The sequence below is a fragment of the Diceros bicornis genome, unplaced genomic scaffold (genome assembly GCF_020826845.1).
Source record: "Diceros bicornis minor isolate mBicDic1 unplaced genomic scaffold, mDicBic1.mat.cur scaffold_55_ctg1, whole genome shotgun sequence".
Lineage (NCBI taxonomy): Eukaryota > Metazoa > Chordata > Mammalia > Perissodactyla > Rhinocerotidae > Diceros > Diceros bicornis.
This window is the reverse complement of record NW_026691429.1, coordinates 2,212,578-2,284,666: the sequence shown is the minus strand read 5'-3', so window position 1 is coordinate 2,284,666 and position 72,089 is coordinate 2,212,578. Positions and strand designations below refer to the sequence as shown.

Sequence of the window (72,089 nt, the reverse complement as noted above, 5' to 3'; positions counted from 1 at the left end):
TTTTGTGCCAGTAGACACATAGAGGCCTTTCAGTTCCATTTTTCATCTGAAAAGAGAATAATAACCTTGTTATATTGTATTTTACAATCACTTCAGTCAGTATATGTAAATATATGTATCAATATATGTAAATCTATTAGAGTTAACAATTTATGCATATTTGAGGGTAAAACACAGGTATAATTGCACAGGTATATTGTTGATTGAATAATCCCTCCCACATTTGCTCCCTCCCTCATATCTCTACTCCTTGACTATAATTGTGTCCTGTGAGCCCCAATCTTATCTTTGTATGAATAACTTGAACAGGTCTAGCCCAAGGGATGGAAAATTATGACCCGTGGCAGATGTGAACCACTGCCTGTTTTCATGTGCCTCTGAGCTAAGAATTCGTTTTACTGTTTCAAATAGTTGAAAAAATAAAAGAACAATATTTCATGACACTTGAAAATTGAACAAAATTCAAATTGCGGCATCCATAAGCGAAGTCTTGTTGGAACACACCTATTCGTTATGTAGCTGATGTTGCACTACAGTGGCAGCATTGAGTCATTTTGTCAGACCATACGGTTAGCAAAGGTGAAAATAATTAGTGTCTAGTCCTTTACTAAAAAAATTAGCTGACCCTTGTTTGAGCCTACCAGCTATGAGTGACCAGCTTTAGACCAACTGGAGAACTTTGCATCCAAAGTGGGGAAAAGAACTATTGTTTGTTGAAAAACTGCTGAGTGCATCAACTATGTTATATCATTAAGTTACCACAACAACCCTAATGAGGAAACTAAATCTCAGAACATCAAAAACTTGCCTAGGGGCCAACCCCCTGGCATACTGGTTAAGTTTGGCCAGCTCCACTTTGGCGGCCCAGGTTTGCAGGTTTGGTTCCTGGGTGCAGACCTACACCACTTGTCAGCCATGCTGTGGCAGTGACCAAAGATTGGCACAGTTGTTAGTTCAGGGTTAATCTTCCTCAACCAAAAAAGAGAGGAAGATTCGCAACAGATGTTAGCTCAGGGCAAATCTTCCTCAGCAAAAAAAAAAAAAAAAAACACCTCGCCTCAAGGTCAGGCTGCTGGAAGAGTCAGAAATGGACCTACTGTTTCTCATCAAAGCAGTTTTCACTGGACTCTTTCTTTTTGGCATAAAATATCTATGATGCCCTCTCTGGACCCAGCAGCTCTTGCAATAATAAGCAGGTAGCAGCCATACTTAGTGGGATATACTGACACGTGAGATGCCCTTGTATTTGTTTCATAAAACATGTTCTTGGGTCAGCCCTGGTGGATCGTGGTTAAGTTCGCGTGCTCCACTCCGGTGGCCCGGGGTTTGCAGGTTTGGGTGCCGGGTGCAGAGCTACACACCACTCCTCAAGCCATGCTGTGATGGCATCCCGTATACAAAGTGGAGGAAGACTGGCACGGACATTAGCTCAGGGACAATCTTCCTCAAGCAAAAAGAGGAAGATTGGCAACAGATGTTAGCTTAGGGCCAATCTTCCTCAAAAAAAAGAGAGAGAGAGAGACATGTTCTTAAAATCTGAAGTCCAGTGCCAATATTTAAAATTTATTCTAGGATATGAGAGACTTGAAGAAAATATTGAGTCACTTGTTCTAAAAATTTCAGGAAATTCTTCAAATGGAAAAACCCCAATGCCAGGCTGGCCCCTGCAGACCTGGTTTACAGGCCTGCACCAGTGGTCCCCAGCACAAGGCTAGCCGTGTGAACATAGGCTTCAGACCTGCCTCAGTGCCAGGCCAGCCTCTGGGGACCCGAGGAGGTGAAAGACCTGTACATGAAAACTATAAAACATTGCTGGAAAAAGTGAAGAATTACAAATCAATGGAAAGATATCCCATGTTCATGGCTTAGAAGAATCAAATTGTTAAAACGTACGTACTACCCAAAGCAGTCTACGGATTCAATTTAATCTCTATCAAAATTCTAATGGTATTTTTCATGGAAACAGAAAAAACAACCCTAAAATTCTTATGCAACTGTAAAAGACCACAAATAGCCTAAGTAATCTTGAGAAAGAAAAACAAAGATGGAGGCAACACACTTCTTGATTTCAAAGTATACTGCAAAGCTGTAGTAATCAAAACAGTATGGTACTGGCCTAAAAACAGAAACATAGGCAAATGGAACAGAATAGGGAGCCCAGAAATAAACCCACAGATATATGGTCAACTAATCTTTGACAATGGCACCAAGGACACACACGGGGAAAGGATAGTATCTTCAATAAATGGTGCTGGGAAAACTAGAAATCCACATGCAAAAAAATGAAATTGGACCCTCATCATAAACCATACACTAAAATCAATTCAAAATAGTTTAAAGACTTAAACATAAGACCAGAAGCCATAAAGTCCCCAGAAATAACATAGGGAGAAGCTCCTTGACATTGGTCTCAGCAATGATTTTTTTTGATTTAACACCTAAGCACAGGCAGCAGAAGCAAAAATGAACAAGTGGGACCATATCAAACTAAAAAGCTCCATGTGGCAAAGGAAACCATCAACAAAAGGCAACCTACTGTATAGGAGAAAATAGTTACAAACCATTTATCTAGGGGTTAATATCCAAAATATATAAGAGACTCCTACAACTCAATATAAAAAAAAAAACCCAATCACTCAATTAAAAAATGGGCAAAGGACCTGAACAAACAATTCTCAAAAGAAGACATGCAAATAGTAAAGAGGTGCATGAAAAGGTGCTCATCATCGCTAATAATCAGGGAAATGCAATTTAAAACCACAATGAGGTATTACTTCACACCTCTTAGGATGGCTATTATTTAAAAAAAGAAAATGGAACCCTAAGGGTAAGAACTGTTGGTGAGGATGTGGAGAAACGGGAACCGTCGTGCATTGTTGGTGGGGAATATAAATTGATATGGCATTAAGACAACAGTATGTAGGTTCCCTAAACAACGAAAAGTAGAACTACCCTATGATCCAGCAATACTACTCCTGGGTATACATCCAAAGGAAACAAAATCAGGATCTCAAGAGATATGTGTACTCCCAGGGTCATGGAGGCATTATTCACAATAACCTCGAGAAGTGTAAAGTGTTTCCTGGTTGAGACAGAAGATGCCATTGCCTAATAGCAGAATAAAGAGTACTGCAGTGGAATCATGATGCAAAGGTGCAGAGTACTAGGGAAGGAGATTCAGATCTGCAAATGGGAGCTAGTCTGGAGCCCATGTTGAAAGGAACCCCATTCCAGAGAGCTCCTCCCAGGATGAGAGGATCCTGTTCCAGTAGCTCAGAGGCTGAGGGGAGGCTTCTAAGATGCCAACTGGGGGAGTGGCCTTGGGGCATCATGGGTTGCCTGCAGGTCTCTTGCGGGATCAGTGCCAAAGATGCTCCATGAGAGAAGCAGCCAGTGTCTGGGGATCAGAAATACCTGGAGACCCAATTCTAGGTGACAGCAGCTGCAGCCACCTGAGATGACAGCCTTTTCTTTGCGCTGGAGAGGTCATAACGGCAACTGGCTTGTGGCAAAGAGGGTGGAAACAGCATTGGATCCAGAGCAGGAGGATCTGAGAATGAGTCCCAAATTTTCCTCTTTAGTAGCGTATCACATAGTGATTAAATCTCAACCTCCTTGAATCCATTCCATCACCTATAAAATGCAGTACCTTCCTTGCTCACTCTACAGGACTGTCATGAGAACCAAATTGGATAGAGTTGGTGAAAGCTTTTGAACCATGTGCTTCACCTTGGAAATAAGGTACAATGGTCTACTCCTAGTTCTAAAATGCTTTTGTCTTGTGGTCAAGGAGTTGTTATTTGTGTACTTATCTTACATTCATGTGTAATCAGATTACAAACTCCTTGAGCCCAGTAACTTTTGCAATCGGCTTTGTTTTACTGGTATTTTCCTTTATTTAAAAAAATACGTTCCTGACATTTTATCACAAATGGTCAGGCAGATTGCACGCTGAACACCCAAATACCCACCACCCAGACTCTACAGTTGCTAACATTCTTCTGTATGGCTTTCATCACTTATTTATGCAGATATCCATCCATCAATCACTGCATGATGGGTCAGTTTATTTTTTATGGTATTTCCTTCTCCTCTCCCTCCTTAACCACATCCTTGATTCTGATCTTATTGAACGGTTCCTTTGGCGGCCCTACCTGAAAGTAGGATTTCCATCCTCTGGGAAATAAAGTCCTTTTACACTGATTATAATGTCTGCCATGTAAGGGTACTATTTCATGTACTCACATCTTATTTCTCCATATCGGTGCTTCTGAACCAGGTGTTATTTGTGCCCCTCAGGGAAAACTGGGTACTATCTGGTGATATTTTGGTTTGTCATGATGTCGGGGTGGGGAGAAAGTTGGTTCTGGCATCTAGATACCATTTTGCTGCCAATTGTTTTATAATGCAAAGGCAGCCCCCACAACAAAGAATGCTTCAGCCCCAATATCAATATCGCCAAAGTCAAGAAACCATGCACTAGATAAGTTATAAGTCCCCCCAGGATAGCAGCTGAGGGTCCCCATTGAAATATGAACTGGGAAAATACCCAGAAAGAATGTTAGATATGTGGTTAGACTGAGAGTGACCAGTGACAATCCTTCCACCCATGATTTCATTATTCTAGGACATAAGTAACACTCTGTGGATGATCCAGGAATCCTGGCCTGTGTAGGTTCTGAAAGATTATTATTTTAATTGCGGGCCGTGAATTTTTTTTTGCAAAGACAACCCATTTTGAAATACATACATTCAAGCAGATGCCTTGCGAGGAAGCGTGACTGGTGTGGGCTTACCCATAAACTGTGTCTCTACCCTCCGTCTGCCCTCTGTTGTTTGTTTCTGAGCCACACTGTATGCTGCCGATTGAACGCTCTGAAGATGCAGAGTTACCACCACAGCCATTTCTTCTTTCTTTCAGGTAGTTCCATGGGCGGTAATGTTGGTGAGGAGATCAAAAGAATTAGCTATTCCCTGCCATAAAATATAGATAATGTCACTAAGGAAATGGAAAGAGATGTCTGAAACTGCTCATTCTGTGCCCAGATCTTTCTCTAAAGCATTTGGAACTAAACAAACACCTTCCTTGGGGATGCTTGTCTTCCTACATATCAAGATGATAGGTGCATTGCAAGTGAATGCTTGGGAAATCAATGCAATTCTTCAAACCTGGTAGGAAGTAACTCTGTTCTGCTGGTGTCAGATCACTTCTTGAAAAACTAGGGATGAATGCTGCTCTGCCTTCCTGTCCCACATTCTACCTTTTCTGTCATTATTTTTCCTGTATGTGTTGCTTTTCCTGTTCCCGTTCTCTTTCTTCTGTCCTTTATTCTCTTACTGTAAAGATCCATTGTTAACCAATTGAGTAAAACAACAACTATATCAAAAATATAGTAAAATGAATAGAGTTAATCAATATGGTGAAAGAATCTGGTGAACTATCAGTGACTTCATGTATTGGGGCAGCAAAGGACACCTGTTTTCACCTGTTTACCTAATGAATTAGGCAAAATACATGTAAGTCTGTGGGCTTCTAGGTTGAGGAGCTTTTAAGGGATGGGGGTGGAGGGAGAGAGAAGCATACCGTCCTCAGTACACTCAGAGACCTCTTTTGGAAACAGTTTTAATTATGAAAAATTCTCTGAACCCCATGTCTTATTAGTGATCTGGATAATTATTCTGTATGTGCTCCCCTTTTCTTCGAAAATGAACTAGGATTCCAGTGATCTGGCCTGCTATCCAGAGGAGTGAGAGGAAACCCCAGGAGCCATTTGTAATAGTTCTCAACCACCTTGTGCATTAGAATCATCTGGCAAGTTAGATAATACAGGCAATAGAGCTCTACCCTCACAGATTCTGATTGAACCAAGACTCAGTATAAGTACATTTTTTACAGCCCTTCAAGTCTTTCTAATGTTTGGTCAAGTTTGAGAATCACCAAGCATGAAAAGATATTAAAATATTAGAAAGGATTTCAAACCTTTAAAGACAGTGTCGCATTCCCATTTCCACACCTATGTGAGAGCCTCCTAAGTCAGAGCAAACCCATCTACTGTTATTCCAATAATTTGTGGAATTCACCTAGAAAAACACACATAAGAAAGGTGATTTGGACATTTTCTTTATACCACAGAGATCTGGGCTTCATAGAAATATGTGTATTTAACTTGGGCAGACAAGACTTTGAGTGGCTGAGAGTTCATGTGACCATGACATTGACTTAAAGCTAATTATGCATTTATAGAGAGTTAGTACAATTTTCCAATAGGTCTTCTCAGGACAAGTCTATATGTAAAAAAAAAAAAAATCAGTCCTAAGAGATTTAGTATCTGAATTGACCACTTGAGTGATATTTTGTGACATTCAACATACTTAGTATTAAAGAAAGGCTTGTTCAACTGAGATTCAGAAAAAAATGAAATTTTAATGACTTGAGCTATGAGTTATTAAAACATATAAAGCTGCATTAACTAAAAATTTTGTTCCTGATAGGGAAATAAGCAAATAGGTGAAATGAAGAGAGCAGAGAGTGTAAGAACTAAATCCGTGTGTGTGTGGGATGCCCAGCTCCAGGGGTGCAATAAGGCTAATGGTCACTTCTCTATCTGATTCACAAAACAATTGCAGAAGAGTACACAGAATTCCTATACATGCCTCACCACGTTTTACTTATCATATTGCATTTTGAAAAGTCGTATTTTAAATTAGCGGGTATCTAATGAATAAATAAGGATGGTACATTTGGGTTCGTGTTTGGAAAAAATATCTACCACACAACATATTCAAAAATGTTGCAAGAGACTTAAGTATATTCTGTCTCCCCTTTTCATGCCCAGTCCACAAGTTGATGATGGTGTGAAACTCACCTGGACTTCACAGTCTCTGGAAAATTTATTTTTGCCAAGTTGAGAACAATTAGGGGTCATTTCTAAGAATGAAAAGAAAAACAAAGGTTGGAGAGAGTTCCTTCTTCAAGGTCAGGAACTAGTTGACCTTACAAGATGAAAAAAATTCTCCCCGTTTTTCTTCTCAGATTCCTGTAGCATCAAGTATCTAAAAGTGAGACAGGATCAAGTTTTCTAAAAAAAAAAAAAGTTTGGAGACTCAGGGAGACAGAGTAGCATTAATGAAGAATGTTTACCTTCAAAAGTTCTTAAATATTTCTCTCAAACTCCTTATACCATCTCTATAGACTATTCCCTACACTAGCCATGGCCCGTTTTATTATATAAAACAGTGTAACCTATCACCAGCATTGGTGGGCAAGAATTCTTGACATGATTAGTATGATATGGACCCTGCCCTATTTTTAGAGTATTGTTGTAGTTGGCCTAAGACGGTGGTTCTCAAACTCTGGTGTGCATCAGCACTGCCTGGAGGGCTTGTTCAAACATGCCGTTGGGTCCCATCCCCACAGATTTCAATTCAGTAGGTCTGGGGTGGGGCCTGAAAATTTACATTCCTAACAAATTCCCAAACATTCCAATCTCCTGACTGACATGGATGCATCTGCTTCTGAACCAAGGACAACTCTTACCCAATTTCATTAGTCTCATCTCCTACCTGAAAGTCAAAATACCCACTCATCACGTTGCCCTCATTTCCTGACAGCACCATTTACAGAATAAATCCTTGCTTCCTTAGCTCTCCTCAAAGCCACCTGGCGTAAGGCCAGACCCTTCAATAACCCCATTCTATCATCTTCTTAGTGAAACACTGAAGCTTCCCAATGGGAGGTACACTTTGCTGCAGCACATTAATAAACCTAACACTGTGGACTTCATCTGCATTCCTGGTGGCCCACAGACACTGGGCTTTATCACTACTTACCCGTGCGTTCTTCCTCTTCATGTGTGAAGTTTGACTTTCCATTACTTGGAGCCAAACCAGGTTGACAGGTACGAAGGTAGCTTCCAATTGGATAGGTCTAAGAATTTGGGGGTGGGCAGGCAGTGCTATTGTGGAATTCATCCTCATCTGTGAAATGGAGCAAACAGTTCATAATCAAACCAGCTGAATGTATACGCTCCACCTATCCATTGGCGGTGGTGCACAAGACGTTTCTGTGGACTGACAGCATCAGAAATATTTAGAGATAATTGTTGAAAATATAAATCCCAAAGTCAGTCTCAGACCCAGTAAAAATGAATTTCAGAGGAGGTGGGATTTAGAATCTGATATTTTCAGAAAAACGCTAGGTGATTTCATTCAGCATACAGGTTTGGGAGCCATTGATATGGACGGCTGGACTGAAGAGATAAGAGATTTTCCTAAGATACTAAGATCTTAAAAACTATCTGAGTGTATGTTCTTTGGGAGAATTCTTAGCAGTAACAGCCTTCTGTGCAAAGAGATAATAATTCTCCAGGATCACAGAGATAATCAAAATGGGAATAGAAGACTAAACTAGTAATACAATATCAACATCTAGGACAGAGACTGGAAAAATGGGAAAAAGTCATCTGTTATGCTGTTATGATTCTCATTTGTTTCCTGCTTTTTGCTTTTGATAATGTGCACAGGCTTCTCTATTTGCTTAGTAACATTTCCAACTAGAGATGGCCTTGGGCTTTGGTTGAAAACTCTGGTCTATTAGTTAGTTATTGCAGAATAAGTTAAGACTCTAAGGTGTGGACTACTTTCAACATTCACTGTTATTTTTTAAAAGCAACCGATAAAAGAGAAAAATCAATTGTGGTCCTGGCGTCACATTTCAGTTCTATGACTTGTCGTCCTGGCATCTGTGCTCACTTCGGCAGCTTTCCTCTAGAATCTCACGCCATATTCTAAGGAACTGGTTCAATTTTGCTGCATCTAACTCCGTTCTGATTTTCTAAGGCTGTTACTCTATTTGGACTTACCGTTGCAATCTTCTGTGTCATTTGTAAAATTCTGCCTTCCAGAACATGGAATAAATCCTGTGTCAGTGGTAGATTCATAACCCTTTGTGATGTTATTGCACGTTGCATTTGGGGGACAAGGAGTGGAGATATTTTCACATGTCACAGCAACTGTTAGAGTGGAGGAGAGGATAGGAATTCAGTTTAGACCCTGGGCTGCATCAAGTCAACTGGAATCTTTGTTACTTGAATCCTTTTGTGTGCTGAGTCTGACACAGGGCAAGTGGTACACACTTTGTAAACATTTGTTCAATGGACGATCTATGAACATGATTGGTGTTGCCAGCTTATGTTATTAGACAAAAAAGAAGTTTTCTTTCAGCAGTGATTAAAACTCTTTTGGAAAACATTGGAGCAATCCTCTTGAACTGTCCTACTCAAGGTGTGGTCTCTGGACCAGCAGCATCAGCATCACCCGGGAGCTTGTTAAAAATGCAAATTTCCTGGCTCCACCCAGCCCTACTGAATCTAATTCTGGGTCCTGGGCTAGGAATCTGTTTGAACAAGCTCCCCAGGGGCTGACGATGATGCTCAGGCTTGAGAACCTCTGCATCTCGGCTGCTTCTAGGATAAAAGACTTCTCTGATGAAAACCCTAAGAATTTTTAATAAGACTTGATTTAGAATTTCTTGACCTGTATTTCATTCTTTTACATCAACTCAGTGAGGTGTCATGAGTCACCCTGTCACTATTTAAAGCCATGGTTTCCATCAGCCAGAATCCCCAGGTTCATATTGGACTTCTTACACCTCAGATTGTTTTCAGCACCAGTTCTATTTCTAGTTCTTCCTTCTTTATCACCTCACCAAACCTATAACTCATTTTCTCTCTCCTCATGAGGCTTTCTCTCTAATCCCCTCCATCTCCTCTCCTTTTCCCAAGATCCAAGTCCTTTTCATATCTTCTTATCCATAATGGTCCTATCTCACACCCTTTCTCCATCATCTCTGGAAGCAGATGGCTATGATTCAGGGGGCAGATTTATTTGTATAAGATTTAATTTTTAAATTACTTTTAATTTCATTAGTTGTGATATTGAAACTTTTGTATTTAAGCCAAATGAGATAAAATTATAAATCAAGAGATTTATGCTCTAACATATGATAAAGTAAGTAAAAAAATTTAAAATTGTGTCCCAAACCATGCGTCCAAATTGTTCACCTGGGAGATTATGTACTCCTTTCAATAAATACACTCCATATAATATATTTTAATTCTTTTCTCTTCCTTTTTTTTTTGGTCTTCTTCCCTTTTTGGCCCCTCTTCACACCTATACATTTTGTCCTTGGACACTATTACTGAGAAAGACAAGAAAATTCACCTCATTTTCACTTTTTCTTCCAAATGGTATTTTTGAAAAGAAATAAAAGACATACCATCTTCAACTGAGGAAGATACACCACTTTGAATACCATTTTGTATGATTTCTGACATTTCACTTTGAACAACCACTTGGGGAAAGGATGAAATGATCTGTGTCCGTTGAGCCGCTAGGTAAGCCCTGGGTCCTGAACTCACTAATGCATTGCTTCTGCAGGCCTCTGAAGAAGTGTTCTTCATTGCTGGTGTGCAATAGAGAAGTCATCTGATTTCCAACATTATGATCAGTGTCTGAGTTGGAGGAAATAGGAACAACAGTTATTGTGCACTTATTCTGGCGAGTACTGAAATAGGCAGTTTACTGGAGTTATCTTACTTAATCATTGAAGCAGGCCTCTTCGTACAGTAACTCTTCTTTTTTTTTTTTTTTTGAGGAAGATCAGCCCTGAGCTAACTTTCATGCTAATCGTCCTCTTTTTGCTGAGGAAGACCAGCTCTGAGCTAACATCTATTTCCAATCCTTCCTCCTTTTTTTCTCCCAAAGCCCCAGTAGATAGTTGTATGTCATAGTAGCACATCCTTCTAGTTGCTGTATGTGGGTCACGGCCTCAGCATGGCCGGACAAGCGGTGCGTTGGTGCGCGCTGGGATCTGAACCCAGGCAGCCAGTAGTGGAGCGCACACACTCAACCGCTAAGCCACAGGGCCGGCCCTCATACAGTAACTCTTAAGGCCATTTTACTGACCAGGAAAATGAGATTCAAAGAAGAGAAGTCACTTGCCCATGGTCTGTCAGCTAGTAGATTGCAGGACGGATAGATTCTGGCATACTAGGGAAATATATTCACAGGGGCTATTACAGCACACTGCTTCAATGTGCACGCGCATCATTGTGGACACACAACAGTTGTAATGGGGTCTCATTTTAGGTTTTCCCAGGAAAAACTACTGATGGATAATTCTGGTCTTTAGATTCCATGTAATTTTCAAATTATGTGCAAATATTTTGCACCCTCTTATCTTCCTTAACAGCTATAAATCCATATCCTTTCTGAATCTAAATCAGCTTCCAGTTTAGCAAGTAATGTAATACTCAAATGCAAATATCGTAGATTTACATTCCAATGAAAACCTATACATGCTCATTTGATTAAGGTGTTATTTTTAGGGAAAAAAAGAAGTATATTCAAGTAGACAAAAGAGCCATATATATTCTGCAAAATATTGCAAAAATGTTACCTATTGTAGATGCCCCTCTATGGCCGCAGGAAGTGAAGAAGCAATGAGATTACTCTCTTATGGTTATAAAGAATGAGTATCAGAAGCATTTGAAGGGTCATTATTTTTACATAATGGAAACAATTGACAAAATGTCCTTTTCTATTATTTTCTAAGAAGTTATTTATTAACAAGGGAGTGAAGCATTCTGCCTTATCTCATTTTGCAATTAAGAATCTAGTTAAATGTAGCTTTGATTAAAATAACGTCTATCATTACTAAGAATTTATCACACATAAGGCATCCCACGAAATGTTGTGCAGATGTTCTATTTATTTTATTGCATTTCCTCAAAATAGTCGTATCCTATACAGATTATTGTTCCCATTTCAAGTTGAGGAAGAAGCAACCTAGAGAGGTTCCATACTCCCCCAAGGTCATCTGTTGGTATCTATGGGAGCAGAGGTTCAAGTACATTTGTCTAACTGTAGATCAAATAGCATTGGCCTCCATTCTCTGTGTGATATTCTCTTCATTACTTAAGAAGTTCACTTACCATCTCTATGCCACACTTTCTCCATCGGAAACAGGTTGAGGACAAGGTTTGTCTTTCTTACCTCCAAATGGTTGTAGGATAACACAAAATCACACACAGGGACTGTGTTGAAAACCCAGTGCTGTAGAAATGCAAGAGGTACTAACCACTTCCTTCACCATCAACAAACCTTGGGTTGAAAACTTTTGAATCTCAATGAAAGCAAGAAAGCAGTAGAGTCCTGAGAGGGAACAAAGATAATTTAGGTTAATAGCTGGCATCCACAAATGCCCTCTGGGTCTTGGAGTCGGCCTGGGGCTGACCTTTTTTGCCATCCTGCACATTGCAGAGTTCAGTACTGTCTCTTAGTTTCGGCCAAACCAGGTGCAGAAGTTCAATTAGGGAAATACAGTGTGCCACTGGCATAACTCCAAGATTTACACTCTAGCCAATGGCCTTTCACATTTTTGATGGTGGAGAGACCATTATAAGAGTGGATAATTGGCCCTTGGGAATCAGATTTGATGTTATTAAGGGACTGTTTCCTAGGAGTTTCGTTCTCTAGAAACTAAAGTATTGCCAAAAAAAAAGGAAAACACGAAAGTTGGACAGAAACTCAAGAGTGAAACAGAGTCAACAATTAGAGGTGTATTCTTATTTAGTTGGGATTGTCACCAATGTCACATTTTAATGACACAGGATTTTAAGATGCATGTAAGATTAAGACTGGTGGCTAGTCCTTGTGAAGTCTCAATTTTATGATGCCATCTTTGCCATTATTATTTCCTTGACATTTTCCCTCCCCTCACCTTTACCTCCACACAAACACATACACACACATACACAACCACCACCACTAACATCAACAACAAGGGTTCATGGATGACATAGGATGGATAAAGCGATGCTACAGCTTAGGAGACTAAAAGAAGATGGAGATTATAACAGTGATCTGAAGACAACTGTCTTTTAGGTTCCGCAGTTTATCTGCAGGCTTGAACCACACGTTAGATATTTTTCTCTTTGGAGAGGGAATAAGCTGTTTAAGCCCTTACCCCAGAAAAGCAGCACTCCTCTTGTAGCCAGAGATTTGAGAGCTATTTCCTGACAAAAGTCAGAGACACACCTGATCCCTTATTTCTCCCACCTGTTTCATTAGAATCTTCAGCGATGATGGTCTAGTCATGTAAAACAATACACAATTTTCCTTATTACCAAAATTGCATGATTTTAGTAGAAAACCAGGTAAGCAAAGAGAGACAAAAATGAAAACTGAGTCAACTGTAAGTTCATCTTTCAAAGATATTCCCTATTAACATTTTGGTGCTTTGTCTTCCAGCCAATTTTCCTCTTATGTAGATAAACATAAAAATTTCATTTCACAACGTTGTTATCCTATAATAGCTAAACTTAGTTTTTGCTCAAAAATAGACTCCGATTTGATTTTTAATGACTAGATTACTTAATTGAAATTTATTATAATATCTTTAACCAGCATCCTATCAATAGACACTTAAGAGTTTGGAAAATTTTCAATATTATCAATAAGGTTACATGGAAGGTCTTCTTTGGTTCATCATGAATTGGACAAGGTCCCATTGTTCTCAGACATCAATGGGGAAGAACAAGTTGGACCTGATTCCAATCACCTTGTGATGGCCTTTACCCCAGTTAAGGACTCTTGAATCACAAATATCTCCGTAATTTCCAGCATAGTAGTTAGAGCTCTGCATACCATTATCTCTGTCTCCTCAAACAGCCCAACATCTTCACCAGCTCCTGTGGCCCCAGAAAAACCACAGTGACACCAGGGACCTCTGCTACAGCAACCAGTTTTTCTGGAAACCACTCCAACCTGGAAGGAAGAGAATAAATCCCCCTTTTTCTGCCTCTGTTTTATGTTTCCTGTGTGACATGACCTCTGCCATTTATACTTGTATGACTTTCCAGGGCTGCTGTAACAAAATAGCACAAAGTGGGTGACTTAAAACAAAAGAAATTCAATCTCTCCCAGTTCTGAGGCCTAGAAATCTGATATCAAAGTATCAGCAGGCCCTTCCTTGACTCCCCCAGCTTGTGGTGGTGGCCGCTAATCATTGGTGTTCATTGGCTGCAGCTGCAACAGTCCAATCTCTGCCTCTGTCATGAAATGCTGTTTCCTCTCCAACCAGTCATATTGGATTAGAGTCCACACTAATGACCTCATCTTAACTTGATCACATCTGCAAAGACCCTATTTCCAAATAAGGTCACATTCATAGGTTCCAGGGATTAGAACATCAACATATCTTTTGGGAGACACAATTCAACCCATAGCAATAGCCTTGCTCCAAGTCAGGAGAGGAGGGTTTGAGTGTGGGAGGCCATACATTTATGAGGTGGTTGCAAAATCTAGAACCCCCTGCCTCAGCCAGAGTCTCGTGTGTGTGTGTGGTGGTGCATCTTGCAATTCCCAAGTCAGTAGCCATGTAAGCCTTTCATTTTTTTATCTTAATATATTTTATTTAACCCAACATCTCCAAAGAATTATTATCTCAACGTGTAGTCAATATATAATTATTATTGAGGTATTATACATTCATATTTTTATATAAAATCCTTGAAACCCATAGTGTATTTTACATTTACAGCACATCTCAATTTAGACTAGCCACATTTCAAATTCTCAATGGTGACATGTAGCTAGAGGCTACCAGATAGGAAAATATGGTTTAAAAAAATAGATTTTATTTCTTATAACGGTTTACATTTATAGGTTTACAGAAAAATTAAGTGGAAATTATAGAGAGTTCCTATATATCCCCTCATCCCTCCCAGCATGGTTTTCCTATTATTAACATCTCGTTAGTAATCTATATAACTTATATAACATTATTACTGTAACATTATTAACTACAAATTATTAACTTTAGTGTGGTACATTTGTTATAATTCCTGAACCAGTCCAGATACATTATAATTAATGAAAGTCCATAGTTGGAATTAGGGTCACTCTTTGTGTTGTACATTCTATGGGTTTTGACAAATGCATAGTAATATGTATCCGCCATTACAGAATCATATAGAACTATGGTTTCACTGCCTTAAAATCCCCTTTGCTCCTAGGAAATTAGGAATGCTCCTAATTCTCAGGGAGAAGTTGGAACCATTTGTTTATTGAATGTTTTCTATGGGCCAGGCCTGTGCTAAGAGCTTCTCAAATGTTACCTCATTCACAACTCACAATAATTTCATAAATAAAAATATCATTACCCTCATTTAGAAATGAGCAAAATGAAGCATTCAAGACATTAAGAAATGTGCTCAGAGCCACACACCTGATATGAGGCAGAGTCAGGATTTGAACTCGGGTCTTCTGATTCCAAAGCATGTGATCTTTTGACAACATGGTACTGTGTGCTCCCTTCCGTGTCCTGGTTTTCTGTTCCTGAGGGGTGGTGGGCTGGGATCCATACAACTGCCAGGGTTGACACAAAAGGACTGAAACTGAATCTGGGATTGAGGTCCCAACTGATGTCAGCTACTGAGTCAGCAGCAATGAGTTCAGGTGACCTGACCCCTTTGAGTGGGCATGTGAGTGCAGGGCCAGCAGCTTTGATAAAGAAGGACAGAGAGGACGCTTAGGAAATGACTCTGAGAGACAGACAAATAGTAGGAAGCAGAACAGGGGCCCTTACCTCTGATGACTCTCTTCATCTGCCAAAGGGATATTCTTCTTGCTCTCTGAAGAAGTGATGCCAGCTTGTGTTTACCGAGGGCTAACTCTACCAGGCATGATTCTAAGTGCATCACACAGACGACCACATTTAATCTTCTCAACAAGCCTGAAAGGAAGGCACTATTACTGTCACCATTTTACAGGTGAGGAATTTGAGACACAGCAAGGTTAAGTAATCTGCCCAAAGTCATACAGCTTGTAAGAGGAAGTAGTAGTATACCACGCAGAGGGGCACTTGAGCCAAAATTCTCAACCTCTGTGTTCTACACTTCTCTAGGACACAATGGCAAATGTTTGTTGGAGCAGGGAGGGTGTTGTCTGTGGTGCACACCACCCAGGTGCCCCAGAAATGAATGAAGCCAACATTTCTACAAAGACACATGCCATGGATAATTGCAGACAATAAGAAGTGGAATGTTCTACACCTGGTGCCCTGTCACCTTGTAAGCATAAACACATAGCCATCAAATTAAATGGTATTTATTATGCAAGACCCTTTGGTTTCAGTCTGCTTGTGAGTTGTAAGAGCAGGCCTAGAGCATCCCTTTGTTTCCAATCCTTGTAGTTAGGAGTACTTGTTGAACCCTGATGAGAAGTGCATCTAAGTGGCAAACAATTATGAAATCCACCAAATGATTTTTGAGGAGAATCTCAGCATTCAAAGACGGCTCATGCATGACATCAGCACCTACAGGGATGCAAGGATGCTGCCCACACACCAGGAGTCCAAGGCTGTGGAGTAGTCCCTCCCAGGCAGAACCAAGACACCATCCAGGGAGACACCACGCAACGGAGAAAAGAGTACAAGGACTTGAGCGTGTGGAATTTATCACTTCTGAGGATTCCGCTTTGTCAACAAATGAATAATCCTGGAGACCTCGTGGAAGCCCAAATTCAAGGACTTCAGTGGAAATAGGCATGCAAGAGCTGTGAGACAGAGGGAGCCCATCTCACTGAATTAGTGAGGCTCTCGCTGGAGCCATTCAACTACTCTATTGTTCTATCGTTTGGCTGTTATTTAGCTTTCATAGAACTGGTGTATTTTAGAGACCCACACATTAGTTGTTGGTTTACACGATATGAAATAAAATGAGGGAATCTATGATTTCATTTTATTTATTGGAATTTGCACCTGATTCTTATTGTTTTAAATTAGCTATTACAAATACATTTGAGCAAAAGTTCTTAGTAACCTCATGCCCTCCTGTATTAGTCAGGGTTCTCAAGAGAAACAGAACCAGTTAAGATAGATAGATAACTATATCTACATCTACATCTACATCTACATCTATATCTACATCTACATCTATATCTATATATCTACATCTACATCTACATCTACATCTATATCTACATCTATATCTATATCTACATCTACATCTACATCTATATCTATATCTACATCTATATCTATATCTGGAGAGAGAAAGAGAGAGATTGATTAATTTTAAGGAATTGGCTTATGCAATTGTGGGGGTTTGGAAGTCCAAAGTCCACAGGGCAGTCCTGCAGGCTGGACATTTCAGCAGGAGTTGATTTTGCAGTCTTGAGTCTGAAAGCGGTCTGGAGGCAGAATTCCTTCCTCTTTTGGGAACCTCAGTCTTTTCTCTTAAGGCCTTCAACTGATTGGATGAGGCCCACCCACATTATGGAGGGAACTCTGCTTTATTCAAAGTCCACTGATTTAAATGTTAATCACATTTTAAAAATACCTTCACAGCAACATCTAAACTGGTGTTTGACCAAACAATTGGGCACCATGGCCTAGCCAAGTTGACACATAAAATTAACCATCGTACCTCTCCTCTTGACCATCATCACCTTCCACCAAGGATGACATCTTACCTTCCAGTTCCTGCCTTTCCACTTCCAAGTAATTTATGATCTCCCCTCTTCCCCCACCATGCTAATCTGTCTTTCCACTTTATCCCTATATCTGCACTGTCCCATACATAGCCACTAGATACACATGTCCTCTAAAATTTAAATTTTAATTAAAATTAAATGAAATAAAAAATTCAATTCCTCAGTAGCACTAGCCACATTCAGTTGCTCAATAGCCACATTTGGCTTGCAGCTACCGTATTGGACAGCGCAGAATAGAACATTTCCATCATTGCTGAAAGTCTATTGGCCAGAGCTGCTCTAGATGGTTCTTCATTGTAACTTTGCCTTCACTATCTAGGCTTCTCTTCTCAGACATTGACTCCTTTTTTAAAAATTTATTTTTTTATTGAGGTAACAATGGTTTATAACATTATATAAATTTCAGGTGTAGATCATTCTATTTCGACTTCTTTATAGACTACATTGTGTTCACCACCAAAAGTCTAGTTTCCATTCATCACCATACAACTGTGCCCTTTTACTCCTTTCACTCTCCCCCCACCACCCTTCCCATCTGGTAACTACCAGTCTGTTCTCTGTGTCTATGTGTTTGTTTGTTTTTGTTGTTTTTTTAAATCTTCCACATGGGAGTGAAATCATATGGTATTTGTCTTTCTCCATCTGACTTATTTCATTTAGCATAATATCCTCAAGGTCCATCCATGTTGTAAATGGCAAGATTTCATCTTTTTTTGACTGAGTAGTATTCCATTGTCAGACATCAACTCTTAATCTCAGAGTTCCAGGTTTTCAGTCTCCTTCACCATCTGGATAGTCACATAAATCCATTGAGAACGTTGTAGAAAGTTGTTTTGGTGCATTTGCATAATTGTTGCATGGAATGTTTGTGTATTAGTCAGGATAAGTGTGCCAGCTGCTGAAACAAACAACCTCAAAATATCAGTGGCTCAATATAGTGAAGGTTTAGTTCTGGCCCAAGACACAGTTCTGTGCTCTATGCTTTGCAATCATCCACTCTTCTTCCAGGGCCTCAGAGTTCTCCATTGGATCCTCTGCATCTAGCTGGCCAACTAAGGAAAAATAAGGAAGAGAGTGCAGGATGTTTGGAGGCCAGGCCTGGAAGTGGCTATATCACTTCTGCTCATACTTCATTGCCAGACTGGGTCATATAGACCCATCTAACCACTAGAAAGGATGAGAAACGTAGTCTTACTGAGTGCTAAGGAGGAAAATTAACAGAATGGTGAACACATAGTGTTATATCACGGCATGTAAAAAATGAATTCTATGTCAATGAATACTATCTCTCAAATAATGAACCATGTATATGTGTAAACTCTTCTGGGTCACAAAATATATATTTTACACATCTCATACAAGGAAAATAAAAAATATCAGTAGCTGTCAAATGATGAGTTTCGAGGCCATATAGAATGGAGGATAAGAAAGGATAGACTTTGGATTTGGAAAAGATCTTTTTGAATTCTAGCTCTACCACTAGCTGGTCAAGAACATACTGGCAGCATGATCTTAGGCCAGGTGCCCTCAAAGGACTGTTATTGGGTTTAAATAAGGCAATAAATGCTTATACTGGTGTAAATGCTCAATGGGTGGAGGGGTTCCATAGACATATTCATGTGGCATCACAGCCTTTCTCCCTACTTTCTACTTTTGAGTCATCTCTACTTAAAAGTGAATTTTCTAATAGCATAGGATGCAATGTCAAATATTTCTGAATAGTGATTGCAAAATGAAATACTTTCCATGTTCATGTCTGTTACAGGTTGAATTGTGTACCCCCTAAATTCGTATGTTGAAGTCCTAATTCCCAGCACTCCAGAATGTGACCTTATTTGGAAATAGGGTCATTGTGATATAATTAATTAAGATAAGGTCATACTGGAGGAAGGTGGGCCCCTAATCCAATATAACTGGTTTCCTTATAAAAGGGGAAATTTGGAGACACACATGCACACAGAGAGAATGCCATGTGAAAATGACATCAGAGATCGGGGTGATGCACCTCAAGCCAAGGAATGCCAAAGATTGCTGGCAAACTACCAGAAGCTAGGCGAGAGGTACGGAGCAGAGTCTTCCTCAGAAGGAACCAACCCTGCCCACACCTTGATCTCAGACTTCTGGCCTCCAGAACTGTGACACAATAAATTTTTGTTGTTTAAGCCACCCAGTTTGTGGTACTTTGTTATGGCAGCCCTAGCAAACTACATAATATAATATCCAAGCAGTTATTGACTCAAATATACAGGATTTAATTTTAAAATTGTGTGGTGTTTACACTTTAAAATGTAAAATTCTAATTTCAACATATTTCCAAAACCAATCTTCCATTCATTGATCCAACTGTTTCTGAGCTACAAAAACGGCAATTTCATATGGTTCACCCAAAGAGCCATATGTCTACTGAGATGAAACACTGGCTTTCTTTACTCTTTGCCTAATGGGGCCATTAGGGACCCATCTTTGGAACTAGACTCATTAACATTACACAGATTATCAGCTGTGACCCGGGCCAAGTCCCTTACCTGCCCTGAACCTTTTTCTCCTCTAAAAAAACAAGGGGGTGAAGCTAGATCCCCTCTAACTCGCAGCTAAGACATTCTGTAGCTTATAGGAAGACTTGTCCCTCTAGGCAGACTTCATGGCCTGTGGTCCAGGAAGTACAATCAGAGCTGTTTACAGAAATCAGCTCTGCTAATATAAACGGATTTAAGAACAATATTAAAAGGGAGTGCTCCAGCAAATTAAATATTCAAAGTGAAAAACTCTGCATTTAATAAAAGTCTGTCACCATTTAGAATGCATAATTTTAGCATAAATACTCTAGAAATATTCATTTAGTTTGCTATGTGTTATTGTTAATAAAGAGGGTCCTGCATTTAGATGTCATATGTCATTAATAAATCAACCATAGAATGCAAATTTTAATTATTTTGAATTATCTATTTACTGTTTAATTATATTTAATTTTAGACTCTCCTAAGATGGCCTAATAAAAATTTGGGATGCTAAATGATGCCTCACCTGGTTACTCTATGTATTTACTGAAAATAATTAGCTACATTAATTGTTTGGGGGATTTTTTTCCCTTAGTAAACTAATCTGGGTGAAAGGAGACCTAAATAAAATATGCTAAAAAGATACATTTTTTTTTTTTGCCAGGGTTGTAGTACAATGTTGTTTGCACTAAAATCAGTAAAGTAAACCTTTGCACACTATGTGGAAATTAATAAACATAAACCTGACTAAAATGGAGTCAGGAGGCCAAAAAGGGGAGCTCTGACACCCTATGAAGATAGCAGAGCCCAATAGGAAGAAGAAAGACTTCCTCTTCTTGCCAGCAACAGCTCAGCCAATGATAGACTACCACAACTCAGCCAATGAAAAGCCACTACACTTTCAACTCCCAGTCTCCTCCTCTTTGGAGGACTCTTTGTTTACATTAGCCCTCCCAACTTCCTCTTCCCCTCTATAAGAGTTTCTTCTCCCTTTTCTGCAGGAGGACTTGCAGGTGGCTTGACATGGTTGTAGACCTTAGATTGCAATTCTTTGCTGATCCCAAATAAACCTATTTGTGCTGGAGAAATAACTGGCTGTTTAACGTCCACAACTACCATGGAATCAATTTGGTATAATGATTTGATATAACAACTAAATAAAAGTAACATCAGGATTACCCTTAGACCTAGGCAAGAGGGCCCCTACCCTGGCTTCTGTATATTACAAAGCGTGTTCTGGCCCTTTTCTGGCCATGCCATTCTATGCAAGGCAAGGAGGCCCAGGGCCAGGGGACATGCCTGCCTAGAGCGCACTCTCTCTCTCTCTCTTTCACACACACACACACACACACACACACACACACACACACACACACCATTCTGCAACACATTTCAGGTACCCATCACCCTGACAATCCCTGCTCAAAGGGCCCTAACCTCCTTTCTGAGGCCCTTAAAGACCTCTTTCCTGGACCCTTCCTGCAAGGGTGACTATCACTTCCTGCAAGGTGCTCGCCCTTAGGCCTGAGGAGTGGCCAAGAGGAGGCTGAGGTGGGGATGAGGACAGAGCTAGGACTTGTAGACTGGGGTGGTGGCGTTGGGGAGACACACACATCCCTGCCAGTGTGTGAGGCCCCTCACAGTGCAAGACTGGGCCCGGGGTGGGAAATAAAGTGGGCTGGGGAGGGAGTCAGAGAACTAAATTTCCCTCTGGCTTTCCAGGTTCTTATGAAGGCACATTGGCCAAGGTAGGAGGAGAAAACATATTTTATCTACAATTTGTCATCGTGATTTATAATTGTTTAATATTTTGACAGATGGTATGAGGGCGTCCATTCACACTCTTGCCCTGGCCCTGGCAAATGTGAAGGGAAGGCTAAGTAACATTATAATTTTATATTATTGACCTTTGAGTAGTCCATCTCTCTTGCTAATGATTGATTTACTAGTTTAAGTCACACCTTGCAAGTAAGTGAAATTAATGACTGAGCAAAGAAACCAAAAGAAATGAAGAATAAGAGACTAAAGAAACTATAATTTCTTTTTTTCTGCCCTGCAGGTTTTGGAGTACGGTTGTCTTTCTTCAGGAAGCTTTTCCTCCAAGTTGGTGATGATGTTGATAAAAACTGATGCTTCCTATGTGCTGGGCCCTCTTCTAAACACTTACACACGTTAACAGATCTAATCTTTATAGCAATGGCATAGCTAGGCCCTGCAGTAACCATCTTCCCGGTTTTATAAATAAGGAACCCTGGGCTTCAGGAGGGTGACCTGCACTTGGTCACACAGTTGGGCAGTGGAAGAGGGGATTTGAGTCTAGGCAGCCTGGCTCAAGTCCCTGCTGCAGGATTCTATATCTGCACAAACAAATGTCTGTTTTGCAAGCAACTTGTTAGCAACTTTCCTCTCCTCACCAACTAGTAATGTGACCTACAGCATTAACCACATCCTTATGGTCAGCACGGATTTACAGGTAAGGGATTGTTCTGCTGTCAGGGCTGAACACAGTTGCTTAGAATTTTGTCTTTTTTGTGGTGTTTTCTTTTGCTTTTAAGTGCTGGTAGGAAACCAAGCTTAGCACAGTGCGTGGCACTCAGCATATCCTGGGAAGAAGAGAGGGAGAGGTGGCAGGAGGGAAAGAGAATGCGTCTTGCAAAATTAATGTAGTTTCATGCCAGGACAAAAACTGATCACGTGACTTGCTCCCAGCCAAGCTCCATCCTTTACCCATGGTGGGGATCAGGAGTGGGCTTCTGACTGACCCTCAGAGAACGGCTCCACCTGGAGGAGGACCAGGGTCTGTCCCGTGAGAGTTCTGAACGGTTAGGGAGAAGGAAGACGCCAGTCTCGGGCAGAGAGCCCTCGGCACCCAACCCCCAAGGACCCCTGCCCATCCCGCAGCGTGCAGCCTGGGCCGGCTCCCCCCAAGGCGGCTGTCAACCTCTCCCACGACACCCCGCCCCTCCACGACACCCCGCCCCTCCACGACACCCCGCCCCTCCACGACACCCCGCCCCTCCACGGCCGTCGGCCCCGCCCATTCACGGCGCCCCGTCCCGCCCCCTGCACGGCGTCGGGGCGCCGTGTTCACCCGCGGTGCATGGTGGGGCCGTCGCCCCCGACAACCCGCCCCTCCCCTCCGCGCGCTGGCCCGAGGCGGCGCGGGGCGAGCGTGGCGGCGGCGGCATGCGCCAGGCCTCCGCTCGGTCCGCGCCCCTGGCGAGCCCCGACTCCTAGGAGAGGCTGGGCCGCCTCCAGCGCGGGCTGCGGGACAGGTACGGCCTACCCGAGGCGGGGGCGGGCATAGGCCGGCGCCCAGGGTCGGCCGGTGCCCTGCCGTCTGTCCTTCCCACTCGCCCCGCCCGTGGTTCCCCTGGGCCTGGGTCCGCCCGCGACGGCCCCCAAGCTCCCACTGGGGCCTGGAGGACAGAGTTTACCGGAGAGACCCCCTTGTTGGAGATCTCCCGCTGGAGGACGCGGCCGCGTCACTGAATTTGCCCGGAAGGGGGAGTAGGAGTTCTCCTGCCTGTCACTCTCAGTCAAGCCTCGTGAATTTCTCTCGTTCCCTCTACACGCCCCCTCCGCAGTCTCTTCAAATTGTCATCCCACCCTGACAGCTGCACTGCATCAGTGGTGACAGGTCCAGGAACACAGGCAGGTGAGTGTGTGTGTGTTTGTCAAACATATGCCCTATTTAAATGCGGGAGACTTTCTGAGGGCCATAGTTCCAGCGAAGGGATGAAATTTCCAGACAGAGAAGTCCAGCTTCTGGAGTATGCGTGATACCTTGATTAAGACATGAAAGATGAGAACCGCTGAAGACAGCTAGATCTAAGAGCACATACAGAAAGAAAATTAAAAAGCACTTTGCTATAAATAACCACATAAAAGATAAGTTGTTGGAACTATTATTTAGCTGCTAAATTAATTGGTGTTGGAAATCTCTAGTTGACAAGAAAGGAAATAGATGTTTGGATCTCTTGATAAACAAAAGGTTTAATGAGTGTTAAAGTTACAAAATCATTTTAGTGAAGAGAGCTGTGTGTGTGTAACAATGCTAAAATGACAACAATAGTTATGTGTAAGGTAAAGGCAGAAGTAAGTGGTTTTGAAAAGGAATTATATTGGTTTTATGCTAGATTTAATTTTTGTCAAATGTTTATAGAGCATCTACAACAGGCCTCCTTAATTGTCCTCACCATATTTTACTCTTTAATCTTTTTCTATATCCTATTTTCTTTCTGACATACCGCCACTCACCCACCCCAGGAACCTCCTCAACTCCAGCTTTTGAAAAATCACTTCCTTCAGTGGCTTCCCTGCACTAAGTATTGATCAGCCTGTTCCCTAACTCATGCAACCTCGGCATTCTTACAGGACTCTAGATAGTGGCTTGAGTGACTTGCTCCCTGCCTAGATGGAGAATTCCAGGAGCTCAGAAACCATATCTAGCTGAAGCTTTAGCTGATAATAGAGTACCTTAGGTGGAGGAGGGGCTTGATATATGTTTGTTCAAGGAATGGAAGAAATCCCAAGTCAACCAGCTAATGTCCAGGAGGTATAAATGTCTTGTATAGAACATTAGCCACACATTGCCACTAAATAATGACCATGTTCCAGTCAACCAGGAAGAGTGGACAGTGTGATATTTCAAAGATGATATTGTGTCTGCATATACTTGATAATTAAAAGACAAGACATTGCTCTGTGCATCAGTACACTTAAAGTGCTTTTTTTTAAAGAAAAAAAACCCAGTTTCTTTAATGTTGTTTGTTAGGTTGTGTTTAAAATGAAACCATTGGGGCCAGCCCCATGGCTTAGCGGTTAAGTGCGTGCCCTCCGCTACTGGCGGCCGGGGTTCGGACTCCAGGCGTGCACCGACACACCACTTCTCTGGCCATGCTGAGGCCACGTCCCACATACAGCAACTAGAAGGATGTGCAGCTATGACATACAACTATCTACTGGGGCTTTGGGGAGAAAAAAAAAAGGAGGAGGATTGGCAATAGATGTTAGCTCAGAGCCAGTCTTCCTCAGCAAAAAGAAGAGTATTAGCATGGATGTTAGCTCAGGGCTGATCTTCCTCACACACACACACACAAAAAAACCCATTATATAAGATTAAATACATTAAAAGAAATCACCAGGGGGAAGAACAATAAGAATAATAAAATAATTTTTTGTGTGTGTGTGTGAAGATCAGCCCTGAGCTAACATCTGCCAATCCTCCTCTTTTTGCTGAGGAAGACTGGCCCTGGGCTAACATCCGTGCCCATCTTCCTCCACTTTATATGGGGCGCCACCACAGCATGGCTTGACAAGCAATGCGTCGGTGCCCGTCCGGGATCCGAACCCACGAACCCCGGGCCGGCGCAGCGGAGCGTGCGCATTTAACAGCTTGCGCCACCAGGCTGGCCCCTAAAATAAATTTTAAAATTTCAATTCTGCTCCAAGGTTCCTTAACCATTTTGAAAAACTAAAGTTTGGTTTATAGATTCAAACCAATTTAAGCTATTGTCCCATCCCCAAAGTGAAATCTTATACTGAAGTCCAGCTCCAAGTTAAAAAGCAAACAAACAAATAATAAAACAAATTCACCTCTGGGTGTGCGTGTAATTTTTTTCTTTACGTTTTACTAATTTATTTTTATTGAGGTCACGTTGGTTCGTAACATTATATAAATTTCAGGTGTATATCATTATATTTCGACTTCTGTATAGAGTCCATCGTGTTCACCACCCAAAGTCTAGTTTCCATCCGTCACTGTACACATTGTCCTGCTTTACCCCTTTCACCCTCCCCACACTCCTCTTCCGCTCTGGTAACCACCAATCTGTTCTCTGTACTGTGTGTGTTTGTTTTTTGAGTTTTTTTTTTTTTAACTGCTTTTTGACTCTGTTCTCTTAGAATAGTAGCTTAGTTACCCCAGGCCTTTAGTTATTTGTATCTCTTAGCCCAAGTTCTAAATTTTAAAATGTCACTGGTTCAAATGGCATTCTTTTTGAACTAAGTTAATTGTGAGTTATCATTTTTGCTTCCTGTGCTAGGAACACCTGGCTGTTTATAGTCCTTATGGTATAATAACTGTGTAATGATTATTACTTCATGTTTAACACTTAATGCTTTAACTATTAAGCAAGGTGAGGCTGTTGAAATTGTATAAGGAATTTGAGTCAAATTTTATAGCCTATTCATGGTTCTGCCTTTGGAGGTTGGTTTTATTTTTAAGTCAGTACAGATCTGTTGCTGTGTGTACTCGTTTTTCATTTTAAAAGTCCATAACTAACTCTAATGCATAGTTAATAAGTACAGAGGCGAATAATTTTGGATACACAGAAAAGTGCGGTGGAAACATGGAAACCTGGGTTCCAGTCTGTGAACTGTTGTGTGACCTTGACCAGGTGGTTCAGCCTCTCTGAACCTTGGTTCCTCACAGAAATGAGAGGCCTTGACTAATATGTGAAGTACGGCCACAGATTTTTTTTTCTCTAGTAAATAAAGAGCCTCAAAGTAAAAGAGTTGAAAGCTGTAGTTTGTGAAGCAACAGATAATGACTATCATTGTCTGTACCCTGTTTGAGTGTTTGAATGTGCCTGTTTTTCTCAACCAATCCCGCTGACCACAAGGACCATTGTCTCCTGAAGCTCCAGAAATTTACAGGCTGCGACCTTGGGCAGTCACAGCTGCTTTGTCAGTCCACAGACTTCCTGGGAGTGAGAGAGAAAAACAACCTGTCCTTTCTCAGCCCCCTTAGAGGTGGGTCATTGCAATGTTAGCTGGTCTAATAGCTGGGCTTTTCCCTTGTACTTGGTGCGTTTCTAGCCAGATTGTCTTAGCTGTAGTCACACATAGATGTAATTTTATATTCTGAATTTTTTCCTTTTTGTATCAGTGTTTTCTTTGCATTGTGGGAAGGTCGTTGAATCTACAAGAGCCTGATGGAATGACTCTGTACAATGCATATAGTGCCACAAGTGTAGTAGAAACATGTAAGTGGAGTTGACACTTACAATTATATAAAAACATCTGTTTAAAAGGCCCATTAACCAGCCCCAGTGTTTTCAATACCAATATTGATTCAGGGTGAGATATCGTAAAGGCCCAGAAATTGATGCTGAGGTATTAGTTGAGTTAAGCTGAAGATGATATTGATACAAAAACTGAATAACAGGTGGCTTAAAAGGAGGAAACTAAACCACATACTACACTTTAAGGACCACCCAGCTGTGTAAAACTTCGAAAGGTCCGAGTGAGGGGTGCAGGTGCCTGAAACCATTGGCAGTGGGTACATATCCCAGGGCTGGATGTTCCAAAGATTCTGAAACAGAGATTTAATCTGTAGGAATTGCAAGATGATCCTCCCAATAATCCTTTCTCTGGCTTTTTATTGGGGTAGACATCTTGTTTTAAGTCTTAAATTTAAAACATATGAAAGACAGCACTCAGAGGCACTGCTGCATGGATGATGAGGTTAGAAAATGGGCCTGTGATGAAGAGTGAATGAGATTAGCATCATTTTGCCTGGAATAGAAGGCCAAGAGGTGTTTGTGGTTTTTCAGTGTAGGAAGTGTCATGCTAGAGAAGAAGTTTGACCAGTCTGTCCCTACTGGAGATAGAGCAAGAACAAAGAAGTTTTATGTTCTTTATTAAAAAGAACTTGCTGCTCGTGAGGTGGTGGATTCCCAAAGAGACTGTGGTCCTTCTTCACTAGAAGTCAGAGGTAAATTGTTACAGTTATTTTGAAATGAGTTCAAGCTTACAGAAAAGTTGCAAGTAGAGGACAAAGACCTCTAATATTTCCCTCACCCAGATTCCTCAACTCTTAACATTTTGTTATATTTTCTCTTTCTCTTTCTATCTAAAATTATTAATCTTTTCTGAACCATTTGAGAACTGCAGATATGATGCCCCATCACTCCTAAGCACTCCAGTGCATAGTTCCAAAAAGCAAGGATGCTCTCTCTGTGATCACCATATAACCCTCCCAGTCAGGAAATCAGTGCTGATATACCAATCCACAGACCCCAGTCAAATTTCACCAACTGTCCTAGCACTGTATTTTTTATCGTCTGGTCCAGGAGTCCATCTGTGAACCCATTTGCCATGTCTCTTCAGTCTCTCCCCATCTGTGCCTATTCCTCAGTCTTTCCCTGCCTTTCCTGTTCCTGACAGTTTCCTAGAGAACAGCTTTCATTCTGGAGAGTGAGCCTCAAGCTGGGTCCATCTGATGTTTCTTCATGACCAGATTCCAGTCATGCTTTCTTGGCAGAAATTCCACAGAAGTAAAGCATGACATCAGAGGCACAAGGTCATAGATGCCTTTAAGGGTCTGTCTCATAATTTAGTGACGAATTGCTCACTCTGTCCGGACATTCATTTTTCATGAACTAAGTATCCTATTGATCACTGAACCTTAGAAGGGAGGAAAGTGACAAATAAAAATTTCTAACATGGAAGCAATTATACCATGTTTTTTTCACTTCTCTTCTGAGGTCAGTCTTCTTAATGAGAAAATAAAGATCTGTGTGAAGCTATTAGATTAAAAATTTGTGTTTCTGTAAATTTTTTTTTTTTTCCTTTTTTTTTTTAACGTAGACATACCCCAACTGAGGAAGAGATTATTCCCCAAGCAAAGATTCAGTGTTTGGATTTTGGACCCTATTTTCCCATTAAAAGAATTTTGGTTAAATGATGGTTTCCATTCTAGATTATGCTAAGCAAAGAAATTTACTTAACCTATAATTTAGCTAACAGAGTAACTTTTGGGCTTTTTTTTTTCTCTGAAGGAAAACGGAAACTAATAATTAAGAGCTCACAAATGGAATGTGGGCTCAGCCCCTGTCCCTCAGGGGGCCAAGCTAGGCTCACCTTCTGTTGGACTCCTTGTCGTTGATTCAGTCTTTGCTTTAGCATTTTTCTCTCAGACATTATGTGATTTCTCTTTTGGCCTTTAGTTCTTGTTAACTTAGATTCGCAGTTTGGCTTCAGTTAGATGGGATTGAAGCTGGTATGTTGGTGGTGGTTGAGCGGGGCCCTCTGTGGTTAAACTTCCCAAGGACTCTTTTTGGGACTGAGATGGCTTCTCATTTAGCAGTTTCACCCCTAGCCCCTTGGTTTTGGCTGCTACCACCCCTGCTGCCCAGTTTCCCCTACCTCTTGCCCAGGCTGGGTGTGCAGGGTAAGCTCTGTCCTCTAGCTGACTGCCAGCACTCACCTGATCATCACAGGATAGCAGTCAGTGACAAATCACGGCGATGTTACAAAGTTGTAAAAAGAAATCCCCCCAAATTTGAAGTAATAGTGTTAGGGGGCCTGGTCTTCATTAAATGTGAGTGAGGGCAGGTCTACTTTTCAGAGACCTCTTCCTAACTCAGCTACTTGGCTCTGCCCAGGCTTGTCCAGTTGGGAACAGAGCAAGCCACCAGTCTTCAATCTAGGGTGGATTTGTGGAGGCATTGTGTCCAGACCTGGTGGGATCCCCATCGCTCAACTGTCACCGTCTCAGAGAAGTCTGGCCATATCATATTTTACATATTTATCTTGTTTATTGTCTCTCCTTCCCCCTAGAATGTCAGCTGCCTGAGGGCAGGGGCCTTGGTTGGTCTACACCGGATTAGTCTTCAGACCTAGAACCGTCATCATGGCACTCAAGAAATACTTGCTGAGTGATTGAACCTGCTTCCCAGCCTTTTCTTACTGCATTTCCCCATTTACTTTGAGAATCTTGTTTTTGCTTCATTTCAGTGTCCTTTTTGCTTTTTAGACTTCCGTGATGACTGCTAAGTATTTTTGTCTTGAGTTTCAAACGCAGCTGGCATTTTCTGCTTCTTAGGCCAGAGAAGCATTCTTACAAAGGTGTGATTTCAAAGGAGATCATGTTCTAAATCCAACTGCCTATTACTTATCAGTGTAATTATTCATAAAACATTTTCTTTCTGTATTATAGTGAAAAGAAGAGATTGGACCTGGAAAAGAAACTTTATGAACATAATCAATCTGACATATGCAGGTAAGAAAGGACAGTGGTAACAGTTTTTAAACCAATTTGCATGTGTTAGTCAATAAAAATTTAACCCTAATATATGTTACAAATACCATAGTTACAGTACTTTTACCATTCTCTTATTTCTAATGTGTAGCAGTTTCACCTAAACATTGCAATTTAGTATAATCACTGTCAAATGTAAGAATAAATTTGGTTAAAATTAGTATAAGATAAAAATTATCTTATTTTCATCATTCAGTATTTGTGTTATCTCAGGAATCTATTTTGCTTAAATGTCTTAAGAATAAGATGGATTATAGGCCGGCCCAGTGGCGTAGTGGTTGAGTTTCCGTGCTCCGCTGCGGCAGCCCGGGGTTTGCTGGTTCAGATCCTGGGGGCAGACCTACCTACGCATGGCTCGTTAAGCCGTGCTGAGGCAGCATCCCACACAGAAGAACTAGAAGGACCTACAACTAGGATATACAGCTATGTACTGGGGCTTTGGGGGATAAAAATAAATTAATTAATTAAATAAATTTAAAGAAGAAAATTTGAAAAAAAAAGAAAGATGCCTTGTGGTCTTTCTTTCTTTTTGGCCACAATTTAAACACCTTGAGCCTGTGTATTGATTAAGGCGTAATTGCTGTAGCTGGCCCTTCAACAAACTGCTGTAGGCAGGGTTACATGGTGTCTCACTTATTCCTGGATATATGATAATGACAGTTAAAATTACTATGAGCAGTGGATAATATATGTTATCCTTTTTATGTTACTTAATCTAATATTAAGAGCAAAATGTTAATATTTTTAATTCTATTTTATAGAAACTGAACTTCATCCTTAAGCCAGATGTATGGTGTTACCTCCAATATTGTTCATATAAAAAATTTCTGGCTATTATAGCATTTAATCTGTGATTTATTTACATCATAATATGAGTGAGAAATGAAAACATCTCATCCAGAAGAGAGAGAAGCCAAGAATATTTTAAAACCAAATCATCTATCTATTCCATTTATTTCCTCATCTTCAAGCTTATTCTTTGGTTTTAAGATTTAGTGTACTTCCAAAGGTACCAGTCAGGTAGCCATATGTCTCTAGTAGCTCTAGAAGAGACAAGAAGAGCCAGTGAGATGGTGGAAGAAGTAGCAGTGTTGTAGATGCCATGGCCTCAGAAGTGGGCCCCAGTCTGAAGGAGTCCAGGGCAGCTGCCATTTTTCTAGCCTCTGGCTAAAGGAGCAGAAGACAGGGTATAGACTTTTCCTGCACCCTATTCTTGGGTGGCTTCCTGGTGTAATGGTGGTGGGAGGGGTGAGGTGAGAGAAGAATGGGAACCTTTACCAAGCCATCATTTTGCTGAGTTTGTTCCCCTCGCTCAGCCTCTTGTTGCTTCTTGGAAGAGAGAAGGTATGATTTGCCAAAAATATGCTGTCTTTGACTGCCCGAAGGATAAAATCTAAACTGTCTAACATGGCTGTTTCAATCTGGTTCCCCACGGAAGGCAGAGTGTGAGAGGAGGGTTTGCGTGTAGGTGGTAATTTGTAGGAAGTAGTCACATAAAACTGAAGAGGAAGGCTGGGCAGAATGAAGTAGGAGCTGATCACTGCTGTGGGAACCTAGGGTTCCATCCCTCCAGGTTTTCAGAGGAGCCATGTAGTCTGCCCCTCTTCTCCCCACAAGTGTCCACTGAAGGCAAGGAAGAGGGGGCTGTTTACCTACTGGTTCCTGACCCCTGTTGGTCAGGGCTGTCCCAGGAGGTGTTGACTCCTCACATCCAGGCTTTCCGTGCTGCAGCCCTGGTAGCACCTGATGCACCTGAGGCAGGTGCTGCCAGGTTCACTGCATACAGCAGGTTGCTGCAGCTGTGGCTGGTAGAAGAAAAGGTGGGCCGGGAGGATGTGAGGAGGACATGAGAGGTGTCTGGTACAGGGGCTTCCCAGACCCTCCATTATCTGCCCCTGTTTAATTCTCATCATCACCACCCTTGTCAGCCTCCCCCTAAAATTCTTCATGGACCAAAATTCCAGTTTCTGAAGCATGACCAGATCTTTTGTAGCACAGTGTAAGCAGGTAGGCTCTGTCTTCAGGCGCCTCAGTTCAGTCCAAGTCCCACCACCTCTTCGCCCTATGACCTTGGGATGATTACTTCAACTTTCTGTGCATCCATTTCTTCATCTGTCAAATGGGGATAAGGATATTTATGAGAACTTAATGAATTAATACATATAGAACCTTAAAGCAGCGTCTGACCCAGAGAGTCAATAATTTATTATTCATCACTATTTTTGTCAATATCATCGTTATTCTTATTTATTACTTTTGAGCCTTCTAACATGCTAGTTCCCCTGCCTGAATGTTCTCCCCTCGTCTTTTTACTCTTGCTTTCCCCAATTTTGGGTTAACTCTTACCCATCCTTCAGGTCTTAGCTGAAAAGTAATTTCCACTGTGAAATCCTCCTTGAGTCCTTCTGCTAGGTTAGGGTGTCCAGTCTGTCAGGGTCCCTGACAGGTATTGTACTTACCTGATTGTTTTCCCTGTTGACCCTAGCTGAGTGGCTTTCATATTCATATTCAGAGCCCTGAATATATGAATGATTGCACGGATGCGTGGATGAGTTGCTTATGTGGTCAGCTTTGAAGGTTATTGTGGAGGCAAGAATGAAACTAGAATTTGGATGGAGAAGGCATGGTTACTATTGTACCTGTTCCAGGTGGACACTGGCCACCCCTGGCAGCTTTACCAAGTGCCTGCATGTGAAAGATAGTACATTTGGGTCTTCCTCCATTACTGTTGCTTGTGTCGAAAATGGCAGATATGGGCAGCAGTAAAACCAGTCTCAGGTTTTTTTGTTCAGAAGGAAAAATGGGAACAGCCAACCAAGATTAAAGCACAGTATTAGCATGGTAAGGAAGTTTTTAAAAATTATTGGCCCAGGGGTAGCCTGTTGGTTAATTTTGGACGTCTCCAGTATCTTTGCAAATCTGTGTTTTGAGGGTGAACGTTTTTGTGGTATTTAGCTTATTTTTGCTTGCTAAAAGAATGTTGAATAATTTATTGAGCCAAGAATAGAAATGCTACATACCAGGTACTCTTTTATGATTTAAATACTTGTAAAGGAGAAAGAGCTAGAATTAGCAGTGTTGGTTCTTTGAGAAGAATGGGCTGCACAACGTGAGCTATCCAGCATTACACTTTTGATGACAGTTTCTAAAGGTTTTTTCACAATTTGAGTAAAGTTACAGTCCATATATTATTATAAAATATTTGGGAGGTGACGTCAGCATCATGATGGAGCGAGCTCTCCCCTTAGACTCTCCCCACTAAGATACAACAAAAAGGACATTCATATACCAAAAGAGGACACTCACACAACACAAAAGACATCTGAGAGACCCACCCAGGTATACATCTGAACGTGGAGGTGCTGGACAACCCCCGGAGGAAGTGGAAGGAGGTAGGGAGAGCTCCTCTTGCTCCCCAATGGCAGTGACCTCGGGACCGCATGGCTTGCAGAGAGAGGGGGAGAGGCGACCCTCTGTGGGAAAACTGTGACTCTCCAAGTTCGCTCACAGCCCATGGGAAACCCCCACACAGAGGTGACTGAACTGTTGAGGGGTATCTTCATCAAGCTAGCACCCCAGGAGAGCAGATAGCAAAGGAAGAGCGAGAAGCCCCTGGGATTGGGCAGGCAAAAGAAAGCATCCCTCCCCCTGTCCAGTGCTCCAGCACAGCCAGTCGGCCAAAGTATCCATGGATCACTGTGGGCTGAGAATATACAGCTCTTGACCCCCACCCAATGGTGGCAGGTGGAAGCTGCAACCAGATACTATCATGCGGAGACACAAATCCACACCGTCAAACAGTGTGAAAAAATATATTAAATATCCAGACCAGAAGGAAAGTGACAAGCACCCAGAAGTCAATCCTGAAGGCACAGAAACCTATAATCTAAATGACAGAGCATTCAAAATAGCTATCATGGGGGCTGGCCCAGTGGAGTAGCGGTTAAGTTCACACGTTCTGTTTTGGCAGCCCAGGGTTCGCCAGTAGGTATCCTGGGTGCGGACCTACTCACTGCTCCTCAGGACGTGATGAGGCTGCATGCCACATAGAAGAACTAGAAGGACCGACAACTAGGATATATGACTGTGTACTGGGGCTTTGGCGATAAAAAAGAAAAAGAGGAAGATGGCAATGGATGTTAGCTCAGGGCCAATCTTCCTCAAAAGAAAAACAAAACACAAAATAGCTATCATAAAAAGGCTCTATGAGTTACAAGAAAATACAGATAGACAGTTCAATGAAATGAGGAACTTCTTCACAAAAGAGATTGAAACTATAAAGAAAGCCGGTCAGAAATGTTGGAGATGAAAAACACAATGGAGGAGATAAAGAAAAGTCTGTAATCTTTAAAGAACAGAGCTGAGAGTATGGAGGATAGAATTAGAAATCTAGAGGATAGGAGTGCAGAAATGCTCCAGATGGAGGAGAAGACAGAAGTAAGCCTAAAAAAAAGAGAGGAAATTCTGCAAGAAATATCTGACTCATTTAGGAAATGCAACATAAGGATTATAGCTATTCTAGAAGGAAAAGAGAGGGGAAAAAGGAGCAGAGAGCTTGTTCAAAGAAATAATAACTGAGAACAGTCCAAACCTGGGGAAGTTTGAAGTTTTTCCAAACCTCTCCAAGGCATGTAATAGTAAAGCTGGCAAAAGTCAATGACAAAGAAAAAATATTAAGGGCAGCAAGGCAGAAGAGAGTAAGGTACAAAGGAACTCCTATCAGGCTCTCAGCGGATTTCACAGCAGAAACTCTACAGGCTAGGAGAGAGTGGAATGATATATTCAAAATTCTGAAAGACAAAAACTTTCAGCCAAGAATATCCAGCAAAAATATCCTTCAGATATGATGGAGAAATAAAAACTTTCCCAGATAAACAAAAGCTAAGAGAGTTCATTGCCACAAGACCCCCACTACAAGAAATGCTCAAGAAGGCCCTCATACCTGGAAAAAAAAAAAAGGGGGGGGTACAAATCCGTGAGCAAGGAGAAAAATAGGTAAACAAAATCAGAAAAATTGAAGCTCTCTATCAGAACAGGTTAGCAAATACTTAATTATAACAGCAAAGATAAAGGGAAGGAAAACACCAAAAATAAATATAATCTTGTCATTTTTTTTTTTTTTTTTTTTTTTTTTTTTTTTTGTGAGGAGATCAGCCCTGAGCTAACATCCGCCAATCCTCCTCCTTTTTTGCTGAGGAAGACGGCCCTGGGCTAACATCGGTGCCTATCTTCCTCCACCCTACATGGGACGCCGCCACAGCATGGCTTACCAAGCAGTGCGTCGGTGCGCGCCCGGGATCCGAACCAGCGAACCCCGGGCCGCCGCAGCGGAGCGCGCGCACTTAACCGCCTGCGCCACCGGGCCGGCCCCCTATAATCTTGTCATTTTAACCACAAACCATAACACAAGATGGAATAAGTTGGGACAATAATAACTTAGAAGGGGAAGAGGAAACGGATGGAATTGACTTAGTCTAAGGAAATAAGAGACTATCAGAAAACGGACTATCTCATCTATGTGATTTTTTATACAAACCTCATAGTAACTACTAAGCAAATAATCAGAACACAGACATGTATGATAAATAAAGAGAAAACTAAGAAAACCATCATAGAGAACTACCAAACTGAATTGGTAGTCCAAAACACACAGGACGAGAAACAAAGGAAGTGCAGAAGAACCAGAAAATAGGTGATAAACTAGTAGCATTAAGCCCTGATATATCAATAATAACTCTAAATGTAAATAGATTGAATTCTCCAATCAAAAGAGACAGAGTGGCGGGATGGATTAAAAAACAAGACCCCACAATATGCTGCCTCCAGGAAACACATCTCAGCTCTAAAGACAAACACAGGCTCCGAGTGAAGGGATGGAAGATGATACTCGAAGCTAATGGCACATAAAAGAAAGCAGCTGTTGCCATACTTCAGACAAAGTAGACTTCAAGATAAAACAGGTAATGAGAGACAAAGAGGGGCAATATATAATGATAAAAGAGTCACTCCACCAAGAAGGCATGTCACTTATAAATATATATTCACCCAACAGAGGAACACCAAAGTACGTACAGCAACTATTAACAAACCTCAAAGGGATATTAACAACAACACAATAATAGTAGGGGACCTTAACACCCCACTTACATCGATGGATAGGTCATCCAGACAGAAAGTCAATAGGAAATAGTGGACTTAAATGAAAAACTAGACCAGATGGACTTAATAGATATATAGACAGCACTCCATCCAAACACAGCAGAATACACAGTCTTCTCAAGTGCTCATGGGACATTCTCGAGAATAGACCATATGTTGGGAAACAAGGCAAGCCTCCATAAATTTCAGAAGATTGTAATCATAATAAGCCAAATTTTATTCTTTTTGTTGCGATTGTAAATGAGATTGTATTCCTGAGTTCTCTTTCTGTCAGTTCGTTATTAGAGTATAGAAATGCAACTGATTTTTGTAAGCTGATTTTGTACCTTGCAACTTTGCTGTCGTTGTTGATTATTTCTAATAGTTTTCTGATGGATTCTTTAGTAGGGTTTTCTATATATAAAATCATGTCATCTGCAAACAGCGAGAGTTTCACTTCTTCATTGCCTATTTGAATTCCTTTTATTCCTTTTTCTTGCCTAATTTCTCTGGCCAGAACCTCCAGTACTGTGTTGAATAAGAGTGGTGAGAGTGGGCACCCTTGTCTTGTCCCTGTTCTCAGAAGGGTGGCTTTCAGTTTTTCCCCATTGAGTATGATGTTGGCTGTGGGTTTGTCATATATGGCCTTTATTATATTGAGATACTTTCCTTCTATACCCATTTTGCTGAGACTTTTTATCATAAAGGGATGTTGGATATTGTCAAAAGCCTTTTCTGCATCTATTGAGATGATCATATGGTTTTTATTCCTCGTTTTGTTAATGTGGTGTATCACGTTGATTGATTTGCGGATGTTGAACCATCCCTGTGTCCCTGATATAAATCTCACTCGATCATGGTGTGTGATCTTTTTAAGGTATTGCTGGATTTGGTTTGCCAATGTTTTGTTGAGGATTTTTGCATCTATGTTCCTCAATGATATTGGCCTGTAATTTTCCTTCTTTGTATTGTCCTTGCCTGGCTTTGGTATCAGAGTGATGTTGGCCTCATAGAATGAGTTAGGAAGTGTTCCATCTTCCTCTATTTTGGAATAGTTTGAGAAGGATAGGTTTTAAATCTTATTTGAATGTTTGGTAAAATTCTCCAGAGAAGCCATCTGGTCCTGGACTTTTATTTTTTGGGAGGTTTTTGATTACTGTTTCAATCTCTTTACATGTGATTTGTCTGTTCAGATTCTCTATTTCTTCTTGATTCAGTTTTGGAAGGTTGTATGAATCTAAGAATTTATCCATTTCTTCTAGATGTCCAATTTGTTGGCATATGGTTTTTCATAGTATTCTCTTATAATCCTTTGTATTTCTGTGGTGTCCATTGTAATTTCTCCTCTTTCATTTCTAATTTTATTTATTTGAGCCTTGTCTCCTTTTTCCTTAGTAAGTCTGGCTAAAGGTTTGTCAATTTTGTTTATCATCTCAAAGAACCAGCTCTTTGTTTCATTGATCTTTTCTACTGTTTTTTAATGGTGACAAAGGGGCCATACTAATGTAAGGTGCTAATCACAGGGAAAATTTGGTGTGTGAAGTATATGGGAACTCTGTATTATCATCACAATTTTCTGTAAATCTAAAACTATTCTAACATTAAAATTTTATTTAACAATTTTTTAAAAATAAAGGCAGGGCTCCCTGATATCAATAAGCCTCGTGAAAATGCATTCATTAATAATCAGAGGAAGCACCCCCCACATGCTTGTACACACACACACACACACACACACACACACACAAACAAACTCGGGCACAGGGAGGGAGCCCCGGATCTGACTCTGACATCTCAATGAACAGATTCCAAAAAGCAATTACACTGCCAAGTATTATGCTAAAACAATTATTGAAATTGCTAGTCAAAAACAGTTAATGGATTAATTAAGACAGATTGACCTAAAAGCTGATTTAAAATTAACCTGACGCGTGCATGCTATCTAGATAGTGACTCTCTCCTATGAGCTAGCCTCTCATTAAAATCAAATTCCACTGGGAGAAATTACACACTTGCACCGTGATTGGGAAGAACAGGCCGCGTTCACTCAACCATTGATGGAACTGGAGGGTCATCAGACGAGGTAAATGGAAATGAGTGTCCTGTCCTTCCAGGTGCGCTGCGATCTGTCTCAGTAACAAGCCACCTCCCTCCCATTTTTCCCTTTGAAAATGATGGAAACTCATTAAAATTGCGTCAGCTCAGGACCCCAAACCACTAGGTGCCTGAGTGGGCACATCTGAAGCTTCCAAAGGGAAAGATCGGAAGGGAGGGGCCGTGGGCTGGGGTCCCGTGGACGCACTGCGGGCAGGGAAGGGAACTGAGCAGCTCTGAAAATGAGGCCCCTCAAGCACTTGAGGAAACTCGATGGCTTCCACCCCTCGTTTCTCTAAAGGTGAGAAAACCCATGCTTGTTGGAGACCAAACTCCAGGCAGGTGGCAGAGGCAGGAGCTCTTTTCAGCGTAATGCTTTTCCCCACCCAGCACCTTCTCCTTTCCACTGCCGTATCCAGATGGAAAGAACTCATGGTGAGGTTTGTGGGTTTACAGGCCTGGATCACACCTTGCTCCTGAGTTTAGCCCAGGGGTGTCCCAGTCTGAGTGAGCAGTTTTCGCTTGTCCCCATATCCCTAGCCGGCTGCCTGCCACTGGCTAACCTAGGATCCTGTGGTGTGTGCGCCCATGTTGGGGGATGCACCTGAGAAGGCCTGCCCTGCTGGAGGAGGGTCATGGGCACCCCTCCCTCCAAGGACCCTGGCTCCTGGCAAGAAGGTCTCAGCTGATGTCTGGAACACAGGGGTGTAGGCTCCTTGTTCCTTGTAAACCCCTGGAGTTACCTTGATAACATTTTTTTTAAATGGATCCCCTGCTCAGCATTTTTATGAGATAAAGAATTTCCCCCATTAAAATTATTCAAGTTTAGTAATAATATATTATTGGGACAAGCAGGAAAACACAGGATGCTCCAAAATGATCCATTACTTGGAGGATTTTAAAATTCTAATGAGAGAAACCACTCTCTCTCATTGTTCATCCTCTTGGCCATCAGCAAGATTAGTCTGGGAGAAGGACAAGGCAGGAATTGGGTACATTCCTTATTTATCTCTCTGATTTCTCCAGAGTTTTTCTTTTCTTCAAAGAGAAATCTCTGGGCTCTGCAGGGCTTGTCAGTGGTGATGTCAGGCAACTCTGAGACTGTGCAGAGCAGGAGGATGAGAACAGGGGAGGGAGAAGAGGAAGAGCTGGGACCATCACTTCCCATCACAGGCTGAGGCTGAGTTAATCTCCACCTAGGTCAGGATCCCAGGAATCGGATGTCATCGGCCTTGTCACACCGTGGGGGTTGGGAACAGAGAACAGCCAAGTCGCCACGGCCACTTTCAGAGAAATAAAGTGGGAGGGCACCACTGGGAGCCAGTTTGAAAATGGTCACTAATGTGAAATAATAAGACACACTTTTCAGAAAAGTGAAGACAATTCTTTTGGTTCTCAGACTCGCAAACACCGTGTGTTCTTTAGGAGCAGACTGAAGCCGTTGACCTCTAGGGTGATTGTGAAAGGAATTTGGGCTCCGTCACTGTTTCTGAATAAGTCAGAACAGTCCATCACTCACTCCTTGGCAATGCGGAGGATGACCATTGTCCAGGTGCTGTGGGGTTGAGACCCCTATCACTCAGGGCATCCTGCCAGGCAGAGGGGGCTGGCCTGGTGGCCACTAGACTTTTATCAGATGTGGGATTTGCAAATATTTTCTGCCATTTTGGATTGTGGATTATCTTTTTTCCTTCTTAATATTCTCCTTTTATGCACAAAAGTTTTTCATTTTGAAGTCCAATTTGTCTAATTTTTCTTTTGTTACTTGTGCTTTTGGTGTTATATTTAAGAAATCATCGCCAAATTCAAGTCACAAAGATTTACTCCTATGTTTTCTTCTATGAGTTTTATAATTTTGGCTCTTATATGTAGGCCTTGGATCCATTTTGAACTCATTTTGTGGATGGTGTGAGGTGAGGGTCCAGCTTCACGCTTTTGCATGTGGGTGTCCAGTTGTTCCAGCACCTGTACTAACTGTTTGTGGGTTTCTTCGGATTTTTCCTCATGTATGATTCTATCTGCATAAAGAGGCATAAAGAGGCAACTCTACTGCATTTCCAATTGTTGTGATTTTTATTTTTATTTTATTTCAAACTGTCTGTGCCTTTATATTTAAAGTGCAATTTTTGTAGATAGTATACATTTGGGTCTTATTTTTATATCCCTCCCGAGAATCTCAGCCTTTAACTGAACTCTTCGGTCCACTAATGTGTAAAATGATGAGCAAACAAGATGGTGGGATAGGAGTTTCAAGCACAGGTTGTTCAGCAACAGCCTTGAACAAAAAGAACAAAGTTAGAGGCATCACACTTCCTGACTTCAAAATATACTACAAAGCTATGGGGGCCAGCCCGGTAGCATAGTGGTTAAGTTCGCCTGCTCCACTTCGGAGGCCCAGGGTTCACAGGTTCAGATCCTGGGCGCGGACCTACACACTGCTCATCAAGCCATGCTGTGGTGGTGCCCCACATACCCAAAATAGAGGAATATGGGAACAGATGTTAGCTCAGGGCTAATCTTCCTCACCAAAATATATATATGTATACTACAAAGCCATAGTAATCAAAACAGCATGGCACCGGCATTAAAACAGACACACAGACCGATGGAATAGAAGAGAGAGCCCAGAAATAACTCCATGCATTTATGGTAAATTGATCTTTGACAAAGTTGTCAAGAATACACAATGGGGAAAGGATAGTCTCTTCAACAAATAGTGTTGGGAAAACTGGTTTTCCACACATGGAAGAACTGAACCCTTACCTCACTCCATATGTAAAAATTAACTCAAAATGGATTAAAGACTTAAATTTAAGACCTGAGACCATAAAACTATTAGAAGAAAATATAGGAGAAAAACTTGAGATTGGTCTGGGCAATGCTTTTTTTGGACATGACCCCAAAAGCAGAGGCAACAAAAGTAAAAGTAGACTAATGGGATTCATTCAAACTAAAAAGCTTCTGCACAGCAAAGGAAATCATCAACAGAGTGAAAAGACAACTTACAGAATGGGAGAAAATATTTGCAAACTGTAATCTGATGAGGGGTTAATATCTAAAATATATAAAGAACTCATACAACTCAATAGCGAGAAACAAGTAACTCAGCTGAAAAATGAGCAAAGGATATGAATAAACATTTCTCAAAAGAAGACATATGAATGGCCAACAGATACATGAAAAGGTGCTCAACATCACTAGTCATCAGGGAAATGCAAATCAAAACCACAATCAGATATCACCTCACACCTGTTAGAATGGCCATCATCAAAAAAACAAAAAATAACATGTCTTGTTGAGGATGTGGAGAAAAGGGAACCCTTGTGCACCATTGGTGGAAATGTAAATTGGTGTGGCCACTGTGGAAACTAGTATGCAGGTTCCTCAAAAAATTAGCAATAGTATCAATAGAACACCTTGGTATGATTGATAGAACCAATCATTGTACATAAAACAGATCTGCACATATATGATAAATAAAAGAACGTAAGGGAAAAAATTAACAGTAGAACTACCACGTGATCCAACAGTCCCACTCCTGGGATATATCCAAAGGAAATGCAATCAGTATTTCAAAGAGATATCTGCACCCCCATGTTCACTGCAGCATTAATCACAGTAGTCGAGATATGGAAACAACCCAAGTGTCCGTTGACAGATGAATCGATAAAGAAGATGTGGTACATATACACAACAGAATATTATTCAATCATGAGAAAGAAGGAAATCCTGCCATTTGTGACAACAGGGACGAGCCTGGAGGACATTAAGCTAAACGAAACAAGCCAGACAGAGAAAGACAAATATGGTATAATCTCACTTATACGTGGAATCTAAAAAAACAAAAAAACACATGGAACTCATAGAAGCAGAGATTAGAACGGTTACCAGGGGCTGGGGTTGAGGGGGGGAGATGGTGGTCAGGGGTACAAAGGTGCAGTGACGCGGGTTGAGTAAGTCCAGAGATCTAACGTACAGCACGATGACCACAGTTAATACTACTGTGCTGAATACTTGAGATCCGCTAAAAGAGTAGCTGGGTGCTCTCATCACAAAAAAATGGTAACTGTGTGAGGAGATGAGGTGTCAATTAGCTTGACTGCAGTAGTTATTTCACTACGTATATGTACATCAAATCAGCATTGGATACTTTAAAATATATAATTTTTATTAAAAATATATAAAATTAAAAATAAATAGCTATTGACATAGTTTTGGGTCTGTAACTTTATTTCTTTTTTCTATTCGTTTCCTCCAGTTTTTTCCCCTTTATTTGTCTTTTTAAAACTTTCCTACTGGTTTTTTCAAAGGAAGTAGTGGAGACATGATTCACATGCCATAAAAGTCAAGTTTTTTTATTTTACAGTACTGTTTGTTATGAACACATACATTCATAAACCACCACAGAAATCAAGACAGAAAACAGCTCTGCTGCTCCCAAAATTCCCTGTCTGCCCCTTGTGGCAGCCCCTCCTCCCCACTAGCCAACACTGATCTGCTCCCTATCAGTAGTTCTGCTTCTTCCTGAATCTCACAGGGATGGGATCACACACTATGTAACAACTTTTTGAGCTTTACCTTCTTTACTTAGCAGATTGTATTTGATATTCATCCATTTCGTCTCACATATAAAATGCTTATTCCTTTTCATTACTGAATAATATTTCATTGGATGGATGTGCCACTTATTTACTAGCTGAAGAACATTTATATCTACAGTTTGTCTGTTTGGGTTGTTTCCAGTTTTTGGAAATTGTGAATAAGTCTGCTATAAACATCAACATACAGATTTTTGTGTGAACGTAACATTTTGATTCTCTTTGACATATATCCAAGAATAAGATTACTGGATCAGAAAGATTACATGGTCAACATTTCTTGAACTTTACAAGCAACTCTCAAAATGTTTTCCAATATGGCTGAAACATTCTACTTTCCCAGCAGGAGTGTACGAGCATTCTGGTTGCTCTGCATTCTTGCCAGTACTTGATATTGTTGCTAATTTTTTAAGCCATTCTGAAAGGTGCACACATGTATCTCATTGTGGTTTTAATTTGAATTTCTCTGATGACTGATGATGTTGAGCATTTTTTCCTGTACTTTCATTCCATTTGTGTATCATTTTTGCTGAAGTGCCTCTTCAAATCTTTTGCCAATTTTTTACGAGGTTGTTTGTTTTGTTATTCAGATTGAAGAGTTCTTCATATACAGCGAATAAAAAGCCTTCACAGATGTGTGTTGCAGAAATGGTTTCTCCCAGTTTTTGACTTGTTTTCCTTCTCTCAACAGTGTCTTTTGAAGAGAAGAAGTTCTTAGTTTTGATAAAGTTTAACTAAACAAAATTTGTTATGGGTGTGCTTTTGGTTTCATACCTGAGAAATCTTTGCCTAATCCAAGGTCATGAATATTTTCTCCTAGAAGATTTATAGTTTTAGATTTTACACTTACTGCTATGATTCACTTTGAGTTAATTTTTGTATGTGGTGTGAGACATGGGTCCAAGGATTTTGGGGTTTTGTTTTGTTTTGAGTTATATATTATGGTGGATATTTTTGCATATGAATATTCAATTTTTCCAGTGCCTCTTTTTGAAAATACCATTCTTTCTCCATTAAGTTATTTTAGCAACTTTGTCAAATATCAATTGCTCATACATGTGTGGTTCTGTTTCTGGATTCTCTCTTCTGTTCCACTGATCTGTGTGTTTATTCGTTCACCAGCACACTATTGATTATCGTAATGTTATAATATGCCTGGAAAGCAGGTAGTTTAAGGCCTCCAACTGTGTTCTTCTTTTTCAAAATTGTTTTGGCTATTCTAATTACTTTGCCTACTCAAATAAATTGTAGAATCAACTTCATAGTTTCTACCAAAAATATGCTGGAATTGTAATTGGTATAGATCAACTTAAGGAAAATTAATATTTAAAATACTGAGTCTTCCAATCCACGAACACTGTATATTTCTGCTGGGGTCTGAATGCTTATGTCCTCCCAAAATTCACATGTTGAAATCCTAACCCCCAAGGTTGAGAGTGTTAGAAGGTGGGGCCTCTGGGAGGTGCTTGTGTCATGTGGGTCGAGCCCTCATGAACAAGATTAGTGCCTTTATAACAAAAGAGGCTCCAGAGAGAGCCCTTGTCCCCTCCACCGTGTGAGGACACAGCAAGAAGGCACCAGCTATGAACCAGGAAGCGGGCTGTCAGCAGAATGTGACCGTGCTGGCGCCTTGATCTTGGACTCTCAGCCTCAAGAACTGTGGGAAATAAATGTCTGTTGTTTATAAGCTATCCAGTCTGTGGGTTTTTTACAGCAGCCCGAATAGACTAAGACCATTTCCCTGCTTATTGAAGTTTTCTTTCACTTCTTCCATCAGTGTTTTGTAGTTTTCAGCATAGAGATTCTACAGGCATATTATAGGATTTATTCCTAAATATGTTATGATTTTTGTTGCTATTGTAAGTTGCACTTTAAAAATGTCAGTTTCTGGGGGCCGGCCTGGTGGCGCAGTTGTTAAGTTCTCATACTTCACTTCCACGGCCCTGGGTTCTCGGGTTCAGATCCTGGGCATGGATCTACACACTGCTCATCAAGCCATGCTGTGGCAGCATCCCATACAAAGTAGAAGAAGATTGGCACAGGTGTGAGCTCAGGGACCATCTTCCTCAAGCAAAAGAAAAAACATGTCAATTTCCAATCATTTATTGCCACTGTATAGAAATGCAAATGATTTTCGTATGTTGACTTTGTATCCTATGACCTTGTTACACTCATTTATGAATTCCAGTAGCCTTTTTTTTTTGTTATATTCTTAAGGATTTTTTATGTAGACAGTCATGTCATCTGTGAAAAAAGACAGTTTTACTCCTTCCTTTCCAATCTGTATGCCTTTTATTTGATTTTCTTGCTATTTCACACCAACTAAGAATCCAGTGTGGTGTTGACTGGGGACAATGAGAGCGGATGTCTCTGCCTTGATCCTGACTTACAGGGGAAGCCTTTAGTCTCACTGTCTGTGATGACTGCAGGTTCTCAGGGACGCCTTGTATCAAGTTAGAGAAGTTCCCTCTACTTCTACTTTCCTGGACTTTTATAAATGGATGTAGAATTTCTTCAAATGCATTTTCTGCATGTCACATGATTTTCTTCTTTACTCTGGTGATGTGGTGGATTACACTGTTTTATTTTTTGTCCTATTGGCTATTTTTTTTTCAGTCATTTCTCCAGGGTTCACAATCTCCATCTCTAACTTTTCCTGTTCCACTTACAATTAACATTTTAGTACTTCAGGTAAAATATGGAAATAGTGCAGCCATATTGGGCCACCCCGCCCATCCTTTATGCTGTAGTAACTGTATGTACTGCATCTACATATCTTATGAACCTCAGAAGAAAATATTATCATTTTTTAAAGACTTTATTTTTTTAGAGCAGTTTTTGTTTCACAACAAAATTGAGTGTTTGGTACATATATGCCCTGCTCCCATATGCACAGCCCCCCCACTATCAACTTTGCCCATCGGATGGTGTAATTGTTACAGATGACGAACCTGCACTGACATGTCATCATCACCCAAAGTCCACAGTTTACACCGGGTTCATTCTCGCTGTTGTGCATTCTGTGGGTTTGGACAGATGTCTGATGACATGTATCCACCATTACTGTGTCATACAGAATAGTTTCACTGCCCTAAAATCCCTCTATGCTCACCTATTCGTCCTTCTACCCTACCCATAATATTACAGTTTTTACTGTAAGTTGTGTGTATTATACAAAAGTTAGAAGGAGAAAGCAGAAAAAATGAGTAGCCTTTGACATTTACCTAGATATTTACCATTTCTGAAGCTACTTATTCCATTCTGAGGATCTGAGATTCCTTTTCTGGTATAATTTCCCTTCTCCTAAAGAATTTCCTTTAGCATCTTCTATTGTAGAGATTTGCTGGTAATAATTTCTCTTAGTTTCTCTAAATCTGGAAATGCTGTCTTTCAACAGTGATTTTCGAAGGATATTTTTGCTGGATATACGATTCTGCATTGACAGGTCTTTTTTTCTCTCTCTCTCAACACTTTAAATCTCTTTTCTCATTCTCTTCTGGTCCCCATAGTTTCTGATGAGAAGTCAGCTATTAATCAAATCATTATTCCCCTCTGTGTGAACTGTCATTTTTCTCTGTTGCTTCCAACATTTGCTTTTCGGCCTTGGTATCCAGCTGCTTGATCTGATGTGTCTCTATGTGGGACTGTCTTCATTCTGCTTGGTGTTAGTTGAGCATCATATTTGCAAATGTCTATCTTCCATCACTTGGATAATTCCAGCCACTATTTCTTCAAGTATTTTTGTCTGCACGTTCTGTCTCTCCATTCCTTCTTTGAAGCCGACCACATGTATATTAAAGTTTGATCTTACCTAAGAGTGACTGAGGCTCTGTTATTTTTCCACCCTTTTTTCTTTCTATTTTCCATGTTAATTTCTATTGCTCTACTTAAATTCCATGTAAAGAATTTGTTATTTCTAATATTGTATTTTTCAATTCTAAAATTTTCTTTTTTAAATTTTTCTGCTGAGATTTCCTACTCTTTCATTTGCTACAAGCATGTTTGTTTACCTTCACGGAGGATAGTTATGACAATCACTTTAAAATCTTTGTTTAATACTTATGCTTTCAGCCAAGATGAAATAACAGGGAACTAATTTACCCTTCTTCCCACAACAACTGAAAATTTTGGGGAACATATATGAAACAGTAGTTTTCACACAGTGGGTCTCAGGCAGCAGAGTTCAGTGACCCCTGAGAGACCTGGAACTGACAAGGTGGGCCCTGTGATGGCCCTGCTGCCTGGAGAGAGAATTCCAGGCTCCATCACAGGGAAGGAGAACCCAGGTGGACCCCTGAGCTCTCCCTGAGTTGAAGAGATGGCACTGGGTGTCCTGGGAGGCTGAGGTGACTAGAGCACATATGGAAGACCACCCAAGAAGTGAGAACTGCAGCAAGAGAGAACTTCACAGATTCTCCGTGGGCCCACTGCATCTTCCACTGAGTAATGACCAGTGCACCCATGTGAGGAAACTACCCAACACTACAGAATCAAACACCAAAAAATTAGAGGAAATAATTCTTGGAGCTCACACAGACAGGAATGGTTTGGGTTCAGCCAGTCCACACATGGCTTAGGAAAGCCCCATAACTCGCAGGAGATTGTGTCCAGTATTCAGAGTGGCCTCAGTGGTGGAACACAGTCAGCCCTGGACTAAATGTGACTCAGATCCCACCTGACAAAGCTTAGAATCAGCCTGAATGTTTCCAATTGTTTCAAAGTAACACAACTCTGCCCCAGGAAACAGCTCAAGAATATTTTTAGGAGTACAAACTATCCAGGTTCCAACAAGGAAGAATACACAATGTCTACCAGCCAACCAGAAATTACCTGGTATGCAAAAAAGCAGAAAAACACATCGTGTAATGAGGAGACAAATCACTCAATTGATACTGACCACAAACAGCACAGATGACGTAATTCATAGACAAAGATGGGATGTTATTACTGTCGTCATATTCCACATGTTCAAGAAGTTAGAGACAAGACTGACAATGTAGGGGGTCGGGGGTGGGTGAAATAGGTGAGGGGATAAGAGGTACAAACTTCCAGTCATAAAATGAATAAGTCGTGGGGATGGGATTACATCATGGGGAACAAAGTCAACAATATTGTCATAACTTTGTATGGTGACAGATGGAACTAGATTTATCATGGTGATCACTTTATAATGTATATAAATGTCAAATCACTATGTGGTGCACCTGAAACTATCATAATATTGTATGTCAATACTTCAGTAAAAAAAAGAAAAGGCTGATGATGTTAAGTAGAAATATGGAAGATAGGAAAAAGACCCAAAAACTTTTAGAGATGAAATGTCTGTAATTAAACACCTGTAATGAAAACTTACTAGATGAGATTAAGAGCAAATCTGTCAAAAGATTAATGAACTTGAAGACATACCATAGAAACCATTCAAAATAAAATACAGAGAGAAAATAGACCAAAGAAAATGAACAGAAAGTTAACTGCAGGACAACTTCAAATGGCCTCAAATATATGTAATCAGAGTCCCAGAAAGAGAAAGAGAAGAAAACAGAAAAAACAATTTGAGGAAATAATGACTGAAAATTTTCCATATTTTATTAAAAAAAAAAAAACTATAAACCCACATCTCCAAGATACTTAATGAACCCCAAGTCTAAGAAGTATGAACAAGGCACATCATAATTAAATTGCTTAAATAGGGTGATAACAAGATAATCATGAAATCAGACAGGAGAGAAAAAGACCTGCTGAGTGCAGAGGAACAAAGGTTAGAATGAAGACAGATCTCTTACTGGATCTCAGGCCAGAGCAGAGTGAAGCAAGGTCTTCAGAGTATTGAGAAAAAAAGCTGCTAATTTATGATTCTATGCCTGGCAGCAAAGGGTACAAATAAGATAAAATATCAACTTTCTCAGACACACAAGAGCTGAGATAATTCACGGTCACCAGCGGATCAGCGCTGAGAGATGCTGAAGGAAAATGACACAATATGGAAACCTTATGTGAAGAAAGGGATAGAGAGCACTTTCTGTGGGGTATGTAACATGTCGAATAAAACGTGTGACAACATGGACACGGAGGCTGCAGTGGGGGTGGGAGAGTACTGTTGTGAGGTTGTTCAGGCGTCATGAAGTGGTCTGATATTATTTGGAGATAAACTGTGAAAAGTTAAAGATGTGTACTGTAAACCCTAAGGCATGCACACACACGCACACACACAGCAAAGACTCATCCAGAATAAGCCAAAAAAGACGATTAAATGGAATCATAAAAAATACTTAAATTATCCAAAAAAAAGCAGTCTAAGAGGAAAAAGCAAACAAAAAACAGATTGGTCAACTAAGAAACAAATCGCAGGATAGATTCAAATCTAACTATTATCAGCAGTAACATTAGATGACAGTGGTCTAAAAACCCCATTTAAAAGGCATAATTTGTCAGATTGAATAGGAAAGCAAACTCAACTACATGCTGCCTACCCCAAACCCACTTTAAATATAAAAACACAAATAAATTAAAAATAAAGAGATTGGAAAAACATGCCATGCTAACACTAGTTGAAAGAAAGCTGGAGAAGCTATACTAATAGTAGATAAAGCAGATTTCAGGCACAGTGAATATGACCGGGAATAAAGGAGGTCGTTGTGAAATACAAAAGGGTCCGTTATCAAGAAGACATAATACAGACTGTTTATGCACCTAATAACCGAGCTTTATGGCACATGAAGAAAAATCCTTATCTGCCAGTTCCAACACCTGGGTCATCTTGGGATTTATCTCAGTTGATCCTCTTTTCTCTTAATAATGTGTCCCACTTACTTGATTTTTGGATGTTGGGTGATTTTGCACTGTGTCCTGGACATTATGAATGTGGTGTGGTGGAAATTCTGGATTCTGTTATTTTCCACCAATGACTGTGTCTCTTGGTTCAGCAGGTAGTGATCTCAGCTGGTCTTGAACCGCAAACTGGCTCCTGGCTGCAGCTCCAGCCTCAGTTCAGATCTTCTGTTGTTAGCGAGTGGCTTGCGCATGCGTGGTTCAGTCCATCAGAAAGGTGAGGGCAGAGTCTGAAGTTTCCCCTGCACATTTCTTCCCCTCCTGCAATCCCCCTCCCTCTTCAGTGACCATGTCCCGGACGAGGTGCCTGGAGAAACTCAAAGGTGGGTTTGGAAGCAATTAACTGTTATTCCAAGCTGTTTCTTTTCCTTTTGTAGGTTAAGGAGATGTAACCACCAGCCATCCTGAAACTGACCAAATGAGGCACTCAAGGGAGATGTAACCACCAGCCATCCTGAAACTGACCAAATGAGGCACTCAAGGGAGATGTAACCACCAGCCATCCTGAAACTGACCAAATGAGGCACTCAAGGGAGATGTAACCACCAGCCATCCTGAAACTGACCAAGCCTCACCACAAGAGCTATGCCCATGACCTTTGCTTTATTTTTAATGCAAAGATCTCTCCAGGAGGAGCTTAGGCCTCATTATGTGGAAGCATGTTCTCCAGCTGAGCCTGTGCAAGTGAATACCCCCACCTCTCCCTTTTGAATATTATTCCCCAACTGAAATAAAAGTTCCTGCTTCCCTTAGTTCTGGGACGCCATGACTTTGGAAATGATTCCTCACGGCCTCCTATTTGCTGCAAATACAGTTTACTTTGTGAGACAACTTCCACTGGTATAGTCTTATTTAACTCACCAGGAGGCGGGCCCACTTGGTTCGGTAACAAGCCCACTTGGTTTGGTAACAACCACAGTCCCCCAGTTTCATTTTTCTTGTTCTTGGGCTGTGAAGACTGTGGTTTTCCCAGAGCCACTGCCTCCCATGCCCTGCTCTGACTGCACATGGCCCCAGAGTGGAAGCCACAGGAATTCACTTCAAACTACTCCCCCGGAATCTGTCTGCTGCTGTTCACTCCCCAGTGCCGTCAAGCGGCTCCTGGTTGCGTTATGTACAGATTTTCTAGTTCTCTGTGGGTGAGGCAGTGTGGCGTGATCTTACAAAATCATTACAGGAAGCAGAACCAGTAATTACCCGTCCACTTTTAGAACTGCCTTGTGCACGAACCTCACATCCTTTGAGTCACATTTGGAAAAAGTGTACTTTTCATCTGTTTCAAAGGTCGAGATAGCTTCACTGCAGGGGACTTGAATAGATTACCATCTTCCAGAGGACATGAGTGCAGCGTAGTGAACGGAACCCCTGAATAGCCACGGGTGCACTAGACAAGGGTTGGGGTCGGCTACCCCAGGAGGGAGGAGGAGAGGACAGCTGGAGCCTATTCTGTTTTCAGAGTCCCTGTCAGCACAGCTGTCTGCTCCTGCCCAGAAGCCACCTCCCCTCCTTCTTTGTATGTCCTTAGGGAAAAATAAAGCCAACCTCCTTTTCTCCCCCCTCATCCCCACCAACCCGCCAGTCGTTCAGTGTCAGCCTGACACCATGCCCACCAGTCATTCAGTGTCAGCCTGACACATGCCCACTGGTCAGAGTGGGCCCAGGATCCAAGGACACACCACTGAGCAGTTGGTCTCTGCCTCACAGCTCAGCAGAGATAGTCATGGTAACAGACGCCAGGTGAGAGGGAGATGGGTGAGGGTCAGGACAGAGGAGGTTACACCTGAGGGAAGTTGGGGGTCCCCCTTGTGCCACGGAAGGAGGGTGGTCCTCACTCTGCAGGCAGCAGGAGCTGGGGCACCCAGGAGTGTTGTGCTAGGAGCGTTGTGATCCGACTGCGTTTCACTCAGCATTAACAAGCTCCCACCCAGCCTCCGCCCCTGGCACGCCCAGTGCGTCTCCAGAGAGGGGCAGACACGAGCCAGAAGGATCCCGGCGGCAGTATTTCCCCACCAAGTGCAGGGGGAAGGGCTGTGGTCCTGGGTTTGGAGCTGAGAGGAGGTGGAGAGCTCCAGCACGGGAGGGCGGGGGTGAGCAGGGAATTGACGGGGAGCCCAGCCAGGGACATTGCCAGGACAGGAAAGCGGGTGCAGGTCGGTCCTGGGGGCTCAGTGTTCAGGTGACGGTCTAAGGGCTGGAGCTCTCCCCTGCACACTCATTTCCTGTGGATGGGGCGGCAGGGCCCCAGAACCCTGACACACTGTTGTTAAGACAGTAAATCTTGTAACAGCAGCCACCGTGCATCAAGCACACGCTCCTGCCGTGCTTCACCTGCACCACCTCCCCTTCTGACCACCTCCCGGAAGTGACCTGTAGACCCCATGGGGTTGTCGGATGGTCCTGGTGAGCTGACAGGGTGACGCGGTGGGAGGAAATGAGGGGGATGCTGCTGGCTCTGCTGGCCACGCCACAGCCGGGACTCAGGGCCAGGACACGAGCTTCGTGGGGGTGCTTGCCCCCCATACAGACGTGACGCTGTGACTGGAGCTGCTCAAGAACTTGGTCCGGCCGTGTGACTCCTGAGTGGGGAGCAGCCAGGCTGGCCACACGCGGGCGCTCCTGGAACATGCGTGCGGAGCCTCTGCTCCAACCGTCTGCATCCTGGTCCCCTCAGGAGCAGCTATGGGACCCAAGCGCTCTCTTCTTCTTGACGGTTGACTGCACTTGTCTGAAGCTGGCGGACACAGTCAAGGCGGTGGGAAACGCTGGGCATCGTGAGGGGGACTGGGCCCACCCTCAGAATGAGCACGTGTGTGTGTTGTGTGCCACTGCTGGCTTAGGCATGCTTATAAGTGACATACATGTGCGCACATGCACACACACACGCACGCACACTCACAGCTCCCTTTCACCGGAAGTGTTCCCGAGGGAACGCCAGCCCAGCCCTGGCCTGTGTCCAGGTCTCTGTCACACCCCTGCAGCTGGAAGGCGTGAGCTGAGACAAGGAGAGAGAAGAGGACACCAGGAGAGGAGAAACTGCCTGTTCCAGGAGGTGTCAAGGAGAACAGCGCCCCGTCTCTGAGGCAGAAGCTGGGGCCTTCTCGGGTCCCCTGAGGGCTTGGCCAAGTCACTTTCTACAGAGAACTTGGGGTCCCCACAGCCTGTCCAGGGCCCCTTCCCTGGCTCTACTGAGAAAATACAGACCACTCTGGACAGCACCCACGAGGGCCACGGTGAGACCTGTCTGCGGGGCAGCGGCCTGGAGCAGGCCCTGTTCAGAAGGGCCGGGAGATGTCACCAGGCTGTTAGGGGGGTGGTCTGGGAGGCTCAGAGCAGGATGTCAGAGGCGGTCCATGCCGTGCTGACCGTGTGACTCACGGGGTGCTGGAAAAAAATGGAACTAACCAGAATGCTGAAGCAGCTCTCTCCTGGCCTGAACAGACTCCTCTGTGCTTCTCCCGCCCAGAGGAAGAGGCCAGCAGTGTCCCCATAGCTTCATTCACCTGCCCACACCTGCTGGCCAGGACTCAGGGAAGAAGCCAGGCCTGCTGGTGCCCTGGGCACTGGGTTCCGTACAGGACACTGACTCACACCTCACAGACAGACGCAGCCCCACCCCCTGCCCCTCTGCCCCCTGCCCCCTCACCCCCTCACCCCTGACCCCTCTGCACCCCTGACCCCTGACCCCCGACCCCTGCTCCCCTTGGGCCGGGCTCCAGCAGCACCACAGCAGCTGATGCCTGGCTAGAGTTTCAAGCTGTGGCTTTGACTCATCGCATCTCTGCTCCTTGACTCATCGCCCTGTGACCCGCTCGGAAACCACCCTCTGGTCCTGGGTTGCCTCTCATCCCCGCCTTCTCCCTGGACTCTCACCCTAAGAGCCCAGATGTCTCTGCCCATCTTTCCTTTAAACATTTTTTGAGCAGAGCAGGGCTGATCTTAAAAACATAAATCATGTCTGTTTTGGCCAAATGCAGTGATTTCTCCCAGATTGAGAAATAAATCTGTTTATTAAAAATAATTCTGTTGCAACGAAGCAGGACTGGGGCAGATCTGAGCCGTGATCAGCGTGAGCCGCAGAGAGCAGAACGTACAGCCTTCGCCCCTAAATGTCAGGCCCAGATTATGGGGCTGAGAAGAAACAAAAGATAAGAATGGACGAGGAGAATGGGATTTGGACAAGGATGTTCCTGCAGATGCCTGTGGAGACAGGAGGGAGGAGGGAGGACCAGGGCCTGGGACAGATGCCCTTCCAGGTCCCGTTGGAGAACCGCCAGTCCTGCAAGGCCGGCCTGCGTCAGGGCCACACCGGACACCAGGGGCCCCAGGGATGCTCTCGCTGCGGTGACTTGACAGCAGGAACATCAGAGGGAGGTACAAACTTCATGAGCACTGTCCAGGGATCCTCACTCCAGGCCAGACCCCAGGCTCTGCCTGTAGGTACCACCCGGGGCCACGTCCACAGGGGCTGCCACAGTCCTGTCACCAGAACGACAGTGCGGAGGGTGATGATAGCATCTGTCGTTCATTAAACATGACGCCGCCTTTCTGCAAAGCCGTCAGCCCTCCTGGGGCCCAGCTAAGAAATGGCCTATAAAACCCTGACTCATGACCTCAAAGCACATTTGCCAACCTAAAGAGCCTTCTCGGCAACTGTGTCCAGGGTTTATCCGTGTGCAGTAATTTCACACCCCTGACCTTTAACACGTCCACGGTCTGACACCTCCCCCCAGAAGCTCTCCCCATCAGCAGCACTGAAGCGTCCAGAACATGCTCCACAGTCGTGGGAGACCAGGGCCCTGTCCCTCTGGGTGACAAGTGGCAGCCCTCTGCCCTTTGCCAGCGGACATGTCGGCACACACGGGCCACTGCCTTCGTGGTGGTCTCCAAGCTGCCAGGGAGGAGGAGCTCAGCCCTGTCCCCTTTCTGTTTGTTTCCATGGTAACCTTGAGACTTAGGGGCAGGCCTCCTCCCTGGCCAGAGCTGACCGGCCCTCCTCTGCCCACGTCACCCTGGGCAGAGCGTGGGGTGTGCAGAGGACAGACAGTTGCAGGTGGGGACCCTGTGCAGGGCTCACCTGGAGCTCACCTGGGGCTTCACCTGAAGGTCAAGAGGCCACAGGGATGGTGATGACTGAGCTTGAACTCCACCCCAGATGGTCTCGTTCCCAGGCCAGTTGTCTTCCCAGAGAACCCAAGGCTTCCTGAGTAACTGTCAGACCAGGAAGGGTGGTCCTACACCTCAGGCACCACTGTGAACCAGAAGGTGGTGGAGCCTGGTGGCCTGGTGCCTCATAAAGACCCAGGGAAGTGCTTTCTTCCCTCTCCCTCCTCCCACGTCCCTCCTCCCTCCTTTCCTGCCTCCCAGAGGCACTAGGCCTAGACTGGGAACAAGCCCCCACCTCACTGAGCCCCCAGTTTGGATGAGGGACGCCCTCGGAGACGTCCCTTGAGTGAAGCTCTGTGACCCGGCTGCCATTGGAACGCCCACCCGTTCTGGGGGTTGGCTCTACCTCCGCCCTGGGGCCTGGAGGACTTTTCCAGAGCTTGACTAGAAGCTCCCAGGCCCCTGAGCACACTTTGCTCTCCAGCTCGCAAGAATCTCCCCCAGATTCCCGGGCCCTGTCCCAGCCAGGCCCCTCGCGCCTGCCAGGCCTGGGAGCCAGGCCATCGGCTCCTCTCGGGTGACAGTCAGCAATCCTGGGACGCTCCGGGTTCCAACGCAGAGAAACAGGTGCGTGCGTTTGGGGAGAAGAGACTCCGGTTCCTGCCAGGTGAAGTGACCGATGACGGAGGGAGGCTCCTCCCGGTCACAGAATCGGCCATCACAGGTCCCTCCACTCTTTACATTGCTGGAGGCCACCTGGGAAGTGACGGGTCACCAGGGACTGGTAACATGATGGACAGCAAGTAATTAGGGGTGGATTCTCCGTGTTTGCAGCGTCTGGGGCCGCTGTGTGCACAGCAGATCAGGTGAGGAGGGAAAGGGGTGCTCAGGGCTGTGGGGAATGGGTGGGCATGGAGATTGGACCTCTGCCCACCCTGCCCCATGGGCCCCCACCCGCCCGAGCCCAGCGGTCTCTCTGCACCTTCACTCCCTCCCAGCCAGGGCCCCTGGATGAAGGAGAGATGGCTCTGCAGCCATAAGTCCCGCACCCTGAAATCCAGACCCAGCGCCAGGCCCTGCAGTCTGTCGGCCTGTTGAGGGCGTGACTCTGGGAAGGAGGGAGCGGGGTGCACGGGCCTGCAGCTTCATCAGGGGGCAGAGAAACAGCGGTGAGCACAGTGGGAGATGCCTGCCAGGTGAAGGCCCACGGCTGCGGGAGTCGGCCCTGCACAGAGCCAGCGAGCCAGAGCCGCAGCAGCAGCACGTGTAACCCGGCCACGTGGACTCCTCTGACTGAGGGTGTGGCCTGTGGGCTCCATGCTGGGTCAGGTGTCCCTGCCACTGGGGGACATTTTAGGGCACAGTGTGCATGACCTTGGGGATCGAGGTGAATTCCAGTAGGTGAGGAGAGGCCACCTGTCTGCTCCTATTTTATATCCGTGTTTTCAGTAACTCCATCAGGTCAGTCTGGGCCACTTTAAGGAAGCCCCTGTCCCACTCCTGCCCCAAGTGGCCAGTCTGTAAGAAGAGCTGGGCAGGCCTGGAAGACACAGCACAGAGCCGCAGCAGAGGCAGGGGCAGCTCGGGGCCCGGGGGCGTCAGCAAGCCGAGCCAGAGGTGGCTGTCGCTGGACATCGCAAACTACACCAACTGTTATGGTCAAACCGACTGTTGGGGGACAGTTAGCTAAAGTTCCAGGTTTCTCTTTGTGGTGATGAAAATGCCCCGGGACTGACCATGGTGATGGTTGCACTTATCTACGAATAAGCCAAAACCATCAAAGGGCACCCTTTCAATGGTGAATGTGTGGTGTGTGAATTACAACTCAACAAAGCTGTTTAAAATGAATGAATGAACAAATAAATAAATACAATGAAAATGGAAAAGAAAAGGATCTGTGAGCTCCTCTAGGTGTTGGGTGTTGGAGATTTCCAGAGGTTCCGGGTCCCCTCTCTGAGGCCGAGCACCTCACCTCAGCCAGCAGGACCTCAGTTTACTCGTGTGTAATTAAGAGATTATCACACACACACGCACCCTGCCATGGGGCCGTTTGGAAGGTGAAGGCGATAATAGTCTTCAGCACAGCCTGACACACAGAGGACATTAAAAGCCATTGCTGCATTCATTATCTGAGTGTTAATATATTACTGAGAGGGGTCCTGAACCATTGCCATAGCGAGTCTCTGCAGAGGTCAGAGGCTCCTCAAGGCCAGGGAGCTGCCCGAAGGGGATGGGACCGAGGGCGCAGATGTCCTGCAGGAGGGTCAGGTGGGGCAGCTAATGGGGCAGGTGGATGGCCTCACCCAAAACCCACCTGCCCAGCAGTGGGGACTCACTTGGAGGCTCCGCTCCCACCCTGCTCCCTCCAGGTGGAGAAAGTGAGGTCAGCCCGGCAGAGCCCTGCCCCCTCCAGACAAGCTGAAGGAGGTGGGAAGGCCACTGAAGACTCTCTCTGAGTCACCTGGCGATTTCCCAACCCTGAGTCATGCCATCCCTACTGGGACTAAGCACTGGTATGATTTGATTTAAGTTGCATGAGAAGTTGATGATTGTATCTAAAGTACCATTGTTGCTACTAATATTATTACTACTACACTTACAACTCTGATGATGATACTAGTAGTATAGTAACAAAAATATTTATTAAGTATTTATGTGCCAAGCACTTAGCATAGTGGTATCTCATATATCTAAATAGGCATTTTTACAATATCATCATTTACTTTCTCATTATTGATATTACACAACAATAGTCACAAATAGTCAAACCATGGTATAAGCAAAAGGTTAGAAACAAGCATTTGATTTACAAAAAGGAAGGTTTCCCATTCCTTTGGAGCCTCCTTAACCCTTCTTGAAGGAAGACAAATGCGTCCTCTTGTGGGCGTCACCAGCACTGCTTCGACTGGCTGACACACTTAGCTGTGTGACTTTGGGATATTAATAAATGTCTTTCAGCCTGTTTCCGTACAGTAGAATGGAGACAATATTGCTTACCTTGTAGGAATGTTAGGGTGAAATGAGAAAATACACATCAAGTGCCTGAGACATTTTAGGCATTTAAAGTGAGCAACTTGAATTTTACCCATATACAGCAACGATTGTCAATTGGGTTGGAGGAGAGGACATGTTCTCCTATAGAAGCCTATCAGAATTTCTTTTATTTTTTTATTTTTTATTTTTTTGGTGAGGAAGACCGGCCACGAGCTAACATCCTTTGCCAACCTTCCTCTCTTTTTTTTGCTTGAGGAAAATTGGCCCTGAGCTCAATCTGTGCCCATCTTCCTCTATTTTGTATGTGGAATGCTGCCACAGCATGGCTTGATGAGTGGTGTGTAGGTCTGTGCCCGGGATCCGAACCTGCAAACCCCGGGCCACTGCAGCAGAGTATGCAAACCGCTACACCACTAGTCATCAGAATTTCTGAGTGAGGCCTTTTTAAAATCATATATGATCTCCCCCAAATGGACATTCTTTTCTCCTCTTTTTCTTTCCTCCCCCTCTCAACTCCAGAACTATGGCTATGTCAAACAACTTTTCCTGATGAAAGACTTTTATGTTGGGATAGAGTGGAAGAAAGCTTGAGAACTTTTGATAAAAGTAGTAGTTTCCAACTTCCCTGTATCAGATCACTTGGGGATCTTGATCTAAGCAGATTCCCTGGCTGAACTACCTAAGAGAAGTTCTCAAACTCTAGTATGCATGCACCTGAAGTGCAACTTCCTTTGGATTGCTGACAGTGAAAGGGAGCAGGGAGGGGGAGAGAGGAGAGAGATGAGTTTTGTGTTTAAGAATGAAGAACCCAGTTGACTTTCTGTAAATTGTTAAGGGTCGCATTCTGCTTTACTATGTCTCCTTGTAACTAACTACCCGCATTTATGCATTGCGAAAGATGGGTCTGTGAAGAAAACATCACAGGGACTGATGCCCTGTTAAGGGAAATGCTCCTGACTAATGATGCCAAAAACCACTCTCCTAAACAACTCCAAGAAGGTATAGTAGATTGATACTCCTTCTTCCCCTTTAGTAGTGCAAAGAGATGTTAGGCTCATTGAAATCTTAAAATCATGCAGAATAGAGGTTCTTTCACTTTGAGGGAAGCCAGCGGATGAAAGCTTAAGCGAAAAAGCTGAAGTGCCGTTGTCACGTCGTTGTACGTGCCACTCAAAGAGTGTTACAAACGATGGCGAGGACCGAGGGGCTTCACGTCATTTCAACAGTCCAAGTACACCACCTTCTGAAAGAAATGGCACTTCATCAACTTGTCAAGGTAGGTTATATTTTTGCCTGGGTCTGTTGGTATGTGTAATAGGAACCTTCATCACTGTTGTTGTGAGACCTAATTTGATAAATTTGATGAGCATAATTCATTAGGTACCTCCATCTAATTTCTCTGGAATTATTTTTAGATAACACAAGAGTGGTCAGAAATCCTTGGACTACTTTATTCTTGGTTTGGCTTTCAATTGATTTGGACATTTTGCTAGCTTAAATCATTTTTTGAAGCAGGCAAGGCAAAATAAATGATATTCAGAAATTGATGTTATTTGTAGGCAGGATTATTAATTATAAGTTAGAATTTTAGAAAACATTGATTTGTATTGTAAGACAAAATCTAGTTAGCCTCATTCATTCTTGATAAGTTTGCATGAACTTCTGAAGCCAGTATCCTGCATGAGGATGAGATATGTTTTAGGTATGATCCTTGAATAGTTCTAATTAGATTTATTTAAGTGAAATATATTAAGAATAACATAAGACTCTTAATTTTTAAAAAATATTTCTCTGGCTTTGACTATATGGAAATGATTGGTCGTTATTTGCCTAAGCCAGAAACCTAGGAGACATCCTGTACACGTTGCTCTACCTTATTTCTCCGTGCAAATCTCTATCTCCATTGACAACTCCCTGGTCCAAACTACCATCTCTTGTTTAGAGCATGCAATAACTTCTTTTCCTGCTTTCACTCATGCCATTCTTTAACTGATCACTGGCAGGGAGAAAAGAGGTGGCCATGACTGACTTAAGTCTCAACGTATCCACTTCCTAAAATCAAGAATGGAGTCGTCTTCCTCTAAAGCACATGACTATGTGTGGAGGAGGGTGGCTGCTGGAACTCAAGTGTGATTGTGTTAGGAGTGAGGAAGAGGAGATGGAATAGTTACTGGAGAGGTGACCAATAGTGTTGTCTACACTGTTTTGACCCTTAGCCCTTTTGACTTTCTTTCCATTCCTTCAAAGGGTCATGCTTTCTTCTGCCTCAGAGCCTTTGCTTGTGTTAGTGTCTCTTCTGAGGAAAGTTACATCTTCAACTTGTTATCCTCCTCTTCCATTAGGTATCGCTTAAATTTCACTTCCTTGAGGGAGCCATGCTGACCTTTCCGTTAGATCAGATTTGGTTTCCCTGTTATTTTGTGTCATCTCACTGTGTTTGTCTCCTTCACAGCACTTGTCTGTGAAGTGTTTATTATCCATGTGTCTGTGTGCATCTTTTATTGATCTCTGCTTCCCCTAGCAGACTGTGTTCTCCATGAGGTCAGGAGCCATGTCAGTTTGCTTACCATTGTAACCCTGGAACCTAGCAGAGTGCTTGGCGTATAGTAGGTGCTAGATAACTATTTGTTGTGTGAATGAATGGAGTTGATTTTGAGCTAATTATAGAAACTCTGGTTTATAATATTTATATACAACCTGTATTTTTTTTAGAAAAGCTTTATTGAAACATACTTGACAAAACAAACTGCATTTATTTAAATGGTACGCTTTGGGGTCCTCGCGTCAGGGCCTGCGCAGGGCCCTCCTGGCGAATCGCGGCGCCCGCTGCCTCGCCCCCCCCTCGCGCGGGGAGGGGCGGGGGCCGGGGGCGAGCGCGCCTGCGCGCCGGGTGCCTTGTCCCAAGTTCACGTGTCTCGAGGGTGGGACTGCGGGTCTCTGCTTGCAACGGCGGCGCTAGAGCGGAGCGTGGGCTGCGGCGGCCGGAGTCATGGCAGGACAGGCATTTAGAAAGTCTCTTCCCCTCTTTGACCGAGTTTTGGTTGAAAGGAGTGCAGCCGAAACTGTAACCAAAGGAGGCATTATGCTTCCAGAAAAATCTCAAGGAAAAGTATTGCAAGCAACAGTAGTAGCTGTTGGATCGGGCTCTAAAGGAAAGAGTGGAGAGATTCAACCAGTTAGTCTGAAAGTGGGAGATAAAGTTCTTCTCCTAGAGTTCGGAGGCACCAAAGTAGCTCTAGACGACAAGGATTATTTCTTATTTAGAGATGGTGACATTCTTGGAAAGTATGTAGACTGAAATGAATCACTATTGAAATGGCATCACGTGAAGCTGCCCATTCCACTGAAGTACTGAAATCTTTCATCATGTAAATAATTTCCATGTCTCTCTTTTATAATAAACTAATGATATCCAAACTAATGACATCCCGTGTCTCTAAAATTTAGTTTCACTGTACTGATATAAACATTTCCAAATAAAAATATATAAATGAAAAAATATAAAATAAAATAAATGGTACGCTTTGATAAGTTATGGCCTCCACCATAAGGTGTACCTCCATGAAACCTTCAGTCAGCATCAAGATAGTGAACATATCCACTACCTTCAAAAGTTTTCTCATGCACCTTTGTTATCCCTCCTTCCCACCCCTCTGTGACTTTCTCTCCCCAAACAACCACTGATTTGCTTTCTATCACTATAGATTAGTTTGCATTTTCTAGAGTTTATATAAATGGAATCAGACAATTTGTACACCAATTTTGTCTAGCTTCTGTCACTTAACATAATTCTTTTGAAATTCATCCATGTTGTGTGTGTCAACAGTTTGTTCCTTTGTGTTGCTGAGTAAGGTTCTGTTCTATGGATATACTACAAATTGTTTATCCAGTCACGTGTTGATGTATATGTGAGTTGTTTCTAGTTTTGGGCTATTACAAATAAAGCTGCTATGAACATTTGTATGTCAGTCTTTGTTATGGACATGTGCTTTCCTTTTTATGGGCAAATACATAAGAGTAGAATGAGTGGATCACTTATGTTTAACTCTTTAAGAAACTTCCAAACTGTTACCCAAAGTGTTTATACATTATACCATTTTACATTCCCACCAGCAGTGTCCGAGAGTTCCCATTTCTCTACATCTTTGCTTACACTTGGTATGGTCAGTCTTGTCTGCCATTCTAATAGGCATGTAGTGTGGTATCTCATTGTGGTTTTAATTTTCATTTCCCTGATGACTTATGATGTTGAGCATCTTTTCATGTGCTTATGAGCCATCTGTATATCTTCTCTGATAAAATGTCTTTTTGAAACTTTTGCCTGTTTTTTTTTTCTTATTGTTAAGTTTTGAGAGTTCTTTATATATTTTGAATACAAGTGTTTTTCTATCAAATATAGTTTTAGGTTTTACTGTTAGGTCTAAAATCCATTTCGAGTTATTTTTGGTATATGGTGTGAGGTATGGATCCAAGTTCATTTATTTTGCCTATGGATATCTCATTGTTCAGCACCATTTATTGAAAAGGCTATCCTTTATCCACTGCATTGCCTTTGTTCCTTGGTAAAAAATCCGTTGTCAATATATACACAACTTGCATTTTAGCATCATTGTGAGTTTGGGCTGTTTAGAATAGTCTCTTGGAGCATCAGATGCGATAAATCAGGGTTGGATTCTTTCCATTTTTAAGCAAATTCTTTAGTAAGATATAAGCTAAATACAGAAAAGCATACAAATCCTAAGTGTATAGCTTGATGAATTTTCACAAAGTAAACACACTCGTGTATCTACCACCTAGATAAAAATAGGACATTACCAACACCCTACAGCCCCTTCTTATGCTCTTTTCTAGTCACTATCCTTTCTCTCCACAGGTATTGGCTATCCTCCCTTCTGTCACCATTGATGAGTTTTGCCTCTTTATAGAAATGGAGTGCTATCTGTACTCTTGAGTCTGCGTGCTTTTGCTTAACATTGTATTTTGGGGATTCATTTGTGTTGTTGCATATAGTAGTAGTTCTTGTTGTGGTATATTATTTACTTCTATGAACATATCACAGTTTATTAATCCGTTCTGCAGTTATTAGACATTTGGATGGTTTCTACATTAGGCTTTTAATGCTTTTATGAACATTCTTGTTCATTCTTTTGCCTTACCTATTAGGTAAGTATTTTCTCTTGGATATATACCTAAGAATGGCATTGCTGGTCATAGTGTATGGATATGTTCAGCTATAGTAGAGACTGCCAACATTTTCCAAAGTGGTTGAACCAGTTTATGCAACCCCTTCCCTACATCCAGTAGTATATGGGAATTACGTTGCTCAGCATTCTTGTTAACACTTGCTATGTCCAGTCTTCTAAAATTTTAGCCATTCTGGTGCATGGATGGTGTTCTCGTGAGTTTGAATTGGTATTTCTCTGGTGACTAATGAGGTTGAGCATCTTTTTATATGTTTATTGGTCATTTGAATATTCCTTTTAGTGAATTGCCTATTTAGATTGCCCATATTTCTATTGGGTTGTTTCTTACTGATTTCTATGAGTTTCTTTTTTTTTTTAAATATCTTCTGGATATGTCTTGTTTCTTTATAACTTTGTATTTTAAAGACTTAACCCCTCCAATAAGCTTCCTGCAAATGTCCCTGCTATAGAGAAGAGGAAGATAAGCCTTTTGGTCTATGCAAATAATATGATTTTTTTTTTAATGAATTGGGGTAAATCTCATTTGGCACATGGCAGTTCAGTTTTTCTAAAACTAAATTATTGTTTTTGGTAGACGTTCCCTGGCCTTTAATGGGCCCATGCAAATTGGCCCCTTGATTTATTTGGGACAGGGTTTCTCAAAAGTGGCACTATTAAAATTTGAATGGGATAATTCTTTGTTGTGGCAGCTGTCCTGTGCACTGTGGGATGCTTAGCAGCATCTCCCAGGTCTCAACCCACTAGAGGCCAGTAGTACCTACCCCCCACTTTGTGACAACCAAAAATGTTTCCAGACGTTGCTGAATGTCCCTGGGGTGGGAGGTGGGGGTGTTAAAATTGCCCCGGTCGAGAAACACTGATCTAGATTTGTTTTGTGGGTATTTTACCAGTTTACCAGGAAATTACAGAGCTCAAAATTACGTGTCTTTTCTGAAATCCATATGGAAATACAAAGGACTAAGAATAGCCAAGATATTTTTTAAGCAGCAGGTCAAGGTGAGAAGACTTGATCTATGAGATATCCTGATTTATTATATATAAAGCTATAGTAACTAAAGCACTTTGGTATTAGCACAGTGTTAGACCAGTGGAAAACAGTAGAGAACCCAAATCCAGTTCCACGTGTATCCAGAAACTTGATTTCTTTTAATAGAAGTGCTCTTACAGAGCAGAGGGCAAAGGAGGGGCATTTCTTTAAGTGATCCTGGGACTATTAGATATCAGTATGGAAAAAATTCAAATTGGAACCCTACTTTACTCTGTACACAAAAATCCATTCCAGGTAGATTAAAGACCTAGGCATGAAAGGCAAAACTATTAAGATGTTAGAATATAGTGGTTTTCAAACGATGTTCTTAAGAGTCTTAGAACAAACATGGCTTGTAGTGGCAAGGGGACAGTGGATCAGGGAAGTTCTAGGTCTTGCGTGCTCTTTTGGAAATTTTAAACGCTATTTCTTAAAAAACTGTAGTCCTCCTCAGAAAAGGTTGAAAACCCGTGCTGTGTGGCATAGATAGCCTTCTGTGTTTGTGCAGACTCAAACTTGTTGTTTTTTTTTGAAAATAGTATTGGACTTGCTTATAGGGCTTTCTCCCCTAGTAGTCTGTAAATCCTTCAAGGCCAGGGACTGGTTTTTTTTCATTGTTTTTCCATGGGGTCTGGAATTGTATGGACTCAATAAAATAAATGCTTGTTAAATGAATTCAAGAACTGGGAGTGGAGGGAATGTATAGAGAAGAGCAGAGAAGAAGGAAGGTACTTTGAAGAACACTCTCATTTACAGAAAGGGAGAAACCAATGTATTGGAATAGTTAAGAACCATGTTACAGATATTAAAGAAAAAGCAAATGCATTTATTCTGTTGCAAGAATACAGAGTGTTATGTTTGGCTGTATACCTAGAGGTTATGCTTATGGATTTTAGAATCAGACAGCAGGAGTCAGTCATATCTAGGCTCTGCCTCTTACTAGCTAAACAATATTGGGCATGAACTTGACTTCTTTAAAACCTAGTATTCGCACTTATAAAATGGGAATAATATCATTCGGTGATTTAAGAGGTCGTTGATGACCTTGAGATAGAGCTTTCCAGATTGTGGGATTAAAAGCTAGATTATAGGAGCTTGATTCTACTATATTGTTAAGCCTAAAGAACATTGAGAAGCTTAGTAGGAAACAAACATTGAGACACTGTAAAGAACGATTTTTATAGAAATGAAATACATTTTCTTGAGAGAATCTTACAGTTATATTTTTTAAGCCACGTTATTGGGAGTGGTCTACAAAAGCATAAAGCTACAATTGGACTTTCCTGTTGAAAGTATATTTCTCAAAATGTTTGCTATATCTTTGTTAAGGTAAACTGAGTGGTAAAGTGCTTTTAAACATCTTGAGCATTTCATGTTTTAAAGTATGTTATGAAATTTTTAGAAATAAATCATACATCTTGATTCCAATATTTTTCTAGAAAAATTTCCTGGAGCAACCCCTGATGGCCTAGCGGTTAAAGTTTGGCACGCTCCGCTTCGGAGTCCCAGGTTCAGTTCCCAGGCGCGAAACACACCACTCGTCTCTCATTGACTATGCTGTGGCAGTGGCTCATGTAGAAGAACTAGAAGGATTTACACATAGAATATAGAACTATGTACTGGGGCTTTGGGAAGGGAGAAAGAAGAGAGGCAGATTGGCAACAGATGTTAGCTCAGGGCAAATCTTTCCAAGCAGGGAAAAAAAAAGAAAAAGAAAAATTGCCTAAGTGTAAGTTATTTATACTCATATTTTATGACTTCTTATATAAGACTCTCCTGAAAAAAACTATACTGGCTGCAAAGCTATCTGCCAATAAACAGGTGTCCATATGGAGAGATGAAAATGGTGATTTTCAAGTAGAGAAGAATTCAACCCTTATAAACTACACAGTAGGTAAACAGAATTTGTTGGCAGTGAAATATTCCCGTTAGTTCTAGTAGAACAAGGTAGCCAAGCATCAATCAAGATTTCAGTGGTGCTTGTAGAGAGTAGTTGGGTCATGTCACAGACGTAAATTGTAAATTATTGTAACTTCATTTTATATAGTTACTCATTACAAAGGAGTTTATTATTATACTAGATTATTGAGGCTAACATCATTAAAATGAAACTGCATGGTGCTTTCTTATATAAGAGGAATTTGACAGTAAACTATTTACTTAAGGCATATACTGATAGTATAGCTACTTTGTACTTTTAATTCTTCTGTTGTTTTGATCTAATAATGGCATTTTGGGGGGTCAAAATACCTTTTTTTAGAAACCTTGATACAAGCATATGCTGTCTTCAAAATCTTACTTCAAATAAAGCAATAGAGGCAAGTTGGAAGTAAAAACATGGAATACATAAACAAAATAATAAGGGAATTATGGTGCCAATTATCAATGGATTGCCCCTGTGTAACAACATCAGAGTGTTGCCCTCTATTGTCTGTTCTGCAATAATGGAGCTGCACCCAGTAGACATTTCTCTTTTGCACCTGGCAGGGGTTAAGCTTTTGTCAGAGAAGGTTTAGGACAAAGGGCCTTCCATCCTAATTCCAGGGTGCTTCCATTCTTTTCTTTTTCTTTCTCCTGCAGTACAACCAGCAGTGGCACAATTCAGGGGTGTCTACATGGACTCACCCACAGTGGGTGATCCACAGTGGATTCAGTGGATCCCCTTGGATGGCTTAATAAGGAGAATGAGTGGCACCGCTGCAAGTGGAATCCCAGTGAATCCAGTAGGCATCCCAGCCGCAGCCTACCTGCCCCGGGGAGGGGACAGGGCTTTCCTGTTTGCCAGTCTCAGCCTGCTGTTCCCTACCTGCTGAGCTCTGCCCTGACCAGGGACTGGTACTGGCCTTGGGAAACATGACAATCTTCTCCACCATCCCTGTGCTGCAATCATTCCTTCTCCAACAAGGCCTGAAGGCAGCCTTGGCGAGGGGGTCCTCTCCCAAATTTGTTTCTTTCTTAACTACTCTACTGTAATTCTGGGCTATTCTCTATAGTTCCCTTTAAAGGTTTATGGTTAATTGTTCATTATATAAACTGTCCCTGCTCAAGCTATTGGTTGGTTTCCGTGTCCTGATTGAACACTGATTCTTATCATTATATATTATTTTATAGGGTGTTAGTGCTAAGGGGAAAAATGAAAGGGGAACAAGTTGCATAGGGAGTGTCAGGACAAGAGGATAGTTTATATTTTAAATGACATGGTCAATACAGCCTCATGAAGATGACATTTGAACACAGAATTAAAGATAGTGAAGAAGATGAGGCATGAAATCATCATGTGGAAGAGGATTCCAAGTGGAAGGAACATAGAGTACAAGTCTACAGGTGGGAGAGTGCCTGGCATGTACCAGGAGCATAATGGAGGGCAGAGGGACTGGAGCAAATGGTACAGGGGATGACTGGCCAAAGATGATGTCAGAGAGAGTGTGGGACCAATTGTATTGGGCTTGAGGTCCATCATAAGGACTTGAACTTTCCCCCTGAGAGAAATGGAGAGCCCCTTGAGAGATTTCACAATGTCAGGGTGTGACATCTGGTTTTAAAGGGCCACTCCAATTGGTGCATTGAGGATAGATTGCGGGTCAAATATAGAGGCAGAGAAAGCAGTTAGAAGGATACAGCGATAATCCAGGCCAGAACAATGGTGCAATGTGGTCCACCCAGCCATCAGGAAGTAACAGGGTGTGGACTTACATACCCACCGCAAGCAAAGGAAAAACTAGTCCAAATACCTGATATGATTATTTCGCTAATGATCAGTCTACATATGCAGTGGGTACAAGTCCACAAGGCCAGAGAAAAGCAACCTTCATGTAAAGAAAAATTCTAAGGAACTGTAAGTCACACCACCTGCAACCACCACAGATTCTAGAATTATTTGAGATGCCAAGACAATGAGGAGGGAATAATCTTTTCAACAAGCAGTGCTGGGACAGGTGGATATCCACATGTGAAAGAATAAAGGTGAACCCCTACCTCACACCATATACAAAAATGTTACATCTTCTTACCATCAAAGATGTAAATGTAAGACCTAAAACTATAAAACTCTTGGAAGAAAACATGGCCCTGGATTAGGCAATGTTTTTGTAATTGTGGCACCCAACACATAAGCAACCAAGGGAAAACAGATCAATTAAACTTCATGAAAAGTAAAACTTGAGTGCGTTGAAAGACACGATCAAGAAAGCGAAAAGACGACTCACAGAAGGGGAGAATATGTTTACAGATCTTTACATATCTGATAAAAGTCTACTATTGAGAATATATAATACATTCTCCCCTCTCAACAATAAAATACAAATAGCACAATGAAAAATGGGCAATGCGTTTGGATAGGCATTTCTCCACCAGAAATACATGCCTGCCTGGTGCTGTGCTGTCCCTGCCTGAGGCTGCAGTTCCTGTGCTGGCCATCAGGTGGCAGCCTCCTGTGTCAGTGGTGCCCACTGAGCTTTGCTGGAGCAATTTGGGGAAAGGAGGATTCATGCAGAAGTCATGCTGACCCTCCGCCTGCCTCAGGACCCACTTGCACTTCCTATTACTAGTGTTCCTCTTCACCGACTGAGTGGAGCAAAAGCAGGAAGGAGGGATCCAAGATGCCCCTATTTGTTCATTCGGCAGCTATGTGCCAAGCCATCACCCTGGGCCGGGAGCCCTGGTGGGCCCAAGGGTGGTGCTGAAATCTACCCAGTGGTCCCTGCCCACCAGGAGCTCAGTCTAGAGGCAGATGGACAAAAGCACAAAATCAGAGACACGTGAAAGAGAAGAGCATGAACTGGAATGAAAATAAAGAGTGTCCTGCAGGGAGGGCTGGGGTCTCACTGGGTAGGAGGGTCTGAAAGGCCTGACTGAGGTGACATTTGCTGTGACCAGAATGACATGAGGACCCAGCGTTGCACTCACCTGTGATCAGCGTGCCAGGGAGAAGGCACTGCTGGTGTGGAGACACCCAGGCAGAAGTGAGTTTGGCCAGAGGAGGTTAGAGAGGTGGGCACTGTGGCTGCAGAGAACCTGGAGGGGAGAGGAGGGAGAAGGGCAGGCCAGACCTGGGAACTGGGAGATGGTGTGAGGTGTCTCCTCCTCTCTGACAACACTGCTCCCCACCCTGCATCTGTAAACCGCAAATATTCACTCTCTCTCCATCTCTGTGGACCAGGAATCCTGCACAGCTGAGCTGGAGCCTCTGCTCATGACGACTTCCAGGTTGGGGCTGTGGCCTCCACCGAGGCTGGACCAGGGTGAGATGTGCTGTCAAGCTTACTCCTGTGGGCTCGGTCAGGATCAGCTTCACTGAGAGCCTGGCTCCTTTCTGTCTGTTGGCCAGGGCACTCCCTTGGTTTTCTTCTGCGTGGGCCTCTGCATAGGGGAGCTCAGGACGTCCATGTATGTCCCCAGGTCCAGGGGTTAGACAGACTGAGAGAGGGGAACAAGGGGAGAGGGAAGAGGGAACACAAGAGAGTGAGTGAGAGAGAATGACAGCCTCGGTGATGAAATCTGGGAAGGGTCGTCCTGTCACTTGTGCTGGGTCTGCTGGTCAGAAGCCAGTCCCTAAGCAGTCAGTGGTCCACAGGGACGTATAGAACAGGCAGGGAGCTCATCCCTGCAGGGGCACGCTGACCTTGACTCGAGTGTCCTGGTGGCGAAAGGCTCCCTTCCTACCTGGGCTGATCCTGCGTTGAGCTCAGATCCTCCTCCTTGGGAGTGTTGCTCATCGCGGCCCGGGTGTGCTCTCCCGGGTTCCCTGGGCTCCTGTCCCCTCCAGGAGGGAGATGTACACTGAGGGGGCTGAGGCCAGAGCAGGCAGGGACCACTCCACCCTCCCAGCTCATTTGCTTCCTTCCCCAGGAGGGCCGACTCCTCAGGAGCCTCTCCTCACTGCTCACCATCTTCTCTGCTCTGAGAGCACCTCGTTTCAGCCTCTGAAGAAGACCTGGGGAGAAGTTTCCAGGTGGGAAGGCCTCTCTCCATGGGAGCCCCAGAGTGGACAGGGACCTTCGACAGGGCTGGGCATTGTCCCCTCAGTCAACTTGGACTTCCTGGGAGGCAGCAACCCCTGGGGGCAGGGCCTAGGCTGGTGGCAGGTCTCTAAGCATCCCCACAATGCCCATCTTCCTGGTCTCACCTGATTGAGCACAGGCCTGCACAAGCACAGCACCTTCCAGACCCCCTGGGGTTACGTGCAGCCCATCAAGGCCGCTGTGTCTGTCTCATCGTGTGGTTGTCCGTCTCACCTTCCTGGCTGATTCGCTGCTCTGTTCTAGATCCAACCTCAGGCGGCTGCAAAGTTGACCTTCCACGTCAGCTTGCCACTGAGATGGCTACTGTTTCCAGAAATGCTTAGGGGCCGGGCTTTGCCCACGCATGGCGACATCAAGTGGGCAACCTCTGACAGTGAAGCCACCCCCATTCAGGCTTGCGCCGCTCACAGGGCCGTCACACTGAGGGGGTGGGGACGGGACCTGCCCTGGGCAAAAACACCACGACTCTCACTGTTCTTCCCTCAGCTTCACATGCTCCTCAGTTGGTTGTATGTCTTTGGTCTCTTCCCAGAGCTTGTTTTCTGACAGCACGTCCGGTGTGATCATGGCTTTCCGGGAAGAGGATTGGCTGAACTCCTCACTCAACCATTCGGTGCGTCCTGCCGACCCACGCCGATCACTTTCTGAAGGCGCATCCTTTCAGCAATCTGAGGACCCAAGATTGTGAGTCTGTGTCCTGGAGGGATTTTGAGAAGAGCTGGTGGGATGGCAGTATTGCAAAGCGTAAAGTCTTGCTTCCAGAAAGCTCTCTGGGATCCTCATCATCCTGCTGTTTTGGAGTCAAAGCCCTGAGATCTTTAAAAAGCCAGCAATGTTAGAACATGGGCAGGACAAACAAAAGTCTCTGGGCTCCAACACCAACTAAAATATTCTGAATTTCTAGTAACCTGAGACGAGTGGAAAGGAGTTGGGAGTGTGGAGTGGAGGGGCGGTTTGGGCCAACTACGCATCTGGGAGGAGAAATGCGATGCAGAGCAGCCTTTCTGGGGGCATACGTGTGGGACATGTGTGCAGGCCCCCGCTGCAGACATTGCTGCTGCTGCCCTTCAGTTCCCTCAGCCCACTTGAGTCCCTGCAGTCCCTGGGAGCCAGTCCCCAGCAGGCCCACAGTGTCCCCCTGGAGCACCTGCATCCACTCTCTGCCTGAGGGCTCTCTCTTGCACCGGGAGCTTCCTCTCCTGCGAGCCTGTGCCAGCCTGTAGCACAGAAGCCTTCACGACCCGGGGTAAACCCTCCACCCACGGGCACAGAGCCAGTCCGGGTGGGATCTCGTCTCCCGACAGGACTAGGATGGATGCTCACCTCAGTGCTCCCTCGTCAGGCCCCGCCCTGGCGCTCCTCCTCCAGGCTCCCTTCCCCATGGCCTCCCTCGGGCCTCCTCCCTCACCTGCAGACAAACCACTCGCCCTACGTCCTGGTCTGCTCTGGGCCCAGACTCTGCGGAGGCTGCACGCTAGCTGTGACGTGGAGCAGGCCGTCCAGCCTTCTGGACTTGAGCTTCCTCACCTGTGAGATGGGGACACAGGCCTGCCTCCCGGAGTCGTCAGAGGAGACGCAGCGTGGGGAGACGCACACCGCTGCAAAGAAGGACGCCCGCTGATCACCCAGGGAAAACCCCAACCTTGCCAAAGCAACAGGAGCTCGCGAGGCTGCGGGAGGAACGCGGGCAGCCTGTCCACACAACGTGGAGAGTCGCTGACGAGTGTGGCCGTGCAGGGTAGGCCCCCGGACAGTGGAAGAGCCATTCGACAAGGAGGGGGACAGGACAGACGCTTCCAAGGAGAAAGATTTAAGTGTTGGAGGATCACAGAGGCCTTAGGAAAATCATGAGGCCCTGGAACATGTTTACTGAAATGCTATTATTGGCCGGAAGAATGTGTTACAATACCCAGTCCACTCTGGATTACTTCTCATTGGCTGTCGGAATGAGTGCACACTTGTGATTAGAACCCACATTTTG

The 72,089-nt window shown here is 43.1% G+C and overlaps 1 long non-coding RNA gene across 7 annotated transcripts; it reads left to right on the top strand.

Moving 5' to 3' along the window:
- Nucleotides 1-22,299: 22,299 nt before the first annotated feature.
- Nucleotides 22,300-50,592, top strand: LOC131403174 (uncharacterized). 7 transcript variants are annotated; one of them, XR_009219257.1, is made up of 5 exons: nucleotides 22,300-22,527; nucleotides 23,642-23,712; nucleotides 30,001-30,063; nucleotides 49,859-49,977; nucleotides 50,138-50,592. It is a non-coding gene; the product is annotated as an uncharacterized LOC131403174 (long non-coding RNA). The 7 variants fall into 7 exon arrangements; XR_009219259.1 differs by lacking the exon at nucleotides 22,300-22,527 and adding an exon at nucleotides 23,126-23,329; XR_009219258.1 differs by lacking the exons at nucleotides 22,300-22,527; nucleotides 23,642-23,712 and adding exons at nucleotides 27,569-27,774; nucleotides 29,818-29,909.
- The last annotated feature ends 21,497 nt before the right edge of the window (nucleotides 50,593-72,089 follow it).